The following is a 72089-nucleotide window of genomic DNA, read 5'->3' as shown; positions in this document are numbered from 1 at the left end:
ATAATAACTCAATTAGTTTGAATAAAAAAAAAAATTAAAACCCTAATTTTGTCTAAGATTAAAGCCTACATATTTAACGAAATATTATGAAATGACGCATTTTTTATGACCTCGTGAATTTATATCACATGTCACATGATATTAAATTAACGAGAAAATAACGGAAGTGGCAAATTTTGGGAGTTTGTTACATTAATATTTATGTTGATGTGTCTATTTTAGTATTAAATCAATAATATATTATACACATACTCATAAATATTGACTACATATGTGATTCTCATTTAGTCAGTTGTTACATTGATATTTATGTTGGCGAGTCTATTTTAGAATTGAATAATAATTTATTAAATATTCTGGTCCATATTAGACCAAAAGAATTAGTAAAACAAAGAGTTTTGGAGTGTTGTTAATCACCAAGGAATTTAGAGCTCCGGCCTTGAAACGATGTTGGGAGTTTTTGTTTTTTTCTCTGGAGACATATACAAGATTTGGCATCCAATATTGCCCCTTCTTGTCTCTCTCTTTTGCACTCTCTTTCAATACCTTATCACCAAAATAAATATTCAAAATTTGGATTCACCAATAATGAATGATTACTTTTTTAAATTATTAAATTATAGTGATGTAAGATTTTGTTCGAGACCTGAATAATGGTGGGATGGTCTAAGCGAGTAAACCCTGGAGTTCGATACTTGAAGAAACACTAAGTGACCCCGGGCAGATTATAGGTAATCTGGGGGCTAAGTAATGTTTCCCACGAAGGTTAGGTCCAGCAGAGTAAGTTGTACTTCAGGGAACCTGCAAAACAGACACCGTAAGCTCGTCACTGAGAAGGGGGGGTTCCTCCTTGTGACCACCCTCCGGCGTGAGAATCAGTCTATATTGCTCTTTGAATATAAAAGTATATGAATACTATTAGAGCAGTTATCAAGTAAGTTATACGAGATAGTAGATGATGAAATGATAATACCATTTGCTGTCTTTTATAGCCGAAGGTGGGTTTCCAAGGGGTTTAGCCGGCCCAACACGCTACCAACTGTAACCTATGCACGTGCCCTACCTGTGAGTGGTGGATAGGTAGCGGCTGACACAGAGCAGGCGTGCCGTGCACTCTTCGTCTTCTACCAACTGCAGGCTAGGCACGTGGTCTGGCAGGAGTTGGTGGGCAGGCGGCGGCTATTGGTCACAGTGCTGTGGCGTGCTGTCTGCCACGCTGCTGTCAGTGAGCTGTCGCATTCTTGGTCAGATCTTTTGTCTTTACCTCGTCAGGTATCACGCAAAAGATCCTCCATCATACGGACTGGCCCATTTTGGCGGGAGTTTTCCCCCTCCCGCCTTTGCTCATTCTTTCAGGTGACTGAATATTTGTAAGTGTTAAGCCTTATGCGTGTAGCTATGCTGTGCGGGTAGCCTTCCCTGATGGCTTGTATCCGCAACTGCGGGAACAGGCGGGTTACTTTACCATTGGGAGGCTTTTCCCTGCGTATGCAGCTTGCATACTGCGCGTAGGCTTCTCTGAGCATGGTGGGTCCTGCGGGAGTAGATGGTCTTTGCGCAGACATCCCTGTTCAAGGTGAGTCATGCGGGACCAACTGAGCCCTGCTGGGACCTACCTCTTCAAGTCCCCCCAGTCCAATGTTCTTCTCACGAATGTCTAATAAAGTGAGGTGAATTTTTGGACTTAAGCAAAGGGTTTTGAAAAGGGGTTTTTGTAAGGTTTTCCATGGGGGTTCTTCCCGCGGAAGTCCTTGTCACTTGCAGAAATTCCCGAGTTTCCTGCTTGGTCTTTGGGTATGATGCGGGTAGGTCTGTAACCTCCTCGCAAGTCAGGAGCATTGAGTCTTAGTTGTGCGGATTCTCCCTGTGGTTCTGGTAGTTTTTGAACATAGTGATCAATTATGTTTAAACCACCAATTCCATCTTGGAGCCTCAAACAACGTAGTACTCGATGTTCCCGCAATGCGGGGATATTATTTCCGTTTTCACAAGCATTGCCCAGAAGATCCTTCCTGGTTTCAATTCTCAGCGGGTGCTAGGTATGTGAAGGGTTTTGCCTTTACACTGTACCTGCGTCCGTCTTACGGTTACTTTACTTCCAAGGTATTCCTGGCGTCCATTCCCTGCGGGTGCTAGGTATGTGAAGGGTTTTGCCTTTACACTGTACCCGCACCCGTCTTATGGTTACTTGGTTGCCAAATATTTTGGCTTCAATTCTCTGCGGGTGTTAGGTATGTGAAGGGTTTTGCCTTTACACTGTACCCACACCCGGCTTATGGTTACTTGTTTGCCAAGGTAAGGGGTATTTTCCCGCTTACTTTTTTGAACCTTAGTCTTCAAATTTTTAAATTTTGAAATTTGAAGAGTTGGATGGATAACAACCCAATACCTCAAACGTCGTGCGACGGTTTCTTCTGACTGTGTCAGGACGTGCCAGAAGTTATGGCGACATGACATTATGTGGTCATTCCAGTTGCTTTTTCAGGCGCGTGGGCACGGGATTTCGGGCGCGTAGCCGCGAAATCTCTGGCACACGTCCTTTTTGACAGCTGTTGCCAGTTTGCTTTTGCCACGCGTCATAGTTTCATTGCACCTTTGATTTCTCTCTCTTCCGTATTAAATTCATCGCATTAATTGCGATTGCTATATAAAGGGGGAGAAGGTTATTTGCAATTCACACTTTCCACTTTCATCTCTTCTTCTCCAGTAATTTCCGGCGAATTTCTCTTTTTCAGTAAAGCATTGCTCTGAAATCTCTTCTTTCTTCCACCATGTCTTCTCACGATGCTGATGATCAGAAGACTGCTGGCGAATGCCAGTGTTATCTTCCTGTCGAGCTGTACCAGTATATCGTCAGGAAGTTCATGCTCGAGTCTCTCGAGCCTGAGTTTCCTGAGCCCCACCATACTGTGTACGATGCCCCTAGTGGCAAGATCGGGGTTTATGCTGCATTCTTTGTCTACGGGAACCTTAGGTTTCCGTTGACAAAGTTTGTGTACCGTGTCCTAGAGAGGCACGGTGTGCACCTGACAGAGGTGCACCCCATGGCCATTGCCAAGGTCCGGCACTTTGAGTGGGTGTGCCGGATACTGGGCCTTGAGCCCCTTGTTGACCGCCTGATGACCTTCTATACTTGGAGGTGCATCCAAGGGTGGTACACTCTTACAACCCGTATCAAGGGTTTAAAGATTTGTACCACCGAGCGGAGTCTTCGCTCATGGAGAAGAGAGTTCTTCTTTATATCCGCTCGAGCCATCCCCATTGCCATGAAGTTCAAGAATGGCCAGCCGCTTCCGAACCTTCCCGCCATCAACTACGAGGAGGCGGAATGGTTCGCGAAGATATCCCGGGTCCAGTCCCCGGTTTTCCGTTTTCCGGAGTCGGCGATGGTGATGCTGGGGATGAGCCGGGTGTGGAAGGCGGCGAATGCGGATAAGGTTCCGATCGTCCTTGAATATGGTTCGAACTCTACCCCTTATGGTATGTCTTGTTTCTTTTTTGCTGACTACGATTTTTTCTAACTTTCTTGTTGATTTCAGAGGGTAACGATCTTCAGTCGCTCCTGAATCCGCGGGAGGAAGATGGTCCTGCGCGGATGGGTACTCGTGCTCTGGACGAGAACGAGTTGCCCATCTTAGAGCAGACTGCGGGTCGGTTCGTGGAGGTTTACCCGCCAGGCCAAGAGATCCTGAGCCACCGACGGCCAGGTAAGCCTATCTTCTACCCTGAACCTCTCAATGCTGTGCCTGCTGCTGGAGTTCATGACATTTCTTCTTCTGAGGAATCCGCAGAAGGTCCTCCACTGGTGCGGAAGAAAAAGGCTGCCGTCGGGAAAGGCAAGGAGAAGGTGGCCTCTACGGCCGACCCGGTAGTCCTATCTGACTCGGAGTCAGATAATGCAGAGGTGGCGGGGAAGCCCGGTGGTGAGGAGACCACCGCTCCGGAGGCTGCAGGTGTTACCTCCGGGGAGGCAGCGACGACGACGGTTACCGGTGTCAAGAGGCCGGCTCCATCGGGTTCGCCCCCGCTCGTCCGTGCGTTCAAGCTCAAGAAACCCCGTAAGTACCCCCATAATTCTTGTCTAGATTTGTTGTTTCAAATAAATTTTTCTAACACTTTTGCTTGTGCAGGTGTGGATGTTGACGCATTCCAGGGTGGAGTTGGAGTAAGTATTCCCCCGCCAATGACGGTAGGCTCGGTCAGCCTTCCCGAGGCGTCGACCCAGGCGTCTACGCTTGCTTCCGCTGGTTCCAGCCTTCCTGAGGCTGTTCCAGCTGAGAAGGTGTCTCCGCCGGCCGTGAGTGCAATTTTTACAGCATCTTTCACGGAGCCGGCGGTTACTGTTGCTGAGGAGACGGCGCCAACAATGGCTACCACGGCGGCTGCCACTATACCTGCGCCACCGGCACCGACGGCCGGACCATCAGGTACGCGCCGGGCTTCCCGCCGATCTACGCCACCTTCCCGTCTGCCTGACCTGTTGGATGGATTTCCTTTAGGTTCAGGTGATGGGTTTGGCGGCTATCGGCCTGTTATTGACCCTACAGGTACGTAGGGTTCTTTTTTCTTTGTATATTTTTGTCATCTTTTCCTAACTGCCTTTGTTTCTTTTGCAGTGTCGGATTCCAATGAAGTGTATGTTCCAAGATGGAACATACGCCGAGGAACAACCCTTCGCACCCCTGTGGAGTGCGTGGACTGGGCTCGCCACGCTGCTCCTCATGGTGCGTTGGGGGAAGCCATGGCTAGCTACCAAGAGGGTAGGCTAACCAATGAGCTTCGGGTTCTCCAGGCCCGAACGCAGCCCCGCGTCGAGCTGCTTTGTCGTGAAAACGACAAGTTAAAAGCAGCTCGCGCCAAAGATGTATCTGAAGCGCGGGCTCTTCGGGAGGAGAACCGGCAGTTGGCCGCTGCCGCAGCCGAGAAGGAGAAGGCATTCAAGGCGCTCGAGGTTGAAGTCCAGGCGCGACTCGAGGCCCGCTCCAAGGCTGCCCAAGCTGTGAATGAACAGCTTCGGCTGGCCAAGGAGACTGCGCGAGACTCAACTGAGAGGGCTGCCAAGGCTGAAGCTGTTGCTGAGCCACTTCGCGAAGAGAATGAGCAGCTTAAATGCAAATTAAAGGCTCTTCAGCATGCTCATGACGCCTTGGCAATGGAAGATGCCAAGAAGCTGCAGGAGATCCTTGACCAGAGGGGGATGCTTGACCGTACTGAAAGGAAACTCAAAAGCGTCGAAGAAGCTGCCGCCAAGGAAGTTCAACTTGCCAACCTTGATAAAAGCGGAGCCGAACGTGCTTACAAAGAAAGTCAAGCTACCCTCCAATGGCTGCTTCGAGAAGCGTTGCCTGAGGTATCTTTATCTTTTTCTTTACGCTTTCCGCTCGTAATTAGAAAATGTTCTAACTTGTAATTTTCTTTTGTAGGTTGTGCGTCGGGTCCTTTCAGAGACCTCTTACGACGATGCAATGAGCTCAGCCCTCAACGCTTCTCATGAGGATGGGCAGAAGACTGGCTTCCTGCTTGGTCTAGGGTTTGCTGAGAGAGGCTTTCCGCCCTCCAACTTCCCTTTATTCAATGTTAATACTGAAGCTGCTTATGACCAAGCTGTGAATCAGTACGCTGCCTTCCCGCATCCAGTGGTGGAGAAGGTGAATGAAACTGCTGCTGCTGATGATGGGCTAAGCATCCTTAAGGCTTTCCTTGGGCAGCCGCGCTCTGACGGTGCTGGTCCAAGCGGAGGTGGCCCTGAAGCCTGATCCTGAAGATCCCTTCCCACTGCTAGGATAGACTTAGCCTTGTATAGATTTCTTTTAGGCGGGTAGTTACCCAGCCATTCTTGTAATTGATTGTGAAATATTAATCTCTTTGCGTATAAGATTGTTATTTCCTTCCTTGGGTTCTTTGCTTTATAAACTTATGACTTGCATACTTAGTTTAAATTAGCAATTTCCCAAGTGTTTAGAATAAGAACCTTTGGACGTGGTTGATGATGGGTTAAAGTTTCGCCTCCTCCTTCGTGATTGTGCGGGTAAAACCGTCACTTGCACTTGGTAGGATGGCTAATCTTTACCCTCTATCTGACCTGCGTGTAGGTTTTCCTTTTCGAAATTTCTAAGGCATTAAGTTAAACCTTTGAACGTGGTTGATAATGGACTAAAGTTTTCGCTCCCTCTTTCGTGATTGTGCGGGTGTAACCGTCACTTGCACTTAGTAGGATGGCTTTAACTTTAGACCTATATCTGACCTGCGTGTAGGTTTTTCTTATCCTTTTTTAAGTGTTCATAAGTTAACCTTTTAACGTGGTAGACGGTAAGTTAAGTTTGGCTTCCTTGTTCGTGATTGTGCGGGTAAGACCGTCACTTGCACTTACAAGGATGGCTAAACTTTACCTACATCTGACCTGCGTGTAGGTTTTCCTTAGAACTTTTTAACATTTTGGCGTTGTGTTTATGCGGGTATTGCCGCCTTCCACACGCAACTACTTCTTCCCGTAAGGGAAGTTCATAGGTTACAAGCTATTAATACATCATGAAAGGAGAATCATTTCCATTAGAAGTGGCTCTAGGCCTTTTCTTTACAAGTTGGAATTGATCTACATATAACATTTGCGTAATTGAGCTCCATTCCATGTTCTAGGGATGGGAGTGCCATCGAGCCTTTCGAGCCGGTACGCGCCCTTTCCCAGAACTTCTTTGATAATGTATGGCCCTTCCCAAATCGGGGCCAACTTTCCTGGGCGTTGTTGGTTCGAAGCCTCGTTGTTACGCAGTATGTAGTCTCCTTCCTTGAAGTTGCAGAGTTTTACCCGCGTGTTGTAGTATTTTTGCATTTGTCGTTTGTAGTTTTCTTCACGCACGGCGGCTAAGTCTCTGCGCTCTTCGGTTAGCATAAGGTCTAACCGTCTTTCCGCATCATTGTCTTCTGGTTGGATTAAGACCCTTGGTGAGGGTAAACCGATTTCGACTGGGATCATGGCTTCAGTGCCATAAGTGAGACTGAACGGGGTTTCTCCCGTACTGGTCTTCTTCAGCGTTCTGTTTGCCCAAAGGACGTGTGGAAGCTCGTCCACCCAACCGGATCTATGTTCCAAGAGTCTTCTCTTTATGCCTTCGACGATGCTCTTATTTGCTCTTTCCACCTCACCGTTACCTTGCGGGTGTGCCACTGAGGTAAAGGTGTGGGTGATTTGAAGTTCTTTCAGCCACTGCTGTAGCTTCTTGTCAGCAAAGTTGGTGCCATTGTCGCTTACCAAATTCTGGGGAATGCCCGTGATCATCGCTACGCCTTCAGTTGTTGGCCATCCCATCATGCCGTGGACTGAGGATACCACGGCGTTGAATCTTGCCATCCCGTCTCTCCCGAATAGGATGTCATACGTATGATGTGGTTTTTTCATTACAACAAAATCCACATCCTCCGTGCGTGAATAATTCCCATCGGTGAGAGTGACGGGGAAAGATAGGATGCCCAAGGGAGTGTTCATGCTGCCGTCAAACCCTTCCATTGAAGCGTAGACCGTCTCCAGGCGTTCCTTGTCTTCATCGTCGAGCTTGTCGAAGAACTGCCTGTACATCACTGTCGACGATGCGCCATTGTCAACGAGGGTGCGGGAGGTGATGTAGTGCCCCAGCTGGCTTTTAATGACAATGGGGCCTTCTTTGTTTGGGCCTCCCGGCACTCGCGGGAAGCGCACTTCTGCTTCCTTCCATGCGCATGGTTCGGTTATCGGTCTCTTTCTTCCTCTGACCTTACCCTGGACCATGTTGATGCTAATGTCGACGGGCTTTCGTCCGTTACCCCTGTACCTGTTGTCGTTCCTTCCTCCCTTCTTGATAGATGCCACGAGGTGTGCGAGCCTCCCATCCTTGACAAATGTCTCGACGATGTCCCTCAAGGATGTGCACTCCTCAGTGCTATGGCCCTTTGTCCCATGGAAGTCACAAGACTTGCTTTGATCCGCATTGGGTTTCTGTCGGATCGCTGGGGCTTTTGGCCATGGCAGTTTTTCCGTGGCAAATATCTCCGTGACGCTCTTGGTGAGTGGCGTCCAACGGTTTTTCCGGTTCGAAGGGTGCGTGTTGTCCCTTCCGCCAACCAGAGGGCGAGAGCTTGAGGGGGTGTCAAAGTTTATCCTTGACTGCCAAATACCTTGCCGCCTCTTTTTGTTTAGCCGGGCGGTTCTCACATTGTTCTCCCTTGTCCTCTGCGTGTAGAGGTTTGTATTCTGGGGGAGATCTCTTCCCAGCTGTTTCTCCGTTTCGGCAAAGCGTTTGGCTGCCGTCATTATGGCATTCCACGTGGATGGCATGTCGTCTTTACCCGTCAGAGTGCGGATGAGTTCTGGGTATTCAGCGCCCTGAATAAAAGCGGCGCGAACGAGGTCTTCACTGATGTTGCCCAGACTCAGCTTCTTGGAGTTGAAGCGGGTGATGAAGTCTAGTAAGGATTCATCCTCTTCTCTCACACAGTTGAGGATCGTCCACTGCTCCTCAGTGTGCTTCCTCTGTTGACTAAACTGTTGACTGAACTTGTTCTGGAAGTCTGCCCAGTCATAAATGTGGTGGACCGGTAAACGGTCGAACCATGCTCTGGCTGCTCCTACCAGAGTCATCTGGAACATGTAGCACCACGTGGGTTCCGTCCAGTTACTGACGGTTGCCCCCGCAATGAACCTGTTCAGATGGTCATCTGGGTCGGATATACCATCGTATGTGCCAATATTGGACATTTGTTTGGCACTCCTCGGGGCGATTGCTTCTGCAATGTCCCTTGCAAATTTTGACCTTCCTGCGTTTGTGGCAGTAGGTCTAAAGGCCTTGGAGAAGTCACGCGAGCTTTTTTCCGTGACTGGTTGGAATGCTTCCCCAAAATTCCTTTTTGGCTGGGGATCCGTTTCCTTACGCTTCCCTTTCGCCCTATGGCGAGGGTTCGCGTCGGTGTCGGAGTCTTCCCTCTCGGCGTCTGAGTACTCGTACTCACTACTCATGTTGAGGTGCTGGCGAGTACTACCGAATTCCTCAGCTTGTTGGACTGAACGCAAGCGTTCGTCCAATTCAGCCTGAAATTCTCTTTGACGTGCCTCGGCCCATGCCTTCACTTGATCAAGTGTTTGGCGAGGGGCTCGAGTTCGTTTTTCCAGCTGGGCATCAGTGAATCCCAGTGGAATATTTACTCCACTTGCCCCTACATGAGTGACTGGGGTAGTGTTCGTAAAATGTACTTCACTTGCCCCAGCTTGGGTGGCTGGGGTAGTGTTTGTAAACATTGTGTTGCCGGTGTTTACCCCAGTGGCTGGGGTTGTGGTTACCGGAATTTCTCTAGTCATCTTGGAAGTTTTGAAAAACTGGAGAAAGATGTAGTTCTAGCTTTATGCACGGATGGCGCCAATGAAGAAACACTAAGTGACCCCGGGCAGATTATAGGTAATCTGGGGGCTAAGTAATGTTTCCCACGAAGGTTAGGTCCAGCAGAGTAAGTTGTACTTCAGGGAACCTGCAAAACAGACACCGTAAGCTCGTCACTGAGAAGGGGGGGGTTCCTCCTTGTGACCACCCTCCGGCGTGAGAATCAGTCTATATTGCTCTTTGAATATAAAAGTATATGAATACTATTAGAGCAGTTATCAAGTAAGTTATACGAGATAGTAGATGATGAAATGATAATACCATTTGCTGTCTTTTATAGCCGAAGGTGGGTTTCCAAGGGGTTTAGCCGGCCCAACACGCTACCAACTGTAACCTATGCACGTGCCCTACCTGTGAGTGGTGGATAGGTAGCGGCTGACACAGAGCAGGCGTGCCGTGCACTCTTCGTCTTCTACCAACTGCAGGCTAGGCACGTGGTCTGGCAGGAGTTGGTGGGCAGGCGGCGGCTATTGGTCACAGTGCTGTGGCGTGCTGTCTGCCACGCTGCTGTCAGTGAGCTGTCGCATTCTTGGTCAGATCTTTTGTCTTTACCTCGTCAGGTATCACGCAAAAGATCCTCCATCATACGGACTGGCCCATTTTGGCGGGAGTTTTCCCCCTCCCGCCTTTGCTCATTCTTTCAGGTGACTGAATATTTGTAAGTGTTAAGCCTTATGCGTGTAGCTATGCTGTGCGGGTAGCCTTCCCTGATGGCTTGTATCCGCAACTGCGGGAACAGGCGGGTTACTTTACCATTGGGAGGCTTTTCCCTGCGTATGCAGCTTGCATACTGCGCGTAGGCTTCTCTGAGCATGGTGGGTCATGCGGGAGTAGATGGTCTTTGCGCAGACATCCCTGTTCAAGGTGAGTCATGCGGGACCAACTGAGCCCTGCTGGGACCTACCTCTTCAATACTTGTTGAAAATTTGACGTAATGATTTGTCGGTAATGTAGTCTGGGCATACTTCACCTCTATCCACAACACGCTCGATTCTTATCTTCATACTCTCATACATAGCCTAAGACAATGCGATTCAATTCTTATTAAATTACGCCCACAACATAAAAGATGTATAGCCGTGACATTTCCTTTTAGTCAGCAAAAGTTTTCTAGATAAAACTAGTGGTATTCCCATTTTCTCGTGCTTGCGGTGGGAATTTGATGAGCGATGAAATTCAATATAAACATAAAACATAGAATATATAAGAATCTAACATAATAAAAAAAAAGGTAACAAACATAAAGTTGTAACTTACCGCTTTAATACCAGTAGTATAAAATTACCATTTCAGACTTTCAGTACATGTTTTACAAAAGTTATTTTTTTTTTACACCTGACCACATCAACAAATAGACAATATCCACTTGCATCGTTGCAGGAATTGTCAAATAAGTATTTAAATTTTGTACGGATAACTTTAAATAGAAGTTAATTATTTAACTTAAAAACAAATTAACAATGAAACTCTATAAACCAAGCTAGCTGCTTGATCGATCAGTCATCAGTACTTACATGTGCATGTCTTTATTCACATGATTTATAGTCCATTATCATTTGATTTAGAGCGGTTAAATATGAGTCTTAACTCTTAACCGATTACAAAGTATCTATTTTGATAATTACAACTGAAATAAGTCACGGACTATTCGTTCTATTTACCTTTTACCATTAATTTTGTTAATTTCTTTCGAATAATGGATCTTATTTATTTTTATCATTACGGAAAAAAAAATATATTACCTTAATCTCCTCATACTCGAGCTCATCCTTAATTATTCCATGGTGCCCGGAGCTAAAATAAGCTTCCGGGCACCGCTCCATAATATTATTATCCCTACAAAACGGAAGCCAACTCTCTGCAAACTTTGCAGCCTCCATGAAGGCAAAAAGAGTAAGCTCGGAGCCACCATCATCGGAAACATAGACGGATATCTTCTCGGGCGGGTAGTCATACGCCATAAGAGACAGCGCGGTGTTAACGACGTTTATAGGCAGCTCTTTGTAGGGGTCCGCCGTGCATATGAATATGTCTATGGCTGGGAAGTCTTTTTTATCAAGGACTTTGTGTAGGTTTTCGGGGTAAGCTTGTCGGAGGATGGGACGGAGGCGGTAGGAAGTCATGGTGACCCATATGAAGGCGAGGATGAGATTGGAGATGAGGAGGTGGTGGTGGCGACGGAGATGAAGGTGGTGGAGTGGTGGAGGAGGGTGAGGATATGGTGGTAGATAAGGGCTAAGATGGCACAAGTGTAAATAATGGCAAAGACACGGTTGAATGTGGTGCATGGCATGTGTTTGTATGTGTGTAGTGTGTCCATTTCCCCTTACCTTTGGAGGTATCATTCGTTTTGGTCTTTATTTATATGCCAACTAGTTTTTTTACCCCCTGCACTGCATTGCTGGGAAGGGTCGGTCTATTTCCAGACTTGATAAAAGAACCCGTTCAGATGTAGAGTTACAATATGGTGTTCACACATTTGTTGGTATGATTTTGCCCCATAACCAAGTGTTATAAATGAACCTTTTCCTCCAACAAAACCAAAAAAAGTAAGCATGAATGGTGGAGACACTAAAGCACATATTATGAAGAAAGTTAGAATACATACTCCTTGACAATACATCCAGACTCAAGAACATATATAGTGACTTACTATCCAAAAACAAACTACCAAAGAAAGCATAACAAATAGACAAACAACTGAGAAACACGCACAAATAACATAACCAAGAAAAACGAAGGCTCAAACATGCAGCAACAAAACTTCTACTTACCCAAATCCACCATGGCTGCAATCTAGTTGCATAACAATTGCCATCAGGATTGCCAAGCCAAGATGCAGATAGGATCTACAATGACCAATTTTTTTTGCTGATCCTACATTTCATCATCGCCTCGTATAGAAAACAGATGGAACCGACAACAACACAAACAAATCGACCACTATCATAAAAAATCACCATCGCAAATGTTTGCCAAACCACCGCCAACACCAAATAACCACCACCAAGGTTCCAGAAAATTGAACCATGTAACATTTACGAATAATCTTTTGTTGGAAGTTCACCTCCAACATTCCAAGTATTTGTAGATACCCTTAACAACAATAATAGTAATAATCAATAAATAATGTAAAACCAATAAACGTGTCTCAATGAGTGATTTGTGAATCATACATGCCTGAGCGTCTTTGAGTCAATAAGGTGTGCTCTAAGGTGCTGTTTGTTTTTGAAGACAAAAACTGTCTGCAATCTTATTTCATCTGATTTCATGTCCGCAACTGAAGATGTGGTCTGAAGGTCTGCAATTTGAAAATATAATACTGTTTGTTTTATAAACTGGATATCGTCTGCACAAGCTGAAAATTAGTTACCTATAGACTGGATATCGTCCGTATAAGCTGAACGGTGGTGGACGGTGGGGTGGGGTGGTGATGGATGGTTGTGGTGGGTGTGGACGGTGGTGGTGGGTGGTGGTAGTGGATGATGGTTGTGGCCGATGGTGGGTGGTGGTGGTGATGGACGGTGGTGGTGGCGGACGGTGGGTGGCGGCGGGGCGGTGGTGGTGGCGGATGGTGGTGGTGGGTGGCGGTAGTGGACGGTGGTGGCCAACGATAGGGTGGTGGTGGTGATGGACGGTGGTGGTGGGTGGTGGCGGCGACAGACGATGGGTGGTGGTGGTGATTAGGGGTGTTCATCGAATCGAATAACGAATTTTCAAGTTAAATCGAATCGAATAATCCGAATAATTTTTTTTCGCCAATATTCGTATTCGATTAAAAGGTGAACTATTCGATTCGTATTCGTATTCGTATTATATAGCCAATTCAAAATTCGATTCGTATTTGTATTTGAAACTCGAATTCGAATAAGTTCGATTTTAATTTGAATAAATATGATCTATTCAAGTTTACCTATGCCAAAAATTCAAAAACCATAATCATAATTTCAAAACAAACATATAAATTTAAAGTATCTACAATACCATATGATAATAAATTCAAAACTAAAGTACTAATAGTCTAAAATTCAAAATATTCAAAACGATAAGTAAATAAGACCCGTGTGAGTATGGGCTAAGAAACGGTTTAAGTAATAGATATTTATTATTTATGGATTTGACACACATAAAAATAAATAATTATATATACACACACACATATGTATATATAATTTGAATTCGAATTTCGAATAGAATCGAATAATAAATCATAAATTCATATTTGATTCGTATTCGAGTAATATACTCGAATACGAATCGAATTCGAATTTTTTAAAATCGAATTCGAATCTTAATAATCGAATTCAAATCGAATCGAATTTCGAATGTTTCGAATGCGAATCAAATTCTGAACACCCCTAGTGGTGATGGACGGTGGTGGTGGCGGTGAACGGTGGGTGGTGGTAGTGTTGGACATTGGGTGTTGGTAGGATGTTAAGAAGTGTGAAGAAGTTGAACAATAGCTTATTTTTTAAGACCATAAAAACAGTTTTCAGATCTTTTTTTTTAAAAAAAACAAACAGTCTGCAGAAGCTTATGTCTGCGCGCCTGGAAACGTAAGCCCCTTGCAGACCTTTTAAGCAAAAACAAATAGAACCTAAATGTCTTTGATCTCCTTCTTCTTAATCCGGGAAAAGCTCCTGATGTAAAAAATGAATCAATTTATTAGATAATTATGCAGTTTTCTTTGTAAATTCAGCATTTTTTTGTTTTGTTTACAAAAGAAGAATACATCATAAAAATCATAAAAGATACAATGTTGGATTAAAACAATCAACTTCCTCCATTTATCGGTTAAGTTGCTACATTTAACTCCATAAGCAGAAACCAAAATCGATTATTGTACGCGATTCCACTACATAATACTTGCAGCATAATTTTAAAAGGCGCATCATTAATATATTTTCCTTTTGGATTTAAAGTTTTAACAACCCTAATAAAAGCTATCTTCAAATTGTAGAGTCTCATACATGGTGTATGGGATTATACAGGGTTTGATGTAAACGGTTTCGGGTCGATCCCGCAAACCCGTTTAGCTAAATGGGTCAGGTTTAATGAACCGCCTAATTAGTCAGGCGGTCCTTCTAAAAGCATACCCAACTTTTATGACTTTGGCGAACCGCCTAATCATTGTGTGTTCGTTAATTCGTTTAATTAGTCAGACGGTTCAACAAAAAATTGGTTTTAGAAGATGAGTTTGACGCGAGCTCGAAAGAATTAGACGATGAGTTTGACGCGAGTTCATTATTTCTAAGTAATTAGAGTTTTAGATGAAATAACCCAAAATAATTAAGGTTTTAGACAAAATAATCCAAAATTAGTCAAGTATAACAAAAATTAGTCAGAATTAGACGATCAATTTGATGTGAATTCATGTCAAAAAACAAAAAACCTTTCAGGTCAAATGGTTCGTGCCCGTATCAAACCGCGAGTTCAAGTCAAATTTTCAGACAAACAACTGCAAAAGTAAAATTGAATATATTTTACCAATATGATCATTCTGAAAGTCATCTCATTTCTTATCCGAACCTCCTGTAAACAGAATAACATAACAAATCAAATTAAACCTTAATTTCCAAAATTCAATACACAAAAAACAAATTAGCCGGTGAATCTCACCTGTAGCAGTGGGATCATGGAAGCTACCACCAGAACCAACACTGTAATAAGAACTATTAGTAGGAATATTGAACCACTTAACTCCACATAGCTGCAATCCCAACATTTTTCAAACCCAATTTTTGAGCTGCAATTGGAGATCATACAAACACAAACATATGTTTTGGATTATTATCCCCAAATCAATTGTACAGTGAATGTGTGATTAATTATCCACCGTCTTGTGATGACGCGTAGGATTTTCATAAATGGAACCCAACAACAACACACAAAAATCGTCCACCGACAAACAATCACCATCTCCATCGTCGTGTGCCGTCACCTAGGTTGAACCCGACAACAACACAATAATCAATCACCTCCAGCACCGATGAGTAGAGAGAGATAAGAGGCACGACATCGCCTCCCAAGTAGGGAGAGATAACAGAGACGTCATCTTCGTCGTCATAGACGGCTGGTAATGGTTGTTGGTCGGTCACAGCCAATTAAACCATTGCTGAGAACCGCCAGCAACAACCGGCAAATACATCCAGTCTTTGCTTCTCTCTCTAGAATCACCCGCCAATGGATTACAGAGACGAAGAAGACAATGGCAGTGGCAAGATCTAGAAGAAGGGTGACATAGAGAAAGAGAGAGAAACCGTATTTGTATTGTCAGATATTGGGCTAAATAGAAAACACACACGTAGCAAGATCCAAACGCAGCTGACAAGAAGGCACAAAACCAACATAACGAAAGCAAGGTACACACATTACAAGCGTAGGTTACAACACACCTTCAAAAACTCTCTCGTTAATTGTAATATTATAAATTGCCTAAATAGTTGTTTAAGATTAACACTGTGTTCCTGAGTTCAATTTAATGAGAGAAAAGGTCTTTTAAATGGATCTCACAACTTTACTTAAATCAATCCGTGTTGTTGGTTAGCGGAAATCACCAATAACAATCGGATCTCGGATCTTAGTTAGTTTTGTTATTATAAAATAGAGAGAATGGAGAGTGGAGAGAAACTTTTATTTCCAAAAGGTTGTCTTGAAAGGAGAGTTGTTGTTTGGAGAAATGGGTAAAGTGACCCTTTTATAGGGTCCCCATTTCTCCAAATTTTGCATAATAAATGTACAAATAAACGTACCGGGTACGTAATACATCGACTAAAAAGCAAACTAGAACAACATACACAATCCTAATAACAATATAGAATATTGGCCCTACAATATCCCTCTAGAATTGAGTATGTCGAGTAACATTTGTCAAGTTCTTTGCTTCGTCTTTATTTCTTGAGACTTAGTATTTGTCTTGATCTAGGATCTTGAATCAGATTGGATTTTGGACAAATCTTTATTTTCCAGTCTTGTAGACTTAAATTTCAATCTTATTTTCTAGGAAGGATCGACAACAACAAATTTTAGAAACAAATGATGCGGGAGGCTCGATATCCATTTTCTTTTGTTGACTTTCTTGAGCTGATTGTTTTCAAATAAAATCAGTTCATTTTTTAGCTTCAACCGCCAACTTTCACGTGCTTATTTTCTTTTAAGCGCTTCAGCATCTGCAACTCCAAGCAGACTTGATCTTGATCTACCTGTCCATGTACAACTGCATAAAACTTAGAACGAATAAGATTCGTTCACAGACCCTCTTGAGGGTCAAAGAAGAATTCGTTCACAGACCCTCCCAATTTCAGTCCCTCAACTTGTAAGTGATTTGTTTAACTTCTAGGTTTCCAACAAATTTTACATGAACGACACTGACAACAAAACACATGATTTTGAATAAAACAAAGTTTAATAAAATATGTACGAACACAATAGTAACTTAAATTATTTTTGGAATTTTCATATATTTTAAAATTACGAAAATATATGCATAATATTTTGAAGTTGAAAAATAAAATAAAACAGTTGAAAATTAAAAATAAAAGATAGGAGTAAAGATGAAATTAATATTATATATAAAAAATATTTACTTAAAAGTTTACTAAATTATTTTTGTGAGAAAGATCACAACATGGAATCACATTATCAGGTAACGTTCTAGATCACACTTATATTTGGACATTATTATGCCAAGAACCAAAAGTCGATTGTAGATATAATTTGTCCACTTTAAACTTAACAAGTATTTTGATGTCATTATGATACGTTAAGGTATGGATTAAGCACAATGCCTGTGTGGTCCCCATTTAATTTGACATGTTACAGACTTCATCATACCTTGGACATAATTTGTGTTCATCAGATCACCTCGAATTGACTTCGACCACCTAATGATTGATCAAAACCTTTTTCACAATATTTAAACTTTTGCAAATATTTAAAACGTCAAAGGTTGAACCATGGACTTACATGCCATGCAAGTCGAACTTACATGCCATGCAAGTCGGACTTACAAGCCTTCATTTAAGATGTTTAGGACTTACGGCTGTCAGACTTACTGCCCCATCTTAAGTGGTTCTAGATTCCCTTTTTGTTTGTTAGTTATCAACATTTTGTTAACATTAATCGTTTAAGCTCGTTGCAGATTATCTGCTTTAACAATTGATTTTTAATATTCATAACAAAGCAAAACTAATTTTATTGTGATTAATCACTAACGAGCTCGTGTATTACTGACTAATACTGTCACACCCCAACCTACGGCGGAATATGCCGGGACACGACATAATTGTATCATAGCTCAAAAGACACTAAAATAAATCTACGTGTCAATATCTAAATTATTAAATTCATATTATTCAAGTACATAAAAACACAAACATTGTCTAATGGAAATAAACATTACAATTAAATCAAAAGAAATAAATAAGTCTTTAATTCATCATGCAACCTAAGGTCAACTATTCCTTAGCTAGTTTCTTCATCCCAAAACGCTACCTGCGCCATGCGGGAAAATACATAGTTTGTCAACATAAAGTTGAGCAAGTAATCACGGTTTTTGAATACATATAATATAAAAATGACAATTCCTTGCGATAATATGAAATATTACAACTAGCATAAAACCAATATAACAATAATATAAAAGTTGCCTTTTCACTCGAATCCCATGGATAACGAGCTACTCCAACGGCATATGATCATACTAATGAGGATGAGGATGAGGATGAGATACCAACCACCAAAACATAAATTAAACACATAGTCACATTTGCACGTATAACTAATTGAGCAATATCATAATACGCAAATAATGGAATTGTAGTGAAAACGGTTAACACATAATGGCCCCAAAATATAAAACGGTAAAAAGGGGGATGTGTATTACTTACCTTTAGTGAGTGGGTTGGTGTGGATGAGATGATGATAAAAGTTAAGATGGATCTTGTAACGTTCCTCGGGATACGTCAACAAAAGCGCCTAATTGTTAATCATATCGTTAATTAATTATAATGAACTAATTATAACGATAGTATAATGAGGAAGAGAATTAATAAGACATAACGATTTGAGTTTGATGGGATGTTATTAGTTTCAACGTCATTATTGTGATTTAATCGGTTTGAAAGATTTGACGTCTTTTAAATTATTATTATAATTGTTATTTATTATTTAATAATATTATTATTATTATTATTATTATTATTATAAATATTAGTGGGATATTGACAATTGACAATATTAGGTATAATTGTGTATATTAACGAAAAAGTTAAACGAAATATATATAGTGACTTGATAAAAAAATATATAGTTGGTTTAGGAGGAACCATATTTTATTATATATATCGTGAACTCATATATAATTATATATACATATATTATTATATATATGCGTATATGTTATCAATAAGTCAATAAATGAAGGTTCACGACAAGAAACATGTGGCTTTGGGGTTCGATTTCGTTAAAATAATGTTTATTTAATATTATATTATGATTTTAATAACAATAAAAACAAGATTTAAGCAAAAATAAAATAAATATGAAAAACCGGATCCAGGGGGTTCGAACCCGCGCCTGGACCGGTTCCGCATCTTTAATTGAAACGCACCAGCCAACAGGCTGGTGCTTCAGCTTGTGTTTGGTATTATTTCTGCAAATTTATATACAGATGCATCTAGTACCCAATTTCAGTCACAACCCTAGAAATTCAAATCCGTTAATTTGGTTTATGTTTGTTCAAATTAACTTAGGGCTACTATTTGTAGATTAAAAACGACTTAAACACACAACTTAATTACCAGAATAGATGATGGATTAAGGGAGATTGATTAACTGGTTCACGGCCCACTCTTGAGTTCAAAAACTTATCTTAGCAGAAGTTTCCGATACAATTAGGTTAAGGTTTAGACTCAGATTATTGTGAAGAGGATATGGTGACTTTTAATTGAATTATACTCGTGTATTTATAGTGTATTAAGGTTAGGATAGCCACGGGGTTTGTTTGCACGAATTAGCTATCAATTTTAAATCAATTTCCATGTTTAAGGTGTCGGTGAGATTGTGTATTAACGGAGAATCATTTTCGTATCATCAATTCCACGATTAAGGCCGAAAAACGCGAGTTGCCATTGCAAAGAAAAGTGTCGGCAGGTTTAGGAGGAAGAAAGATGATTATTTTATTATTATAATATTTTAATAATAAAATAAGTATGTACTCAAAATCAAGTATGTACTCAAAATGGTTTAGACAAGTTAGCTATCTCTACCGTGAATGGTTTAGACAATTTACTACGGGGCACATCAAGTATGTACTCAAAATCAACAGAAATGAAACTACTATCGGCTCCCGAATCAAATAATACCAATGCATGACGCTTGTTAACAACAAATGTACCGTTCACCACATCGTTCGAGTTTCAGGCTTGATTAGCATTGATAGTGAAAGCTCACCCTTGGGTTCCTTGAGGTGCTTGAGTTTGAGATGTTGAAGCTTCAGGGTTGGAGCTTGGTAGGCTTGCATGAGCATGGGTTGAGCTTGAGGGTTTGGAGGAGGCATGAGTTGGGGTAATTGAGGTTGGTAAGTTTGAACTTGGTAGGCTTGGGAGGTGTGTGTGGAAACATAGGCTTGATGGGCTTGAGCGAGTCGAGGACACATGTTGCGGAGGTGGTTTGGATCATCGCAGTTATAGCAAGCCCTAATGGTGTTAGTGATTGGAGCACGAGGGATGGCTCGGTTGGGTTTGTTTGATGATGCGAACCGCGGTGGAGCGGCTTGCACTCGGGGTGCTTCTCGGCAGTATTGGGTGAGGTGGCCGAATCGGTGGCAATTGGTGCACACTAGCAAGTGGATTTGTAACATCCGTATTTTGAGAATTAATAAACAACGGAAAGTTTTATTATTATCGGTGTGTCGTTAGTTTGGTTGTGTGCGTGTTTGTATTTGGATAAGATTGGAATGGAGGTGGATGGTGGGGCCCATGTCTCCCTATATAAGGCCATTCTCCCATCCTTTCACCATTTCTTTACACAACACACACTAGAAAACACACACTTTCTCTCTAGCAATTCGGATTTGGATCCAAGCAAAAGGAAGGAAGAATCTTGGGTGTAAACATCATAAAACAACAAGAAACACCACCAAGCTCCACGGATCTGTCCAGATCCGAACCCGAGACCAACAAAAGGTGAGTTTTGGTGTTAAAGGTTATGTTTTAGGTCGGATTCGACATGCAAACCGATAGAAGGATAGATCGGGGTATATGATGGAAGAAAAACATGAACTTGATAAGTTATAACCCCACGAGAATGTTATATGGTAAAAATGTGATGTTCGGGCCTTATAAAACGCAAGTATATAAAGTTGGTACAACCCAAAACCCTTAAAAAGGGTAAAATTGGGTCCTAAGGAAGAGTCACGAAGTAAAATGGCCATTAAATGGTAAAAACGAAGAAAAAGAAGAATTTTGCATCGCATAAGCCATGCGAAGCGAAAAAGGCTATTTCGCATCGCATGACCATGCGAAGCGAAAAAGGTAATTTTGCATCGCACAGTCATGCGAAGCGAAACAGTTCCATGCGAAGCGAAAAAGTTCCATGCGAAGCGAAAAAGTCATGCGAAGCGAAATTCTTCCATGCGAAATTTTATAAAATTCATTTTCTGATGCATTTCTGTTAAATTACTGTTAATGAAAATAAAATTTTCGGTGCTACCCATTGGACCCTGCTAGGGGCTGCCGCCCCTAGACCCCGCTACCAGGGGCGCTGCCCCCAGACCCCCGTTAGTTGAGGGTTTCATAAATTTAGATGTAGGAAATAGTGGTAATAGATAATTGACACGCGTAATGTATTGTACAGTTAGCCGTGCTTAACTAAAGAAGGGAATTACCATTAATGGCGAGAGAAATCGACTCCAGGTGAGTTCTAGCCCCATTTCTCTTTGAAATGTTTTCGGGGCTGTGTGCATACTCATATGTGATAGTTAATACATTTACTTAATTGATAAGTGTATGATACATGTATGGCTATGTATTGGATGTTATTACTATATAATGATAGTATGAATGAGCATGTATATATATATACTATTATATACATGAGACAGGTAAAATATGCACGTATGATAAATGTATGGTTATTCAAGGCAGTAGGGACCAGACCCTTATAATATCTGTGATGTTAGGGACTAGACCCTTATAACATATGTGATGATAGGGACCAGACCCTTATAATATCTGTGATGATAGGGACCAGACACTTACAATATCCGTGATGTTTAATGTAGAATAGCTTATGGTATACCATAGGGTTTTATGAAAGAAAGTATGTAAGTACGTATGCATGTATATAAGATATATATATGAAAGGAGTAATAGAAAACTAAGGTATGAATAGGTATCTTCGGACGCGTATGAGTAAGGGTATGAATGTATTGTATGTTAATTGATTAACTAGAACTCACTCAGCGTAGCTGACTTTTAGTATGCACGTAGGCAAATAGGTTGAGGCAGCTGGCTTAAGGAGGGACACAAGGCATGAACTGAAGAGACTGACATCCATGATGAAGTGTTATGATTGTTTTAATTAATTATTTATGAAAAGACAATTTGTATGTTAAGACAAGAATGAATGTTTTGTAATGTGATGTTTGAAGTTTTTAATCATTCCGCGAAGTTTTTAATTTACTCTGATTTTAGAACTGTGTTTATGAGTAAATCCAACACTAAAGTTGGGTTACCGGGAACGGGGCCTTACAGGATTGAGCCGGATGGTGACGTTGACAAGTGTTGCAATACGGGTGTGGGCCGGTGTATGGTTTCTTGGTTGGAGGGGCTTGTTGGGCTTGTGGTTGGGCTATGACATAGTTTTGGGAGTTGGGCTTTCGTTTGTTATTGCGGTAATATGAGGAGTTGTGGTTGTGGTTGTGTTTGTGTTTGGAGGATTCGGGCTTTGAGGATTCGGGCCTTGAGGATTCGGGCTGGACTTTTTAGCGGGCTCGGATGCGGGCTTATCATTGGGCTTCTTGGAGCCTTTCCGCGTCAAGGTCCCAGCCTTAATGTGGTTTTCGGTGAGGGTACCGGCTAGAGCAATGGCATCACGAAGTTCCTTCGGGTCACGACTAAGGACGGAATCTTGGATTTGCATCGGCAAACCCGTGATGTACTTGTCAATGGCACGCTCCAAGGGAGTGATAATGTGCGGGATGAGGATGCTCAATTCGTGGAACCGATCGTTGTAAGCGGTATTATCACCTCCCTCTTGCTTCAAATTCCAGAATTCTTCTTCCAACTTCCGGAGTTCATATTTTGGGCAGAATTGGTCTAACATGAGCTTCTTGAGGTCATCCCATGGCAAGGCCATGGCAACCTCAGCCCCAAGGTCTCTCTTTTTGCTAGTCCACCAAGTAAGGGCACTAGATTTCAAAACACTTGATGCATACGTGGTCTTCTTGTCATTCGGACATGCAGAGTGGAGGAACACGCTTTCCATATGCTTGAACCATTGAAGAAAGGTTGTAGCACCCTCAGTCCCGAAGTAATCGGTTAGGTTAGCGTTGGTGAATTGCTTGATAGTGAAAACATTAGAGTTTGCGGGAACAGTTGCGGCATTCACGGCTTGGAGTTGAGAGATGACCATAGGGAGGGCTTCCACGATTCCCTTTGTAATGCGGGATGACATGCGACGGCCCGAGTTGCTAGCGCGGCGGGTACGGTTGATGAGACGGGAAGACATACTGCAAGGATTAAATGTGTAAAATTTATGAGACTTGGTTAAATGTTGTAAATGTATGAGTTTGTATAAGTTGATACTTGTGAATTCTATTTAACAATTTGAGGTTGAGTTTGTGGTTGAGGTTGAGAATGAAGTCATTTATGAGACGTGATTTTATAAGTGTTGACGTAATGAGGAATAATAAATAAAACAAATACGTAGGTAAATAAATAAATAGTTATAATATAACTTAAAATTGAAACATGGGGTTCATTTGTTGGTTAGGACTTCATGAACCACCATGGTTCCTTCCAATGAAATGAAATTATCAAAAACCAAATAAAATTGATTAAAATTGAGTTGTGAGGGGTGTTGAGGTAGATGGTTGAAGTACTTCGGGAACCACCTCGTATTTGTGTACTTCACCCACCCATTCAACTAAAACACAATACGGAAAATCGAGTTTAGCCACGTATCACCGTGAATTCGGTTATAAATTAAGAATGTGATCGTCACACGACCACGATTGATACAATGAGGGTAGTAGATTCATGAACGTTTAATGGGATACGCTTTGGCCTAACAAGTTTCACACTCACACCTCACCCTCCAGGAAGGCAACCAGGTCTCACGGTTGATTGAGATGTATGCGCATTGCACTTCCTTAGGCTCGCAAGCCTTGGTGTCAAGGGATCGGTGTACAGGTGTGTCCCCCTTACAGTTACTACATATCCGTTACACGAATCATCCTCAAGGAGAGGAGAGTTAAAAGGTGAGAATTCTTAAGGAATTTCCCGATTTAAAACCATCCTAAAATTTTTGAAAAATGATTTTGAGGCATAACCTCGGAATAAGTGTGTGCTTTCGTGTACAATTGTATATGATAAACAATTTAAATAAATTAAGCTACGTACAAAAACTTAAACAAATAGGGTGCACGTATAGGAACACGTATAGGGACCTAAGCATGCTACTAGGTCATTATGTCTAACCACCTATCTTTTAGCCTTCGGCTCTGATACCAATCTGTCACACCCCAACATACGGCGGAATATGCCGGGGCACGACATAATTGTATCATAGCTCAAAAGACACTAAAATAAATCCACATGTCAATATCTAAATTATTAAATTCATATTATTCAAGTACACAAAAACACAAACATTGTCTAATGGAAATAAACATTAAAATTAAATCAAAAGAAATAAATAAGTCTTTAATTCATCATGCAACCTAAGGTCAACTATTCCTTAGCTTGTTTCTTCATCCCAAAAAGCTACCTTCGCCATGCGGGAAAATGCATAGTTTGTCAATATAAAGTTGAGCAAGTAATCACGGTTTTTGAATACATATAATATAAAAATGACAATTCCTTGCGATAATATGAAATATTACAACTAGCATAAAACCAATATAACAATAATATAAAAGTTGTCTTTTCACTCGAATCCTATGAATAACAAGCTACTCCAACGGTGTATGATTATACTAATAAAGATGAGGATGAGATACCAACCACCAAAACATAAATTAAACACATAGTCACATTTGCATGTATAACTAATTGAGCAATATCATAATACACAAATAATGGAATTGTAGTGAAAATGGTTAACGCATAACGCCCCCAAAATATAAAAGGGTAAAAAGGGGGATGCGAATTACATACCTTTAGTGAGTGGGTTGGTGTGGATAAGATGATGATAAAAGTTACGATGGATCTTGTAACGTTCCTCGGGATACGTCAACAAAAACGCCTAATTGTTAATGATAGCGTTAATTAATTATAATGGACTAATTATAACGATAGTATAATGAGGAAGAGAATTAATAAGGCATAACGATTTGAGTTTGATGGGATATTATTAGTTTTAACGTCATTATTGTGATTTAATCGGTTTGAAAGATTTGACGTCTTTTAAATTATTATTATAATTTTTATTTATTATTTAATATTATTATTACTATTATTATTATTATTATCATTATTATAAATTTTAGTGGGACATTGATAATTGACAATATTAGGTATAATCGTGTATATTAACGAAAAGGTTAAACGAAATATATATAGTGACTTGATAAAAAAATATATAGTTGGTTTCGGAGGAACCATATTTTGTTATATATAACGTGAACTCATATATAATTATATATACATATATTATTATTATATATATGCGTATATGTTATCAATAAGTCAATAAATGAAGGTTCACGACAAGAAACACGTGGCTTTGGGGTTCGGTTTCGTTAAAATAATGTTTATTTAATATTATATTATGATTTTAATAACAATAAAAACAAGATTTAAGCAAAAATAAAATAAATATGAAAAACCGGGTCCAGGATGTTCGAACCCGCGCCTGGATCGGTTCCGCGTCTTTAATTGAAACGCACCAGCCAACAGGCTGGTGCTTCAGCTTGTGTTTGGTATTATTTCTGCAAATTTATATACAGATGCAGCCAGTACCCAATTTCAGTCACTACCCTAGAAATTCAAATCCGTTAATTTGGTTGTTGTTTGTTCAAATTAACTTAGGGTTACTGTTTTTAGATTAAAAACGACTTAAACACATAACTTAATTACCGGAATAGATGATGGATTAAGGGAGATTGATGAACTGGTTCACGGCCCACTCTTGAGTTCAAAAACTGATCTTAGCAGCAGTTTCCGATAAAATTAGGTTAGGGTTTAGATTCGGATTATTGTGAAGAGGATGTGGTGACTTTTAATTGAATTATACTCGTGTATTTATAGTGTATTAAGGTTAGGGTAGCCGCGGGTTTGTTTGCACGAATTAGCTGTCAATTTTAAATCAATTTCCATGTTTAAGGTGTCGGTGAGATCATGTATTAACGGAGAATCATTTTCGTATCATCAATTCCACGATTAAGGCCGAAAAACGCGAGTTGCCATTGCAAAGAAAAGTGTCGGCGGGTTTAGGAGGAAGAAAGATGATTATTTTATTATTATAATATTTTAATACAATTGCAGATTGGTCCTAGAACTTTAGAGGTGGGTGCACAAGGGGATTAAAGTTAGTTTAGGGGCTGTTTTTGCCATTCTTTGATAGTTTAATAATAAATATATAAAAGAAATAATTAAATACAAGAAATCTTTTATTAATAACTCACCCAAACACGAACCGAGTAGGGTACAAAACATCAAACGAAAAAAAAACTGAAATGTTACAAATACGGGTACAAACGAGCCGAGCTGCTTGCAAGCTACTCGAGATTGGCTCGTTAAAAAGCTCGATCGAGCCGAGCTTAATCAAGCCAAGCCCGAGCTCGAGCCTTAAAGTAATCTTGTTTAATAATCGAGCCCAAGCCTGAGCTTCACTTATCGAGCTCAAGCCGCCTCGCGCGCCTAAACGAGCCTGCCAATTTATATATTTTTTAAACTATATAATTATTAATTATTAATTAAAATATATATATAATGTTATGAAAAAATAAATAAAAATAACTAAAGAATATGTATTTTTATACATAAAATTATAATAGAAAAAAATATATAAAAACAATTATAATCATATAAAAGGTAATTGATAAATAGTGAACGAGCCGAGCTCGAGCTTGATAATCTACTCACGAGCCGAGCTCGAGCTTTGAAAATAGAGCTTGAAATGAGCCGAGCTCGAGCTCTGTGTAAATTAAACGAGCCGAGCTCGAGCCTAGTCGAGCTTGAGCTCGGCTCGGCTCGTTTGCACCCCTACTGACTAATAACATTTTTGCCTCCATTAATATGACTTTAGTTGGAGTAGGAAACCACTTCATAACGTGTAACCACTAGCATAGACAGATATTTAAGTTTATATCACTATAACACTTACTCATTTGTCAAGTCTATCTACACATCAAACAATGATCTTGTTGGCTTTTGATCTACTCTTTTCATATGCTACATTAGAGATAATTTCTTATCATTTTTCAATGGTCGGATCAATTTCTCAAAGTTTTTAAAAGTTTTAATTATTCGAATCTCTCTAAACAGAAGCTCCCTCTAAGAGGGAAACCATCTTTTGGAATTTTTTCAGATTTTCTTAAAAGAAAATAAAATATTTTTGGTAAGGCAAATGACTTATATTTTGTTTTTCTTAAACTTACAAAATGAAAATAGTTTTGGCGAGTTATAGATAACTCATTTCTCCCTTTAAAATTGTGATATATTTTAAAAATATTTAAAATTTTAAAACAAAAGGATAGATAAGTTGTTTTAATCAAAATTGATCATGTCAAGCGATTCAACCAGAAATTCAAATCGGGCATGATCGATGGCTTTAGTGAAAACGTCAGCAAAGTTTTTATCAGATGCACTATCTTGAGCATGCATTATCACATTGTATAACAAAGTTTAAGAGATTCAAACTGAGACCCAACAACGTACTGATGCTGGATCCATCACTTGAGAGAAGTAGTTGGATGAGGTTAGTTTGAGAAACGCTCGATAAGTTGTGGTTTAGCCATTTGAACAAGGTTGGCGTTATTGAAGCACAAAGTACCATATGAAACAATCCCTTCCTTGAAGCTTGTCTTTTCATGTCGCTTATGAAAGACTCGAATCCGCCATTGAATGATATAGCATCAAATAGCAAGGGTTCGTATCCCATCATATGCTGGGTGAAATCACTATCTAAGTACCTAATACTATTGATAGTTCTCCTTGATTGACCCTGCATGCACTAAGCGTTTAAATAGACATAGGTTCCCGGAATACTTTTGTCCCGAGAAGGTCAACCGTAAACCGACCAAACTTAATTTTATTTCCATAAAACAATTTATTTTTTAGGAATCCAAGCAAAAACTTCTTCCTTGGTTTTGACAATTTTGGACTTCTCTTTTCTTGTTTTTAAAATTGTTTTTGGTGAATCCTCAGACTTTAAAATCTTAGGATTCTTTTTGATTTTATCTTTCTTGGTTTTCCAAAAAGGTTTCTTTTTGCGTTTTAATTTATTTACTTTGGATCTCACATCCATTTCATTGGGTTCACTATCAGCTTGATCAGTTCTTGAATCTAGGCTACTAGAAGCTCCTTTTGGGGACTGACTGAGCCGCCTTTGAATATCAATATGTTGCTTGAACCAGTGTTTGCAATGTTTTGCAATGTGAGAAGAGTGACCACCCACAAAACAACACTTTCTCCTAGGAGCGCCATAGAACTCATCTGAACTATAATGTTGTTGGTGTGGTGGTGAAGGTGATCCTTGGAAAGAAACATGATTATAAAACACATTTGTGTAATAAGGATCAACAAAATTTTGTTGATAATGACCATAGTAGTTGTTATCATAGAAGTTGTATGACTGAGGATTTCTTAATTGATTGGTTGTTTGAGAAAATGATCGTTTATTTGGTGGAACATATTTACACGAAGTACTTGCCTTTTCATATTCAAAAACTTTGCTTTTGCTTGAATTATCCTCAGTCTCACAACTTGATGATGAACAACTTGATATGTTCACCTCAACAGGCCTACTTTCATTGATACATTTTCCAACAAAAGTTTCATCACAAACGGTTTCACAATCACAACTCGTTTCCGTTTCCACCGACCCACTTTCTTCAACACAACCAGCTGAACAGGATGAATCACCAGTAGAATCAACAGTTACATGTATTGGAGCAGTTGCTTTAGAAGCTGGAGGAACAAATGTTACTGGTTTTGGTACATGACCAACTCCATATACCATCTCATCCTCAAGAGGAGTGTTATAACTAAAATGGGGCATGCTGGTGTAATTGTCATTCATAGGTGGAGGCACAACTGTATAATCATACCCCCAGTCCCAACTTTAGTTTAGCACTCCTCTGTGCTCCAAGAATATCATTTATCTTACCGGATGCCGATTCAAATTTTCTAACAGCTAATTCATGTTTTTCAGAAGTTGATTTCTTATCAGAAAGCTCAGTTTCCAAGCTTTCAATTTCAGCTTTTAAATTTATAACTATATTTTTATAATATTCAACTTCCTTTTGAGATTGAAAAAATTTGAGTTTCAAATTAGCAACATCATCATTGTGAGTTTTGATCTTAGTAGTGTAAATCTTATCAGCTTTGACATATTGGCCATTCATACTTTTTAATTGTGAGTTCTTTAAAACAACATCATAGTTTTGTCTATAGAACTCAACTTTATGAATGCAAGCTTGTGTGCATAAATTTGTGTGTACCTCATAAAAGATAGTACATGCATGACTGCTTCCACTTGTAGCACTTGTCCCAACTTTATTTTCTTTGGACTGATTGTTTATTCGAAGCTTATCTTCCATTATTTCAAAAGATTATGGTAGAAGTCAACTCTGAGAGTGTTATAGTATTCAGGTTTGTGGTTCTCTTGATAGTGACCACACTGCTGTTCCATGTATAAGGTAGTGAATCCAACAGTTTCATGTTGATCTCAGACAAACCATTGATGATACCGATACTTCTCATTTTGGTGACGAGTGACTTAAATATGTTGATGAGAGAGGCAACCGATTCTCCTTTAATATGTTAAACATGTCGAATTCTCCTTTTAACATTTTCTTTCGGCTTTCTCCCATATCCAGATTCCCTTCAAGCTCAGGTTCGTAAGACATTATTTTTTAACTTGATAAGATTTTTTTTTTTGGTAGAGAGAAAAAAATTAAGGTTTTTTTTTGTGCTGCTAGAGTACCCAGTGCGATGTGACACTATTGCTACAGTACCCCCGTGCGATGCGACTCGATTGCTATAGTACTCGTGCGATGCGATTGCTACAGTACCCGGTGCGATGCGATTGCTACAGTGAATTTTTTTTGAAAATATAGCATCTAAACTTCCAAAAAGTCAAAAAGACTTTAGTCTAAAAATCAATAAATCGGCATAGATCTGAGTTTTTAAGCCAAATCTGAACTCAGGCACAAAAACTTAAAACAATAAAAACTTAGATTTGATGATTTTCGTGTATTTCTAAGGTGTAAGGGACTCCAAAAGAAGTTGATAACACGAAAAACAACCTCAAATCCAACAAAAAACTAAGATCAAAATCCAAAAAGTTTGACCCGAAAACCACAAAAAGTCGAGCCGAAAGCTCTGATACCACTTGTAGGTCCTCTAGATGGATCTCACAACTTTACTCGGATCAATCTGTGTTGTTGGTTAGCGGAAATCACCGACAACACTTGGATCTCGGATCTTAGTTTTGTTATTATAAAAGAGAGAGAGTGGAGAGAAAATTTTATTTCCAAAAGGTTGTCTTGAACAGAGAGTTGTTGTTTGGATAAATGGATAAAGTGACCCTTTTATAGGGTCCCTATTTCTTCAAGTTTATATAATAAACGTACAAAAAAAACGTACCGAGTACGTAATACATCGACTAAAAAGCAAACTAGAACGACATACACAATCCTAATAACAATATAGAATATTGGCTCTAGAGAAAGGAAATGAAAGTGGAAGGAATCACTAGAAAAGGGTGTTCCACGGTTTTTTTTTTTTAGGGAAGAAAAGTGTGAGAAAGGGATGGAATTGAAAGGAAAATTAACCCTTATCTTTATCCTTCCAAATTGGAAAGAATCAAAGAGAAAGGAAAGTAGAAAAGGTTAATCAAACTCAAATTCCAAACTTACCCTCTATCATAAAGGCTCGTAATTTCTGAAACCCTAAACCAAATTTCGGTCCATCAATCACCCTACTACGATGCAGCGACGCCCCAAGCACACGGCCATCTGCAACTCTGTTCTTCTCATCTTCATTCCTTTTATTAGGCAAGTCCAGTTGATTATGCTTTTAGGTTTTGCTTCTACTTTAAAAAATTATTTGAAATCACTTATATAAGATATTGATCAACTAACTTTCTTCTTCTGTTAATCACTAATTTGATTCATTTATTTCGATTTTTTCTGATTGTTGGTTCTGTATAGTTAATTTATTTGTTAAATTAGATTATGCTTTTAGGTTTTGCTTCTACTTTAAAAAATTGTTTGAAATCACTTATATAAGATATTGATCAACTAACTTTCTTCTTCTGTTAATCACTAATTTGATTCATTTATTTCGATTTTTTCACATTGTTGGTTCTATATAGTTAATTTATTTGTTAAATTAATGCACCACATTATCATATTCAGAAGCTATTGTATGTATATGTCCTAATTTTTAACTAATGTTTTTTCGGTTCCAATAGCCCAAATTTGAAATGATTTTGCCTGCATAGACCCTAATTCAAGTTTTGTTGTTGTTTATGTTAAGGTGATTTGATCAATTTGTAATTTGTTTGACTACAGTTTGTTAACGAGAAGAGCCCACATGCTATCTCATGTATTTTCTAAAGTAATTTTATTAAAAGGGTATAATAGTAAAATTGTAATTTTCTTTTCCTTTTCTCCTAACTCGGGAACACATAAAATGTGTGAATTCCTTTCTTTTTCATTAAACTCGGGAGCATGAATAAACTCACATATGTTCTTTTCCTTTCATTTCTTTTTTTTTCCTAATTCCTTTTCCTTTCTTTTCCCTCGTTAAATAAAACTCGTAAACACAACGTAAATGATCAATAAATAATTAAATCGGCTTTACATTGACATTGGATTTTTTTAACGGCATACTATCCTACTTATGAATACTCATATAATCTACCTATATCTAAATCTTACAAGAGTTTAACATTCCAACTGTAAAATAGAGGAGATATATCTTACCACCACATCATATCCTTTGAGACGTCTAGTTATTTATCTAAATCAGCACAAGCCCTTTGCCTCTTATATGATAGCCAAACCAAACTACTCGGCTTATGATGCCTATCTTTTTGGTGGATAGATAGAGCCTTGAATTGTTCACATAAAATCAAGTTTATTTTATTTTATTATCGAACCTCTTGTTATCTTGAGATCACGTTTCATTACTCCATTCAACTTCTTTATTGACGAACATATATATAGAACATAGCTTTGTATAATGACTACCGCGTCTAACAGTAAAATACAGGTGCCAAGCCCATGTTCAATGGGACATTTGGTGGGAAAGGATAATCAAAGGGATATGTAACACCCGGCTAAAGCGGAAACGTCTGAGTGTGACGTACAGATTGCTCAAACACATGTGACACAATTAGATGACCATAATATCATTAATTCATTTAAAAGGCATCATGTAACACAAGTTTGAATGCAATACATATTCAAATCAAAACACAAATAATAATTTGTTTATTTTGAATAACCTAGCAACGAATGTCTTCCAATCACTTCATCCCCTGATCACTCTACCTGTAGCATATGTATAAAATACGGTCAACTATAAATATAGCTGGTGAGTTCCCACAGTTTGTATAAATATATAAAAGCATACAATTCCATGAAACTTGTGAAATGTGTAAGTAAGCGTGATTTACACTCGATTCAATGGGCATGAGTGTAAAGAACAAACGAAGGTCCTTTCCAGTTGGGGCTACCAACATACTCGGATATGAGGTCCTTTTTCCACTCGATACAAATGGACCTGAGTGCAGGGGGGCGTATGATCATATTTATTGAGGCAACCACTTGAAATCCACGTATGTAACAAATAAGCAAATAAGCACACAAGTCCATGATATGGATTGTAGTTTGTAAGCAAAATTGTAAATCTTGAAGTTTGATAGAATACATATACTACCGCCCAAGTAGTAAAAGCGTTAAAAAGGGGTGTGAGAAACTCACCTTATAAGTTGAGGTAAAAAGGTAACCCGAAAGCATCGAAAAGATTGAAAATGGCAAAAGAACTGAAAGCGTCACAAAAGCCGAAATGAGCGATCCGCACTAGCTAAGATAAATATAAATACGAGACTTAACAACAATCTAACGAGGTTATGTATCGTATAAACTTATTTGAGAGTTAGTTAATATTTTATTAATTTTATAGTTTTTTATTATTTTAATAATGTTTATGTTTTAACGGTAACTTGGTTATTATTAGGATGTAATTATTTTAACGGCAAGGACACGAAGTTTATATGTTCAAAAGTCTTGAACTAATATTTACAAATCGGAATTATAATTAATGTATTAACGAAATGAATTTTAACGAAACAAAGTTACGTTTAATGTTAACGAAAGATTTTTAATTCACGGTTTATGAAAACAAAAGTTCAGTTTTTAAGTGTAAAAGGTGAAATATATTTTATATTTAATTTATAAAAATTTTATTTAGTTTAAAATGATTTTTATAATTTTAATATGATTTTTAAATGTTATAATTAATTAATAAAGAATAAATAGATTAATAAAACATATATTAAAAAATTTTGGTTCTAACCCGAGTTTCGAAACCGGGTCTCCATGTTATAAGGAACAAGTCTTAACCAACTGATCCAGATAGTTCATTCGTTTAGATATGATTTTTTATTTCTTATATATACTATTAGTTTTAAAGATATATGTTTAACAAGACAAAGTTTTAACCACTGGACCATCGATGATATTCGTTTAACACGTGGAAACAATTAATAATAAACAGACCTCGGAAACGCCCTGCTTGCGGTGCGCACATATAATGTATATATGTGTGAACCCTTGGGTGGGCAAAAGTAAAATTGCACTAATTTTGACGTTATTTTACTAATCACGTGAAAATAACGTTAAAAGTGGCGGAAGGTTAATCAGGCATCATGTGGTGGCGTTGATAGCCGAAAGACAAGGGCACATGCACCAATCAGCCGGTGTCCCGAGGATTGAGTGTTATGTGTCTTATGTCCAAGGCTTGATTCAAAACTACTATCGAGCCGGGGGTCTCACCGGAAGCAGCCTCTCTATCCCTATGGGATAGAGGTAAGGCTGTCTACATCTTACCCTCCTCAGACCCTACCATAGCATTGCTATTGGTGGGATATACTGAGTACGATGATGATGATGAGACCTCGGAATCGTCTTCTTCATTTGGAACCCTAGGGTTTCCAATTCAAAAATCTGCCCCATGTATGATGGATTTAACCTGGGGGTTTGATCCGTGTTTAAAAATCGTTTTTATTTATATCTTAATTACCTGGAATTGTCTTTATTTCTCGGAATTGGGACTCTCCGGAAACTAGTAAACTCGAGCTTAATAGAACAGATTGAAAGTGATAGAGGGAAATTAAGTGGTATGAGCGGCTTGGGATGAATGTCTAGACTCTATTTATACTAGTTAGTTGCAACGGATGGGTCAATCTTCGAGTTGATTGCCGAGAATTTAGTCCGGCTAGAATTACGGGATTATATGACAATTATAGGTATGTTAATTATAATATAATATCAACGGTTTAGGATTTTGTTTTAATTAATTTGATTGGCTACGAAAATAACGGCCAAACTGGTTCTCTGGCGTCGGATTCCGGCGGCCGGAATCTCGTCGGAAAAACGAGGGGAAAGGGGGGGGGGGGGTTGGGTTAATTTAATATAATTTAACTATTTCATTTTCAGTCCCTGAAGATTCATAATCTTTTAAAACTGATTTAAACTTTAATTTTACATAAAGGCCCTTGAACTTTAAAATAGATTTTATATTTATATTTTCATTATTTATAATTAAGACTTTTGGATATTTACTTACTTAACCCGCAAAGTTTGTTTAACGATAAAGCTCGGGATTTTGTAAATAAATCAAACGTGATAACAATCGAACGAACATTGAACATCAAATGTCGGGAATATTTTATTAATGATAAACAAAAATACATTGAAACGCGTAACGCCCGTTAATTTCCGACAAAATGTTTAATCTTGTAGTGTTATGTACACTTTTCGGGCTTGACCCGGCATTCTCCTGGGAGCTCCTTGCAAACCTCGTAAACGTTCTCACTTAACATTCCACCCAAGTTGCTACATACTTCAATTTGGAGGGACTTGGATGTAACTATTTTATATCATAAAACAAAAGAAAACTCAAACCCTAAACCTATTTGCAGCCGTCGGACCTGGACCCCCCTGCTCGTTTTTCTTCTGCCCCGCCATGTTTCCGCCGTGAAAACTTCAATTCAAGGTCGGTTTTATGATTCCCCGTGTCTTTTACACCTTAATTGATCATATTAACGCGTTTATTGGTCGTTAAGATTGAGTTTTGATGATAACAGTTTGCTGACAGATTCGTATACTTTTATTGTAGGGTCTGTAACGCGATGTTAATCCACTGTTTTTGATCGATTCTTAATTCCATGATGTTCTACTTTGAATCTAGTTTCCAGAAAGGTATAATACGTAATTTTTGGACGAGATTTGAATAGTTTTTATGATTTTATAAAATCGAGTGTCAAACCTGATGCGGTACGACGGATTCTGGTCCGTCTTCCCGACATCATAATCTTTTTTAGACAAGTCTAAATTGGTTGGTTCTACTTCTGGAAGTTAATATTTTGAGTTAGGAACCAAACCCAATTTGAATCGTTTAATTTGGCTGGGTAATGAATTTTATAAAAATAAAACCATTTTGTTGCGAAGCTGAAATAGCTGCACATACCTTTCTGTGTTGGAAGAATTTTTATGATTTTTGTGTCCAATAGAAAAATATAATAAAAATATTTTTATAAACCTAAGACATTTATTAAAGTCTGGTAAAAATTTAATAATTTAACTCAAAGGTTATCCTATGTAATTAAATGCATCTTCGCATGCTAAAATCTGCACGTTTTACTCGTTATTAATCAACAAGTTCGTTTTAGGCTTAAACGGTGGTTTTAGTTAGTTGAAAGGTTTTAGGGGCCTTGGGCCAAGTGTTGGGCCTCGGGACAAGTGGTTGGGCCTCGGGACAAGTGGTTGGGCCTCGGGCCAAAGTGTTGGGCCTTGGGCCAAGTTGTTGGGCCTTGGGCCAAAGTGTTGGGCCTTGGGCCAAGTTGTTGGGCTTGAACGGCCAATTAGGCTAGAGTGTTCTTACAGTCTAGTTTAGTAACGCGTTGTGTATAATTTACAGGCCCTTGCTTGTAATTGTGCACTTAGGGATTTCCTAGTTCATTGCAGGTGTTCGGTTGATTCAGGTGAGTTCATGATGCCCTTTTTACTCTTTTACGTTTTGGGCTAGCATACACACCGAAATACAATTTTAAACGATTTTACTCGTTACAATGATTTGAATAGTTTTACATGGTCTCACTCGTGATGGTGCATTTTGAAAGCTATATTTGAATTATTTTATATGCCTTAGGATATTTTAGACTCGTTCATGGTCTTGTGTCCTTAAGGTTACATACACTATTGATGGTTTAGACTCGAGGACGTTAGCAGACTTGGTAGTAATTGAATATGAGTAGACCTATCTACTTAGTTCCCGTATGGGATGATATATATATATTTATGTAGGAATATATATATGTATGTATATATAGAGGTATGTATGTACGTATGAGGATGTGTACCTTATAGCCTACGATTGTGTAATGATATTTAGTTTCTCGTGACTAAGAATGATGTATGTAGGCTTATTGTTGTGTGTGTGCATGGTGATTCACGGCCGGGTCAAATATATTACTCGGGTTGTACCCGTGGTGAAGAGGCCCGTGTGACGTGATCATCATTTTGGCGGGTCAAATATATTACTCGGGTTTTAAAATCCCATGGTGAAGAGGCCCGTTGGATGTTGAGCCGTGATCGGGTCAAATATATTACTCGGGTTGTACCCGTGGTGAAGAGGCCCGTATCACGTGCTTGGATGTGTGAGCCGGGATCGGGTCAAATATATTACTCGGGTTGTACCCATGGTGGAGAGGCCCGTATCTCGTGCTCGGATGTATAAGCTGTGACCGAGTCAAATATATTACTCGGGTTTGACTCGTGGTGGAGAGGCTCGTGTCACATGCTTAGGTCTTACCGCGTCCGGTTCAAATATATTACTCGAGTCTTGACTCGTGGTGGAGAGGCTCGTGTACGTGTGTTCGACGATGATTGTATTACTTGGTGAATTATATATAATTTATTTTATTTATACATTCTCTATTGTTTATAACTATAGCTTTGAAATAAAGTATGAATTATTGTTTATGAAAACTTGAACTCACTCAGCTCAAGCTGACTTTGTGTGTATGTTAGATTGACTTTCAGGTTGAGGATTAGAGAATTCCGCTTGGACGTGCTAGAGACTACTCGGACGGTTGAAGGCACATCTAGTCGAAGAATTAATAACGCAAACTGTTTCTTTTAAATTATTACCATAAGTATTTAAATTTTAATTTTGGTCACTTTCCTGGTTTTGGGAGTTAGATGTTGATGTTATCTATTCCGCTGTTTACTACTCTGAAACGATTTTAATGAGATGAAGATTTCAAATAAAACGAATATTTTATTTACATTTGATTTTTGCACACTTGCACCCGTGTTTGGGATTTTTAATACTTAAACTTTTCCGCTGTTATTTACTCTGGACTTGTTTTAAATAAAACGAATCGATTGGTTTTAAATTTTTGTGAATTTGGGGACGTGATTACCAACTGTAGGATTCCCGGGATTCGGGGTCTTACAAAACGACCCAACGGGTCGGGTTAACATATACAAATACAAGTCAGAAATTTGATGAATGTCATAGGATATTTTAGGCAAGAAGGTGGTCAATGAGACATTTTGAATATTTTACTTTGTTAGGTTGTATGCTCCCGCCTCTTATGTTAATAGGCTTTTGTTGTCTTCACGCTACAAGGAGATCCGACATGAGTATCGCATCATCAAAATTGCAGCCTTCCCATGGTGTACAAGCTACTAATATGTTTTTCTTTTTCAAAGCGAGTTTCACCAGTAACTGCATTTAATACTCTCATGAGTCATTTTTGTATCTTCGTTATGATGTCATTTCGGTGATTGACCTTCAGCTCAATGACAAACCTCGAGCCATTTAATGGATTGTGTTGATGCTAATGTGTATCACGCTCGGACTTGATCGGGCCTCCCATGGTCTGGCCAACCGGTCTTCAATGTTAGTGGAATAAAGTCTTTCTAGATAAATTTTCACATTGTTTCGGGTCATACCGGTTTAAACCGGCCCATTGAACTGAATTTCGGTGAGCAGCCTGGTATTTTATACCTGGTATATTTAAGCGGTTTTATGGACAACAAGCCGGCCGATTTTCATAGAAAACCGGTTTATACCGGTAAACCGGTTTAAAAACCCGCAAGATGTTATATGTTTCAAACCCATTTTTTTTGTATATGTTACTTATTTCATGTGGATTTTGTATATTATGATTATATGTAACTAAAACTTCTTATTTATTATTGTAGGAAATGAAATTACTTATCCTCTTGTTTATGAGGATGGTGATTGATGTTAAACTATCGTGATCTAGTAAAAAAAAATATTAAACAAGTGTCAGAATCACCTTAAACTAGTTAGGGCAAGTGGGGTATCGAACCACTAGGAGTATGTGGTCAATGCAATGTGTAATTAATTCCTAGCATTATGAAGTAGGCAAATATGAGTGCTCATCAAACAAGCAATGATTTGGTTTTAATATTAAGCAAACAATTAATTCAAAGTTCAAACAATTAACAAAAGCAAATCACACCCGGGGTTCAAGTATGTAACAACATCAATCACAGGTCATTTAACAAATAAATTGTCAATAATCGAATCAGGTTGCTTAACTAGTAAAACCTTAGGCGTCAACAATTGCTAACATAGCAAAATTCGGTACCGGTACCGAATCAGTACCAAAGTTTTGAGTTTCGGTAGGTATGGTACCGGTATTTCCTGAAATTTACCTTGAATCCCGGTACGGTACCGATCTCATCCCTACACTAACATACGACACTGGTTATCAAATGGTCCCTGCCAATGTGACTCAACTAAGGCAATTGTATGCTTTATCACGTTCAAAATAATCAATACAACCCTATGAACACATAACACAGCAACTGACAAACTAATCGTTCTGATCGAAATAAAACTAAACCGACTAAATGCACAATAATACCAAACATCAATTCTCATAGATAAATAATAAACAATTACAATTAGTTGTTCTTAAAACACGAGAAAATTGTTAAAAATACAATACTCTACATTTCGGGTATGACTCAAGAAGACTAGCCGAGCAATGTCATCGATAGGTCTTCAATTATGATGAGGAAAGCCATTAGGATTGATCAAGAGATGATTGGTAGCCCTGGAATTTACCCAAAATTTCCTAACAGTGGCTGGAAGTTGTGATAATGGTTTAAGGCTTGCAAAATAGAAGATATAGATAAAATCCTGTTTTTCACGTTTTTTAAGTCGATCGCGTATCACGATGGCTATATACTCATGTGTTCGAGATGCACGACCAAAGATAATCTCATTTTTGGATTCCTCTCGTTAAGAAACCCAAAATTCATATATTATGAGCCCCGTAACTCATTTTCTAGCCCAATATATGTTGTTTTACTTTGTTGTCGCTTTGTCAACCCATATTGTTCAATTTTAGCATCGGCTTCAGGTTTCTTATCTAAACTCTTCCCAAATCATTCTATAACATCCATATTCACTTATTTATACTTCCTATATCTCAGAGCTTCTTTAATCATCGTCCTAATGGCTCTGGGTTAACTCGTTTAAGCATCGAACACTTGCAATCATAAAAGAACTCAAAGTAATTGTGTTCGCAATATCTAAACTATTAAAATACATGAAATAACACATAAATATGCATGATTGATACCAGACCATCAGCGATGAGAGTGAATTTCATATTTTAAGCGATCGTGAACTCGATGCATACAACACTCCGATGACATACATCTATGGCAAACCTTTATTTTAAAGACTTTGTTCGAAAATCAAATGCTTTGTATTGTTTTTTGAATATGGATTAACTTTTTAATGATATTTTATTATGGAATTTGTATTTTTTGGTTTTTTTTGAGTTAAAGTTGCATTTGTATGAAATTATAAGGTAAGTTATACAACCCGGTTGAGCTTCCCGATGCAATTCGGTTCAACCGGTTGTACCAATTTTTAGTCCAATCCGGTACAAATAAAATACCGGTTTTTAAACCATTTGTCATAGGGTTATCTACATGTTCTAATAAAATAAAATGTGAGAGGACACGGGTGACTATAGAATTAACTTTTGGCTTTGTTTCCCCACTCACTCCTAAATCCCTTTTATCAAAAAAGAAATCGGATCTGTAATGAAATTTCAAAATACGGTCAAACCCTAACAGCCGCACCGGAGAAACCATCTTACAGACCCACAGGGAATTTGTGGATCAACGACCCATCGCCATTTACCTGTTACATCATTGGTTCGGTGAGATAACGCTTTATTCATTGAAAAATTCAAGGCTTTTTAATAGCATAAAATCGTAATCGATCTATTAATTGTTCAATTGTTGAGCAGGTATCACGGTTGTGCCTTCGTCGATTTCAAGTATTCAAATATATGTTCTATTCCAACTTAAAATTGGTTTTCTTGATTGCGTAAGTGTATTAGGTTGTCGGAAGTTGAATGCTTGGTGAGATTCAATTAAATTGTTTGCTTGGTGAGGCTCGATTATTTTGCTTTTGGATGGATGACAATATCATGCACAGAAATTAAATCATGAATTAAGACCATTCCTATTGGTGAATTGGGGTTGGGGTTGGGTCACTGTTTAAAAAAAAAAGAAAAAAAAAAGCATGAACTATAGGCGAATAGGTCGTGTATGCAAACCGGCTTGCCCACAACTTTTCAGCACAATCAATGCCACATGGCACTATATGAATGGCTCTTATTTTTATTTATTTTTCCTTTTCTTTTCATACTAATTAGTTAACATTAATAATGTTTTTCTCTAATAACTTTTAACAATTAAGTTTTTAAAAAAAATCTAAAAACAAAGTCTTGTTTTTTTTTTTTGAACATACTGGTATAAATTTTATTAAAAACATAAGTTTGTAAAAAATATATTCTTATAATAAAATAAATATTAATCAATTAAATTATTCGATACTTGTCAACTTCGTATTGGTTCATAAGATTTTTCGAAAAAACTTATTATCTAAACAATCTCATTATCTGATTATATAATTCAACTTTTTTCATATAAATATGGTATCATATCACTTTCGTATGTATATGCAATTTCTTTTCATTCATATTGTCTACTGTGGATCCTTCAACAATTCAACATCCAATTGGTAGAGATGCGGCTAAAAGTAAAAGAAAAATAAAAGGTAGGGTTTCTAATGAAGTGGTTGAAGCACTTAATTCAATGACGCTTACTAGAGGCCGTGAACTTAAACCGATGAATAAAAGACTCGAGTTGAGAAACATAGGGAGCAAAAAATGGAAGAAATGAAAAGGAGAGAAGAAGAACTAGAACAAAAGAAGGAAGAAGAAAGTGATAGAAACTGCAAAGTGAACTTTTGAGTACGCTATTACAAAAACTGTTCTTATCGCATGACGAAGAAAACCTGAAACACCATCTACTTTTGAAGTATATGGGCCTAACTAACTAAATCCAGTTTAGTGTTTGTTTTATTTTCAGTATGTTGAAGTTTAGTGCGTGTTTTACTTTTAGTATGTTGAAGTTTAATGTGTGTTAGATATTTCATTATGTCACTTTGTATTTTACGTATATGTAATTTTTTGTTTGTAATGCATTTGTAATATATTCCTAATCTTATCTTCGTTTCCACGAGTCAAATTTTTATTGGATGCTTGGATTTTATTTGAATAATACGGTTTTACATTATCAACAAAAAATCCAACATTATCTTCGTTTCCATGTGTCAACTTTTTATTGGATGCTTGGATTTTATTTAGATAAAATGATTTATTATTATCTACCGAAAATCCAGCATAATCTTCATTCCCACCGGTCAATTTATTATTGGATGCTTAGATTTTATTTAAGATAATATGATTTAACATTATCTATCGAAAATCCAACATTTCGTTTTCAAATGTCAACTTTCTACTGGATGTCTGGATTTTATTTAGATAAAACAATTTGACATTATCTACATTATTTTTCTTGTATAAATCAGAGCATAACATTGGCATATTTTATCTAGAAATAACTTTGAAAAATGTCTCAGAATGAAAACACATTAGGAAGTCTCAGTTCATCAAACTTGAATGATTTTGATGAATGGGAAGCTAGAGTTGTTGTCGACAACTTGATCACCTAATTTGTGAAATATTTGTAAGCATGCCAAATATGATCATAGGAGATCATCCTCCTAGAGCAAGAAGAAGGTACCATGACAGTGACCGTGAACGCGAGCAGGGTGAGGCACGTTTGATGAAAGATTACTTTGTAGACAACCCAACATATTATGATCAAGACATATTTCAGTGTAGATTTCGAATGCGAAAACCATTATTCCTCTGTATAGTGGCTGTTGTTACGGCGAGTGATATCTATTTTCAACAAACACGTGATGCTACTGGAAGAAAAGGCCTTTCATCATTGCATATATGTACCGGGGCCATACGGGTGTTGGCGTGTGAAACATCAACCGATGCACAAGATCAATATTTAAGAATGAGTGATGCTATAACAAGGGATTAGCTTATAAAGTTCGTAAAAGGTGTCATTTCATGTTTTAGCAAGAATACCTTAGAATACCCAATGAAGAAAATTTAAGAAGATTACTCCATATCGGGGTAAAACGTGGATTTCCAGGTATGCTAGGTGATATAATGATATATATATATATATATGTGTGTGTGTGTGTGTGTGTGTGTTTCCCCTATATATTTTATATAGTATTTTATTAGTTTCTATTCGCTTTTAATTTGAATTTTTATACTACTAACATAGATACGTTTTTTTAGGTTTCGGGATTTAAACACGGCTGAAAAGAGAGGAAAAGAAGCTGAAACGAAGAGCCGGGACAAATCAGGGTTGAACCGGAATGAACCAGTAGAAGAACCGGTCGAACCGGAAAAAGAACCAGGTCGGATAATCTTGGCCGCGCCATGCGACCAGGATACATAACCTCGCCACGTGACACGGCGTGGGTTTTTTTGGAAAACTTTCTCGTCACGTAACGCGGCCATATTCCTATGTCTCGTCGAGTAGAGCGATGAGCCCCTTTTCCAGAAAGTTGTTACGTATGGACGAGTTTTGAATCTTAAATCACTATATAAAAATACTTAATCAAAACCCTGAGACAGACACGAACCAGAGGGTGCCCTAGACGAAAATTGAAGTCAGGATTACGTATTTTGGAGCTTTTGGAGGCTAGAATTCATCTGGTGAAGTGCTAATTCAAAGGAGATCGAAGACTTACGGGCTTTATCATCTTTAATCATTCGGTTTCTAATTTTTATCCGATGTTCACCATGATTTCTATTCTTATTTTGTTTGATTTACCGATGCTAGGATAAACATTATAGACTGCCTAGGCTTTATGATGAACCACTGTTGACGTTTGATTTTTCTTGGATTATGCTTTTGATTATAGGTTTATGAATCAGTAAACTGTTTAATATTATTTATTGGATGCATATGTGTACTTGGTTTTGTTTGATGAGTTTTATTGTTTCGCAATTTCTTTGGTGATTGTCTGTCATATATTAGGATTCTGTTAGGTCATATACTGTGTGTTCTTGACTAGTTTGTGGTTCATATGCATTAAAACCATAGAAACAATATTATTAATCAAATAAATAAAAGCGTGCTGCTAACCTAAAAGGCTGTAAAGTGATAGGTTATTTAATAGGTATTGGTTGATTAAGATTGCTAGATTTAGTTCTTCGTAAGGAGTCCGTCTAGGTTAGACTTTCAGCTTTGTCTATTAATGTCGAATGAATTTATTAAACTGTCTTTGATTTCCGCACTGTAAAGTAGGATTTCATATAAAGGTACTCGTACATAATTAATTAGATAACCATGAAGAAGTCTAATGTTAAAACTGGTGAATGTTTTAATAGAAATCCATAGGTGTCTTCTTGATAAGGGTCAAGGGTCCTGTTCCGGTTTTCTTTTAAATGACCATTTTATGATCCTAGTTCCATAACAAAACATTTTCCTATTAATTGATAACTGAAACTTTTGGGATTCTAGCATAGGTGGTTTTTCATCGTCATCTGATTCCAAATCACTTTAATTGTCTTTGGTTTATTTTATTAGTTTTTCTTAATTAGTTTAAAATTAGTTTTCACTAAAAAAATCCCCCTTAAAATAATAATAATTAAATAGTCTTGTCAGTCGAGTCTAATTAGTTAATTTACGTAATTTAAATAGTTTCCTGTGTTCGATATCCTGACATACATAACTCGGTTCACTTGCCGGTTAGTAGTTTGGTCGACTTTTAGAGAGTCTAGAGTATTACTTGGTGTCTAGATTACCGTAATTTAGGTAATATTTATTAGATTACTTTTATCACATCACTAGGCAGAATTGGCTGCATGCATTGGGAATGGAAAAATTGCCCCACCTCTTGGGTTGGGCAATATGCAGATAGAAGCGGTAAACCAACAATCATATTGGAAACCGTTGCATCATACGACTTATGGATATGGCATGCATGCTTTGGAACACCAGGTACGTGCAATGACATTAACGCCCTCCACATATCTCCTCTTTTTGATGATGTGTTGTCAGGTCGAGCACCAAATGTGTAGCATTCGTTACTTTTCAAACCCGAAAACTCGACCCGTTTCAAATTTTCGGATTTTCTTTGTTTTCAAGTATATATATATATATAGGGGAGATTTCAAATGAGAACCCCTTTGAGTTTTAAGAACTCGAAAGAAAGTGTAACGATTTTTTTTTTCGAATTTTTTTTACACATGCGTAATATATGTAGGTTACAAAGACGTAAAAAATTACAGAATTTTTTACGCACCGGGTCGACTTTTTACACATGTGTAACGGACGTAAAAGTTAGTGTAATCAGTTACATCTTTATTCTCTTTCCTACTTTGACTTTTTTCTCAGATTTAATCTCAACCACATATTTCAATCAATTTAATTAAATGTGTGGCCTAGAATGAAGTTCTTAAGTTCTTAAAACTCAACATGGTTCTCAAAAAATCCCTCCCCATGTATATATATTATACTATTAAAGCAACACAAGATATCCACGTGTCATTCAACTATCATGTCCACATAGGCTTCCAACTCATCAATTTTCTATTTATATAATTTTCACATGTTAATTTGAACATTAATTTAAACATTAACTCCTAAGTAAGAAAGTTTGATAATAAATTGTTATAATTATCATTTATGGAGTAATAAAGACAATGAGTTGTTTTCATTGTTATTTTTGTTTAAATTTTGAGACTTTGCTATTTATTTATTTGTTTTTTGGATTTAGGAAATTATTTATGAACATTTGGACTGGATGTATGGATGTTTGGATTGAAATGGTGGTTTAAGTCACGAAGTCTGGATTATATTGTTGCTTTATTAAATGATTGGTTTAATAAAAATTATAATTATATCTCATTGTTATATTCATATTTTTAACATTTTTTATGTTTTGTACTTAAATGCTTTATTATTTCAATAAAAATAGTTTTTTATAACACAAACTTATGTTACAACATCTACATGTTTATGCTTCATAATTTACAACATATGACTTAAGTAGATGATAAAGTTTTAATTAATATGTTTTTTTTGTTTGTTTCATGATATAAGTTAGAAATATGTGACATAACTTAATGTTTTAAATTGTTATTTTTCTCTATTTGTCTTTGTATGTTGGATTCTTTTAGTTAAAGTAACAATGTGTTACCTTATAATAATAATAATAATAATAATAATAATAATGCTACATTATCTTACGTTTATAATTCATTAAAATGTATATCACACGTGCACGCGCGCACACACATACATACATACATACATATATATATATATATGAAGTTTTATATATTTTTCGTCCGTATGTAACACAGGATCTAACCTAGTATATGTATAGGGAAGGTTTTCTTTAAGAACTCAATATTTTTTTAAGAACTTTAAGAACCTACCACAACCAATCATTTAATTTGTTTCAGTTTCTTTAATTATCTCCTTGTGTCATTATTACTCTTTACCTTTTCTATTCATAGATTTATTTAATATGAATTTTTTGAACGGAATCTAGATTGTAAGATTGTTGAATTTTTCTTTAATAAATCTCCATGTGTGCCATTTTGAAACAAAATATTAAAATTATTTTGTGACATACTTTACAAATTTTTTTTAACATCTTGAAAAATGCATATATGTAATTCTTTTAATTTTGTAGATTTGAAAAATGAAATTTTTAACATAAAGAAAAATGCATATATGTAAATTTTCACTTTTCAGTTATGTATAATTGTCTAATATACGTGTATGTAATCTATAGTATCTAACCTTGTTTTATATACGTAACATTGTTTTTTTACATGCGTGTAAGTTAAGTATATACATATATGTAAATATTCAACACAACGCGTGAATAAACTATTTACATATATGTAATTATTATTCAAACAATATATTTGATGATAGCATAAGATGATTAACATATGTGCTAATTCAAAAGGTATAATTTTGTTATTATACCATATGTGTTAGCCATTAAGATTTATTTTTTTTGAAAATGTTTCGATGTTTATTGTTAAGATAATAAGGGAATTATTATACTCCTTTAAATGTGTTAGCCATTCTCAAGGTATAATTACGTTATTATACCAGATGTTTTGATTTTATTGAATGAAACAAAACAAGATAATAAGAGAATTATTATACTCTTTAAATGGGGAGTTTATTTAGGAAAAGAATTCCCACGTTTCTATCTCATTTTTAAATAAGCATAAACTGCCATTTTTTCTTTTTTAATTTATCTCTAAAAATTAGTATAACTACAATCATGTCATTATATATATATATAAGGGTGAGTTAAAATAAAACGAGATAGTTTTCTAGGAAGACTAGGAATAAATCATAGCAATTGGATCATGTTAATCAATTGTTGAGATTTAAAATTACCAAAAACCGACGTAGTTTCCTAGAATTACTCTTTCACCATTATAACCGACATAGTTTCCTAGAATTATTCTTTTACCATAGGTTTTCATGTCAAATGTCAAAAATCTATTAGTTTTTACAATTCCTAGGAAATTTTTATTCTTATTTGAACCCTTTTCTATATATGTGTGTGTGTGTATTATTAAATTTCCAAGATTCGTTTAACGTTTGTCATTGTTTTCCGAATCGGTTTATCATTCAATGTATTTATGTTCAACGTTCGTTCATTTTTTATGTTTGATTTATTTACAAAATCTTGAGCTTAATCATTAAAGGAACTTAGCGAGTTAAATGCGTAGATATCCAAAAGTCCTAAATCATGAAAATATAAATAAACTCTATTTTAATAGTTCAAGGGTTATTTCTGTAAATTATGTTATCCATTCAAAAGTATAAAGAGGTTATAAGTTCAGGGGGTAAAATGCAACATTTTCAAAATATTATAACTTAACCCACCCCTTACCCCGTTTTTCCGTTCACGATTTTCCAGCCGCCGGAATCGGCGCTGGCAAGACCTATATTTCACTCAATTAGTTATTGTAGCGGCTTAAGTCAACGATAATAAATGTTAATAAAAAGGTTAATTGCTTTATAACGTCTCGTAATCATCGTAAAATCCGTAACTATTGCCGGGTATTACGCCACGATCTAATCAATGGAATTAACTCGTTTTTGACCCAATTTCTAGTATAAATAGGACGTTCTAACAAGCTTACACTCACACCAAACATCAATTAACACAATATTGTTTGTTTAATCCGAATTCAAGAAAATCCGATCGAAACTTCCGGCCGTCCATCATTCTCATTCATTCCGGCATCTCTCGAGATAATAGTTATATGTTAGTATATCGCGATCAACAGATTAATCAAACCCCTAAATCAATTTTAACGTACATGGAACCAAATCAGAGATTTGAAAATCTAGGGTTTTGATATTGAAGATGAACCAGAAAGTATATTTATATATAATCGTTTTCATAGTTTGACTTGAATGATGATAATAGTCCAGTGGTTTAAACACGCGTATGCTAACGGCAAGACCGGGTTCGAAACCCCGGGTCAACTTTTTTATTATTAATTATTGTTATCAACTGTTTTAACTTGTTAATATATCTAATATATATCAAACTTAACGAATGAGTCTCTTAGTCCAACTGGTTAAGTCACTTTGATTGCATCGTTCAGACCCGGGTCAAGCATTTTTTTTAAAACTGTTTCTGCTAATATATATATATATATATATATATAATAGATTATTTTAAAATCATAAATAAATTATACAAATCAGTTTAAATTAAATAAAAATTACATAAATTAATTATAAATATTATATCACTATTTTCATTTAAAAATAGAACTCCTATTCTCATAAAACGTTAATTAAAAATCATTAATAATCTATATCATAACGTTTGCAATATTAAAACTCATTTCGTCAAAACGTCAAATAAATTTCTAAACTTTTTAATTCAAGAGTCCCGATCATATAACCTTCACGTTTTCATCAATAGACTAACTATATTATAAACGCGTTCCGGTTAAAACATAATTATTAATATAATAATCGACAACTATATAACTTGTAATATTCTCAAACCTTGACATAAATTATCAATATATAATCCCGTTAGATTCTCGATTAAAGTCTTGTATTATTTATCCTAGCTATTGTGGATCATTCAAGTCGGATTTTGTGGCGCGTTCGGTTCATACGCCGTTTACAACCTTACAACACTTTCGGTTGCTTCGTTTCATTATCATGTTTTCGGCTTATATTACAAGTTTAGCTTCGATTTCAATGTGAGTTTCTCACACCCCCTTTTTCAAAGTTTTTCATATCTTTGGGGGTAGTATATGTATCCTATCAAACTTCAAGATTTACAGTTTTGCTTACAAACTACAATTCATATCATGGACTTGTGTGCTTACTTGCTTATTTGTTATATACGTGGATTTCAAGTGGTTGCCTCAATAAGTATGATCATACGTCCCCCCCCCCCTATGCACTCAGGTCCATTTGTATCGAGTGGAAAAGGGACCTCATATCTGGTACGTTGGTAGCCCCAACTGGAAAGGACCTTCGTTTGTTCTTTACACTCAGGTCCATTGCATCGAGTGTAAAGAACCCTTATGTGCTCATTTCACAAGTTTCATGGAATTGTATGATTTTTACGTATTATATCAAACTGTGGGATTCTCACCAGCTATGTTCATAACTGACTTATTTTATACATATGCTACAGGTATAGAGATACGAGAATGAATGTTAGAAGACACATAGCATGCTTATAGGATATTCAAAGAACAACTTGTCGTTTCATTTATTTGTTTGTTTACAACTTGTATTATTTGATAAACTCGTGTTACATGATTATTAAATGAAATAATGTTATTATGGTCACCTAATAGTGTCACGTATGTTTAAGCAATCTGTACGTCACACTAAGGCATTTATGCTTTAGCCGGGGTGTTACAAAATGTGAGCTAAATCTTGAATGGTCAGGAATATAATATGGCATACTATATTACTGATGGCATATATCCTTCATGGGCTGCCTTTGTCAAGTCAATAACTTCTCCACAGTTGCTGAAACACAAGTTGTTCGCTCGACATCAAGAAACCACTCGAAAAGATGTTGAATGCGCCTTTGGAGTTCTACAAGCTCGTTTTGCATTTTACGACACCCATGTCATGTGTGGGATAAGGATATGATGGGGAAAATTATGATTGCATGTATTAATATGATCATTGAGAATGAACGAGACACATACCTTAACTATTATGGCCCATCTGAATTTCTAAATGATAGACCTGTTAACCATAAACGAAGAAGCTCAAGTGGGGATGATGAACAACCTTTTCAATACTCTACTCAACGAATTGGAAGCTTATCCAGCTATATGACCAATAGGAAACAGCTTCGCAATAGAGAAGCTCATATCGCTTTAAAAAATAGTGAAAAGGTTCATCATCTTCACTTGAGTGTATTTGGCAAAAAAAATTGACGATGATGACTAGTTATGTAGTTTGTATCGTTTGTAAGTGTAATTTTATATTTAATGCTATAATTGTAATTTTGTTTATCTACTTTATTAAGTATGTTGGACGAATATAAATATTTTTTTAAATATTTTTATATTAAATATATATTTTTTATATTTAAATTTATAAATTATATTTCTAAAATTTTTTTGTAAAAAACAATAATTATAAATTATATTTATTTAATAAAAAATAGTGAAGTTTGGGTTGCTAATGAGTGTGAAAAGTTTGGTTTGGTTGGGTTGGATTTGGATAGGTGGAAGAAAGATAAATTAATTTTATAATGAAAATTGGGTTTGGTTGGTTTGTGAATGGAAATGATCTAATAGCATCATTGGGTAATCATACTACTTCTTGCTCATATATAGATTTAAATTACCACAGTGGCGGACCTACTGCTTCACCATGGGGGTCGGTCGACCCCTATGCAAAAAAATATATTAGTGTTATATATATGAGAAAATCACAACCGGCTCCTGTAAAATTTAGACACGAACCCTTATAAAATACTGAGAAAGGATAGAAGGAGAAGAAGAAATATTGCCCCAAAAAAAGAAATCCAGCAACTAACAAGTCGCAGTGTTGAAGAAGAAATAGGGATGGAAGAAATGATAGTTCAAGTAGACTTTGGAGTCTTGGTCTTGGAAAGACAACTTAAATAATAATGGGTTTTATTTATTTTTTTTTGAACGACAATGGATTTTAATTAACTGCATATCTTTTGTAGTTTTTAATAAAGTTTAATTAGTTTTTTTATTCAATTAACTAGTTTTTATTCTTTATTTTGTCCTCTTATTATTTTATCTTTTTATTTCCATAAAAATATTATATATATATATATATAGTTTTAAGATTTTGGTTCCACCACTATTTTTATATAAAAATATATATAAGGTTTATTCAAATTTTTAACGCATACATAAATCGGTGTGCTTTTGTGCATCGGCTCAGGGCCTTGTTTCCTCAATGTGGCTCGTGATTGACGGAATTTTGTTTTGTCTTTATAAATTAATTTGTTTTATCTTTTTTTGTTTAACCCAACCTGACCCGAGCTGACCAAAAGGTACCAGAAATTTTGATACTCAACGATAGACAATCGATCTGTAAATTTTACAACTCCTGTGAAAAAATTTCCTGGGTCCATCACTGAATTATCAAGTGGTAACTTTATTATTGTTAGGAAGTTTATGTGTAAATATGTAGCTATAAGTGCTGATTACTTCTATCTTAGTTCTTTTTTCATTTATGTTAATTTCTTGATATTAAAATAATTGTGATGATGAAAATTAAAATTTAAAATTTATGAAGATAAAGATTGTTATGGGTTTTATGTCAAAAGACCAAATTCACTTGAAATTCATCTGAGAAGATGAATTTCAAAAAACAAAAATTCAACCTTTATTGAAATCTCATGTAAGAGATGAAAACAAAATGAAAGGTCATTTGAAAGATGGTTTTAGAGGAGAAAACCCACATGGTAGGTGAGGTATGGGACACTTGTTATTATATTAGTGGATTTTGAAATCCATCGTTTATATTACCAATGTCACAAATCCGATGGATTTCATGAGACCAGTCTTGGAAGTTGTTATTTTCTAAGACTATTTTGAACTCTCTCTCTTTAATTTTGGATTATTTTCAAAATTTTCTCTTAATATTATCTTCTTTTTCATGAGGTTTAACTTGGATAGCATGTTCTTAATGGCTAGTATTCTGGTTCAATTTTTTGTAAAAAAAAGCGTAGCCATGATTTGCAGTTTCACAGCATTTTACAAAATCCGCTTTCATTGAAAAAAAAACAACTGCATACAAAAACAAAGCATGGCATTGTACTTCCACAATCTTTATCATGATTCAAAAACATTTGCATATCAATTTAATTGAAACAAAGATTTGGTGCCCGGAATAGTCTTGATCATTCAACACCGAACCTAAATCGATGTAAGCAAACGTGGATTTAGGTTCGGTGTAAGCAAACGTGCTAATATTATCATTCAACACCGAACCTTTTACGTCACAAACGTGTTAACCGGTTCAGGTACTTCACATGAAACTAATATCTCAATCTGGTGCTTGTTATGTTGGAACAATGACCGAATTTCCATTTCACTGTTCAAATTATGGACTGTTATCGTTACCGTTAGCGGATACCACAGATCCGAGAGATTCAAACTCATCAAACTAATATCTCCATCTGGTGCTGGTTATGTTGGAGTAATGAATTCTTCTACTGCACATCTACTACACAAGAATATTAAAACATTATTGTTAGTATAAGAGTTATATATATATATATATATATGGGAGATTTCAAATGAGAACCCCTTTGAGTTTTAAGAACTCGAAAGAACTTAGTGTAACGATTTTTTTTTCGAATTTTTTTTACACATACGTAATACATGTAAGTTACATACACGTAAAAAAATTACAGAATTTTTTACGCACCGAGCCGACTTTTTACACCTGTGTAACGGACGTAAAAGTTAGTGTAACCACTTATATCTTTATTCTCTCTCCTACTTTGACTTTTTTGCCAGATTTAATGTCAACCACATATTTCAATCCCTTTAATTAAATGTGTCTAGAATGAAGTTCTTACAACTCAACATGGTTCTCAAAAGATTCCTCCCATATATATATATATAAGCCGATAATTATTTAATGTACACAAGATGATCAACTTACAAAACCCCCCATCTAAACATAAAAATAATAATAAGCTGAAGCTTAAGCTTAGTGACAACGGATATGTGTTGAAGTGTATACAACTACGGTTGGTGGTGGCCGACGGTCAAGACAGTTGAAGTTTGAAGAAATCGAAGAGCCAGTTTCGAGATGCCGATAACGAAAGCAGCCAAGAAATTGAAAGTTCGTTTGGCAATGTCAGTTTTCCCAAGTAAGCCCCGTAACTGATTCAAGATGCCCATAACGAAAGTAGCCAATAAATTGAAAGTTCGTTTGGCAATGTCAATTTTCCCAAATAAACCTAGCAACCGAACGCCCTTTTCCAAATTTCGAATAATAATATATTATTGATAAATAAATAATATTAATAATAATAATCATAAATAACAATAAATAACAAAAGAAAAGAAAAAAAAACATAATAAGACAAAACTTGTGAGGTTTTCTAAAAAAATCCACCAATACGTTGCATATAGCTTCTATATGCGACGTATTAGTCAGTTTTTTAGCAATTTGAGAGTTGCCGTAGAAAACCCCAAAATAAAATTACTACCTTATGTCATTTAGTGATATGAACAGTGTTACTTTGTGAGGTAACATAAAGTTACAAATTAATATACATATAATATGTTTGGATCCAAATCAATCTAACAAAAAGGATAGCATCTATAATCTAATATTAAATGTTAGTATGGAGATAGTAATAGTACTTTGATTGTTTAGTTCTCACTATCATTTGTATCTGGTAAATTGGTAACTATTTTCATCAAGCGTGATAATTTTTTAAGCTCAATATTTTTTAACACTTATATATTTCTTTTATACATGGAAAATCATATGTTGCGTTATATAGAGTTAAACAGAAAGACTAAAACCACTAATATTGAATAGAGATGGCAAAACTACATATAGAAATTTAATTGTATACAAATTTTTTAATAAAGAATTATAAATTGTAAATGTCAAATTCCCTTTATTATTATTATTATTATTATTGCAATATATTTTTCTACATACAGCATGTATATATTGCTCATATTAATTTTTATTTATATCATTCGTTGCATCTGTGTATTATACGGGTTCTAAAACTAGTTATCTAATATATAATAAAAAATATATTTATTATATTATTTAACAAGTGAAACAACGCCGGCAAAGAAATAATGCTATTGTTGTCTTATAGGAATTATTTAATGATTAATGACTCTTTATTAGTAAATATTAGAAAATCAAACAAGCACCAGCAGGGCCAAGCCATTAGCCATCTGAATAACAGGTATGCTGAGATCGCTGCAAATGAGACAATAATACTAAGCAATGGGCCTCACGCGAAACGGCATCTACGATCTCTAATATGACAGCTACAGAAGGGACAAACCAGATATTCCCTCGACATGTGGCCCAATAAGATGTCCATAATACTTTACACCCTCGGCTATAAATACAAGACTCCACCAAACGGTAAATGATTACATTGTCATTCGTTATAACCATAAACTATCTATTTATACTTTACACACTTGTATGCACAGAGAGACCATCATGAAGACAATGATGATGCTAGAGCTGGAAACGTCTCCCCTTTCTAACCATCACCTCACGATAGTTTTCTCTCTTTGTGTTACAGATCTTGGCATATTGCACGTTCGGATTCAAGACTCTCAGCTAGCTATACCCTGTGGAAATACATGTTCGTACACAGTTGAACTGGTGCTTCTTCACCTATATCTATCAAAAAGAATAAATATAATGACGTTTTAGTTATATAATAATTAGGAGTGTTTAACGTGTATTAAATTTAAAATTAGTTATGTTACGAGTTTGTTGAAGAAACTTGTTGTTACTTGTTTGTCTACATCGATCAAGTTTACCCTTAGTTTTGAAAATCAAATATTAAATTGAAACTTCCGTGGATGTTGAATCTACGTAGCATATTTAGCTATTTATCCTATGAATATGATTGATAACGAGAATTGAATAGGATAATCGAACCTAAACAAACACGTGGTAATAAATAATATCATACGTATGAGTTTATGTCTCTGTCGACTCATCATAATAATATTGTCAATGTTGTCTTAAATAAATTTTTATCACTTAATATTTTCATTTGAAATTACTCTTTAATGACTTGTTTTACCCGTAAGAAACTAATTATATCGTTTAATATTGTGATTCGTTTATTATAACTTATCTGAAGAAACCCTTATAAATCATATATGTTTGAAAGAAAGTAGAAATAAATATTCTTCCACGAAAAAAATTGTAAATGAACAAGATATTAAAGAATTGACCATACGTAATCAATCGACTTTATATAAGATCGACTTTATATAAAAAAATTGTAAATGAACAAGATATTAAAGAATTGACCATACGTAATCAATCGACTTTATATAAGGAAAATAATATGTTAAATAGGATACTTATCAAGTTGTCATTTGGACTTTGGAGCACTTTAGTAAACACTTCATGTCGTATCAAAGTTCCCGTAGGAGAAAATTGTTTTTAGATGTCTGGTGGAAAATTTTGATTTGTTTGTTAGTCTCTTCAGTAATCAACACATTGAGTAAGAAGTGATAGATTATTATAACCTCGGCATAATGGTTTACCTTACGCTAGTGTTTGGTATGCAGTAATAGCAAGTGAAATAGAATTGATTATTGTGAATGAATGAAAAAAAAAAACGTTTGATTGGTAAATAGAATGGATTAATAATTACACAAGGAGACTCATTACATCAAAACCATTCTTTGATGGTTGGTGTCCCTCCCCCTTTATCTTGAGACCACCAGACCACCACCGCTGCTGCCGCCACAGCCACCTAACCACCACCACCACCGTCGCCGCGACCTCACCGTGACCACCATCATCGCCACCACCATCAACGTTACCATCATTGTCACCACCACCGCCATCATTGCTAGTTGCTACTATTGCCGTTTTTTATATTGTTGGTAAGTTTTCTATATTTTTGAGGCAGGTAGGGGTATTATTGTTAATTATATTTCATTCCTATGTATTTTGTATATACAAAACAATATAAATTACTGATCCATTTCATTCTCATATGTAAATCAAACAAGACAAATGAATGGTAATGATGCATTTCATTCGTTTGTTCATTTCATTCTCTCGTCCATTCTGTTTCATTTCCACTTCAATAGTCCATACCAAACGCAGTATAAGCTACAACTAAATATTTAATAGTAGAGAAAATTCCTAAAATGTCCATTTTAACTAAAAAGGTCTACAAAATGTCCACCAAAATATGAAATTTCCTAAATGCCCATTACAAATACGTCAGACCCGATCATTTATCCACGTCAGTCCACGAATTTTCTAATACTATAACAACGTGTCACGTCGCAAAATGTTGGTTGAACCAACCAAATTTGAGTGTGATCCAACCAACCTAAGTATTTTTGTGAGTTCTAAAGTATATTATTTATTAGAACCAACCAAATTTGATTGTGATTCGACGGAATTTCGTAGTTATGTAACAAATAAACTCCGACCACAAACTACATTCCCATGCTAGCATTTCAGCTATGCAGTCAATCTCAGTGGTATCTCGGTGATATATCACTAGTATCTTGGTGATATATCACCGGTATCTCGGTTATCGGTCCTAATGTGAAATATCGGTCAAATATCGATTCCGATAATATCGGCGATGTTGACCGATATTTCACTGATATATCACCGATTTTCCCAGATATCAGTGTTTTAAGTCTTAATTTTCAACTTTTAGTGTTTAATGTTGATGTTTCGAGTCTTAATCAGTTCTTACTTACTACAATTGTTAATGTTGCAAAGGTTAATGTGTTAACAGTAGGAGAATATACTAAATTGTTAGTGTTAAAATGCTATATATATAAATTCCGCATCATATTAAAATTATCGATATCCCATCGATATCACACCTCAATAACCGATATCTCAAATATCGGTCCTCGACCGATATCAGATATTTTTCCGCATTAACTGCTTAGCATTTCAGTCTATTAGAAAGCCATAGGAAGGCTAACTCTTTGATGGATGGATCAAACTAAAAATTGTCGGGACAAATTGTTTTAAGAACTAATAGAGTAAAGTGTCATTTTCGTCCTTATGGTTTGGTAAATAATGCGAATTTAGTCTAAAGAGTTTATTTTTTGCATATGAACCCTCCACGTTTCTCAATTCTTGTCAATTACATCCAAATCACAAGAACCTCGTTAAATTTAATCGTTAAGTCAGGGGTAGACATGTCTTTTCACTACTTCTTTATTATATGAGTAAAGTGCCAAAATCGTCCCTGAGGTTTGGTCATATTTACGAATTTCGTCCAAAAATCTTTTTTTTCGCAAGTAGACCTTCGATTTTCCCCAACCGTTGCCAATTTCGTCCAAATTGTTAACTCGGTCTAAATTCAAAGTTTATAAACACCCCTGAGTTAACGTTGAATTTAGACCGAGTTAACAAATTTGACGAAATTGGCAACAGTTGGGAAACATCGAGGGTCTATTTGCGAAAAAAAATATTTTTGGACGAAATTCGCAAATGTGACCAAACTTCAGGGACGATTTTGGCAATGTACTCATGTAATAAAGAAAGAGTGAAAAGACATGTCTACCCCTGAATTAACGATTCAAGTTAACGGAGTTAGTGATTTGGATGTAATTGACAAGAATTGAGAAACATGGAGGGTCCATATGCAAAAAATAAATTTTTTGGACTAAATTCGTATTATTTGTCAAACCACAAAGACGAAAATGACACTTTACTCAAACTAATATAACATAAGTTTTAAATTGTCGGAACAAATAATATAATTTAATCCTACAACTAAATAAATCGATTTAAAACGTTTTTATGTTACATTTGGACACAAAACTCCCTTCAGCTTTTTACCTGTTTTCATTTTGGAGATTCTTAGTTTGAAGTATTACAACTCAATTCGATTATTTTGCAATAAATTAAGGATTAGTTTTGTTCTGCTATGCATCCCAATATAGCACACAATTGGCTACTTCAAATTTATAAAGATTTAGAAGGCTAGCAAATTTTCCATCCACTAATGTCAAACTACATAGCCCATAAAGCAAATCCAGCATATTTACAACCACAGACATCATCACTCCCCCATCAACATTCAAACCTCCACACACACACCTCTAATTAATATCAACATCTCCTAATTCTTCCTACTTCAACCACATGAGATGAGATGAGATGAGATGAGATGAGATGAGATGAGATGAGATAAATTAACTACCACCAAATTAGTTGCACCCTAAGAAAACACAAACTACAAAGCCGACCGAAGGGGAGCCCTGAAAACAAGCAAGCAATCACTTTTCATTACCTTCCAAGCTAAATCCAGACACTTCGTTACCAACTTTCAGTTTCTTGATATCCTGACTCGAGCATATTAATATCCGTTTGACCATGCTACAAAACTCCCTACAAACAAGTCAGAAAAGATTTGAGTAAATTTGATTTCGACATTTTGGTATTCAATGTTAATGGCTAACTTAATGTTGTAACTTACTGCCATGGATGATCACCCATGAGCATCATGTCTCCTTCATCATCAGTAAAGATAATTTCCCACTGGTTTCGAGGGTGTAACTGTCCCTTAATCTCAAACATTGCTTCCAGTTCATCTATAAGCTCGTTATACCCTTTTAATACAGTTAAGTCCACTGCACGACCAACCGCCATCCCTTTCATTTGAACCTTCAATCAATACCATATGTCAGATAGATATATAAAGAGGTATTTTTAATGCACAAAATCTCACAAAAGCGTTTTAGTCATAATATTTAACATCCACCTTATTTAAAATAAATTTGTAAGGAAAAAAGTGTGTCGGATCGACCTTGCTTCACTCACATAAAAAAAGTGTGTCGGACCAAACCCATTTAAGCAGGCCCCCAAACTAGGCCCATAAGCAAACCTAACATTCAGTGAACCGTTTGGTGGGAAAGTTTGTTTATTTAATAAATGGCCAAACATGAGCAAAAATTTCTGTTTATTTGATTAAATGAATGAAAATGAACACGTCTCATCCGTCTATTTATATTTGCTTACGTTCATTCATTTATGCTTCTTCGTTTACGTTCATCTATGTTCGTTAGTTTACGTTTGTTAATATTTTTGAATGTTTAGGTCGGTTACAGTTTTAATCTAGTTTTAATAACTTTTTAGGCCCAACACATTGTTGTTCACACTTACTTGTTCTTGGTTTTAGCACAGTTATGCTCGTTTATCAATGTTCAGTTACGTTCATTCGTTTACATCCGCTAATATATTCACAAATTTTAGGTCCATTACAATTTAGTCTAGGTTTAATAACTTTTTAGGCCAAAAACATTGTTGTTCATGCTTACTCTACTTAGTTTTAGCTCAGTTATGTCCATTCGTTTATGATCATGAACCATTCGTTTGTACGTTTAACACACATACACAAACATGAATACGTTCATTTTCTTGACGAACAAACACTAACAAGGAAACCTTGCTCATTCAATTGTTCGTTTGTATTCTTTTGGTTCGCTTCCGAGCCTACCCCAAACAAAACATGTTGCCACCCCTTGCAGATAAAATGTACCTTGGTACGACTACGTGTACAAGTGGTTTGTTTGCTTTGTACTTCTTTTGGTGGCACTTGCAACTGCCCTTGATCTTTGCAATCTTTTAACAGGTCAGACTTCTGGTCTGAATTCCAAACAGATAACACATGTGGTATGCGTCCATTAGCATCACTTTTTGTAGGAACCTTTAAGTCAATACCAAATAGTCTACAGCTTGAAATACTTTCAGGTTTCTTCATGTCAACTGAAGAATCATTAGGTTGTTTCAGGGTTGCTTCTTGAAGTGAGTAAGCTGACCAGGTGTGTTGACCTTTCTGATCTTCAATTTCAGGAACAAACATGTTCCTTAAATGGCAGCCATTGTTACCATTTTCAGTTTGACTTAAATGCCACGAACTTTGAAAATCACTTGACTGTCCATCAGGAGTACAACTCATCTGAGCTGAAGGATTCCAAACGGTTGAACTTGCAGATTCTAAAAAAAAGCATCCAAAATACTTATAAAGAAGATATTGCATGCATAATTATTAATTAGTTAATTACGCATCAAGATTCAAGATTACTCACCAAACGTTGGGATTTCAACAGAAGGTCTAGGCCTTTTAGTTTTCAGCTGCACTGGTTGAGCCAAACTTGTTGGAACAGGAGTTACAAGTGTTTCAATCTCCCATGGAGAAACCCTTTCTGGTCTTGTAATAGATGCAGGTTCGTCCCATTGAACCTGATATAGAATTATAATTACAATTAGTTCAAAGCTTCTTTTTTTTATGGAAATTAAAACATGTATTAACCTTCAAAGAGCGCCATTTAGAGGATTCCCACTGAGGAGATATATCTTCAACTCCAACTATCGTCCCTGTAAACCTGATTAACATAATGAATTACCAATTATGCCACATCAGCATTTGGTAGAGTAAAAAAGAACGTGATTATTGCAAAAACTGAAGCTACCTTCTTTCAGGTGTGTCCTCACCCTCAAAAGGCATCTTGAATCTCATGCCAGCAGTAAACTTGTTGTTTACAGCTTCTATATACTTGTTCAAGCTTATGATGAACTGACTTTTCCTGAAGAAATTTCATTAAATTTCAAGAATGTTTACTATTCTTTTAAATTACCAATTTGGCCAGTTAGATAATGAAACATAATACACATCAGCTAATTCATAAGAAAAATATTACCTCGGTTTGTAGTAAACAACAAAACGGGTTTGGGTTGCAACTGCGTGTGATGCAGTTGCAAGCACACCAAGGTGCATGCTCTGGCTAGAAATTACAGAAGATGGCATCGAGGCTGGTTGACGGGCAAAACGTTTAACACCAACCCGTAATTCACCATTTTCCCCTCTATACATATAAAAGACTAGTCAAGATATTATAATAGGAATTATAACATATGTGCATGAAGCTAATAACAATAGCATGAAGACTCTACCTAAGAAATACAAATGAATCACCAGCCACTAATTTCTTACAAGTAACAAAAGTACTCCATCCAGTTGTAAGCAAATGCCTTCTAGGTTGACCTGCATGGTCAAAAAGAAAAAAGTTTGTTATCAAGAAAGATAGAAGAATCCAATTATTGATATGAATCCAAGGGGTTGTTTGGCTGTGGATTTTTAAACGGATACAGTAATCAAACTTTAGTTGTAAACTAAGAAATCCGATTACTAGGATAAAGGTATATATTCCAATCAATCCCTACGTTTAAGGGTCAGGTATCTGAAACCGATTTTGACTAACCTAAATCATAATAGTCACTTTGAAAAGACGGATCAAAACGCCCTTAAAGTAGTAACATATACACAAGTAGTCAGAACAGTATTTACCTCTAAAGATATGCTTAAAGCGCCACTCGAATCCGTGGAGATCTTTGGCTATTAACTCCTGAGTAGGTGTTGGTTGAGTCATGTCCTAAACAAACTCAACAAATTAGGACATGAAAAAGATCCAAAACAGGGTTTGGTAGGTGTGGTACCAAAAACAATTACAAAAATTACCAAGGGGGGTAGACATTCATTTGCATGCTTCCGAAGCACCGAAAAACCACCATGAGTGCTTGTATCTGAAGCTGTCAATACTTTGCAAAAAGAGTGAACATTTGGTCTGGGAGGCTCTGCAATGCATTCATCAGGAGTCGCGGTAACGCAATCACTTTGCTACAAATCGTTACAAAAATCATAAACAAAAAGCTTTATTGACTTCACATAATTCAAAGGTTAAATCTTACATTTGGTTCTGGAAGTAAAGTGATTTGAGCATAAACTTCATCAGTTTCTTGCTCAGCCTGCGAATTTAACAGGTTCGACATCAATGCCTCTTAAAACAGATGAAACTAATAATAATAATAAAAATAATAATAATAATAACAACAATAACAATAACAATAACAATAACAATAACAATAACAATAACAATAACAATAACAATAACAATAATAATAATAATAATAATAATAATAAATGCATGTGACATATTACCAGTAGGTGAGTATGAACAACACGGCAAAGGATCTTTGATTTAAGGTCAAAGAGATTAATCCTGTGGTTCAGTTCCTGATTTGTTGATGCCTCTAACTAATAATAATAGCATCCATAAAAAGTAAGAAAAATCCCAATTATTTATAATATGATGATAAAATATAGAGTTTATACCTGTTCCATGTGACCTTGAGGAAAGTAAAACACCTTGTCTCCGTCTCTTGGAATATCCACTAATGGCCCTGTGCATGCCTTCCATAGCTCCTTATACAACAGATCTTCATCACAAAATTCAAACTAATTATTAAACATAAATTATGAATTAGTGGAGGAAGTTAGGGATTTGACTACCTTCAGAAGAGAGCATGATTTAGTACCAAATAAACAAACACTGTAGCGAATTGAAGAAATTAAACCGGTGAAATGATACGCATTATTACAGCAAGTGATGAAAGGAAACCCTAGTAACGTGGGTTGCAGCCGTTGATGCTGATTCAGCTGAAGAGGTATGTATAGTTAAACACAAGAGCTGTGAAGGTGAATGAAGGAGGCTTAATTATTATACTTGTTTGTGTTTCTCTCCCTCTAAAACTAAAACACTTTTGCTGTCGCTTTCTCTCTCTAATGTAAGCCTTTGTTTGTCTCCTTTCATGGTGGTGTCTAGTGCGTGAGCCTAAATTACTTATACCTAACCATGGTATTGCTATGGTTACCTTACCTTACCTTACCTGGGCTCCCTCTGTTTACTCCTAACGATACCGAGTTCATTTATGAAAAGAAATAAAAAGAAAAAAAATTTTCCTTTCTTATCTTTACATTGATGTTAACTCTTTCTCTTTAATTTTCTTTTCTTCCTAATCTTTTCAATTTAGAAAGACACAATTTCTTTTATTTTACTCCTTATTTTCTCTCCCCTCACCTCATTTTTTTTCCTTTAATGAAACTCGGGAACACCTTTTTTATATTTTCCTTCATTTTCCTTCCTTAAATGAAACTCGGAAACACAACAATTTTTTCATCCCTCATTTTCTTTCTCTTTCCTCCTTCAAATGAAACTCGGGAACACAGTGTTTACATTACTATTTCTTATTAACTAATTCCCTCGTAATAACTGAATAAGTCATAAGTAGCCTAAAAGAAGCAAGCCCGTATAACTTGCGTTTTTTTAAGACGTTTGGAACTACCTGAATATTCGAGTGAGCGTTTCTGAGACATGATGTCAAACCGTTTATACTGATTTTGACACTCAAATTTGACTCGCTCAAGAATACCATCAGTGAGAAAACTCATCACTATAGAAAAACCCTTCTTGATTCTGTAGGATATGGGCCACAATTTATTTAAAAATTAAAATAAAAGCTAGCGATACTCTCGTTAGTAATGGGAAATATTCTAGTATGATACTGTTTACAAAATTGAATCAAAAGAATATAAAATACGGATTTTCATATTATAAAATTAATTGGAACCGGTGTCTTTAGCGGCTACTTTGACGGGTATTCAAATAATATATTCGTCTTGAGATTTCATCACATTTGGTTTTCGACTAAGCTCGAATCACGTATTCTTGAATAATCTTTTATATAGTCTTCAACGAGATCTTGATCCACATCTTCTTGTATGACGAGTGCTTGAGCCATGCCTCCTTCTTGTATGATTTGTTGCTACAAGAACCAACAAATTAATGCTGACGATTGTGGCTGAGGATTCGTATTCAACACGGGTCCCTTAAAACAGATTTCAGGCCTCTACTAAAGAGACCGTCTGTCTCTCAGGGTACAACAGCCGAAGCAGTATGTACTGCCAAGGAAGGCCACGTGCCCGATGCTACACCAGATAGTTTAGCGTGTTAGAACTTGAAAATATGAAGATGAAGTTTAGAGAGTACTCCTATCCATATTCTTATAAAGAAATATACTAATATTTCTTTTTTTTTATCATCCTTTATATTTAAAACTTCTCTTCTCTTTTTCTTCTCTTCTTAACCAAGACACATAGCCTCAATGTATATATAAACACTGGAACTCATGAAGGGTTTAACAATAAATCCCACTTATGCACATTAATTATAACTTAATTCTCATTATGGACATAATTAAACAAGATGTACATGAAGAGTCTTGTATTGATCTCACATTCATTACAATATTTTCCAACAGATTCATGTTTTAAACTTGAGACCATAAGATCTCAAGTCTCAATAATTACTCTTACGTCATTAGACCAAACATCAATGGCAACTTTATAGCTTACGTATTATTGAGAAGCATCCGCCAATATGGTTACTAATTAACACAATTTGCAAATAATGATATACCACCACTCATTAATACTGTGACCTACTTGTGAAATTTTACCCATAAATCCGTTGGCTGGTGAGTGGTTTATGGATAACAGGTGTGCATTATCCATCGTAGGTAAGGCCACCCAACTAACTAATGAAATCCATTCAATTTACTAGTGGACATTGAATCTATTTGATTTACATGTGAGGTCGTTATACGGTTAGGTACAAGTGTTCACGAATTACCTTGGCGTCATGTGTACTACACTTACTAGTGGACGTCGAGTCTATTTGATTAACTTGCGAGACAGGTTTACAGTTGTATAATTACTTGACGTCACATGTACTAAGTTTAAAGCTACGGACAATTAGGCACAAGTGTTTGCGAACCTTATAATGGTTATGTATTTAATTAGGCACAAGTGGGGCGAAAACATTCGAAAAACATATGTGCAGTTGGTTTTGAACCAGGAGGGGTCCAACCGGGTCCAACCAAATAAGATAATATTATTTAAAGCTAATGGTCTGAATTTACACTTTTAAGCCTAAAAATAAGGATGTCTAAAACCCTTCTGGTTTTTTTAAAGCTTCGCCCATGTATGAATTAAGTATACGTATATGTAGTTATAATAACCTTAAACATTTGTTGAAGAACCAGTAACATGTTAAAAATGATAAGAGAGAAAATTTTGACTAACCTTACATTTTTTTATTTTTATTTTTAACTTCATACACATGTTTATACTGTTTTTTGTATATTGTTATAAATCAAGTAAATGTGGAATTTGTCAATTTACAAGTGAAGTGAAAGGGAAAAAGACAGAAAGCACGGTCCACGGATAGCAGCGAAAGGGTGTCCGTACCCACCCACTGCCCACGGGGCCGTCCAAACCTATAAAAGAATTTAAATTATCATTAATACATATATTTTAATGAATTATATACCCAAAAATAGTGAAAGTTCAAGGTCGTGCTTGAAAGTCATTGGACGTATTGAAGTTCTACCTTACTCATGACTTTATAGTTTTTAAATTAATTTCAAAATATTTGTATTTACAGAAAATGCGTTTCAATTAAATATAGGCTTTAAAACCATAATTATAGAAAATGTTATTCTATACATAGAATCAAGTTATTTCACACCATGAAATGAGAAGTATGAGAAAAATTTTTAAGAAAAAAAATCATAACTCAAAATTAAAAAAATAATGAAAAACGTAAAAAAATAAAACAAAAATGTTTCCCTCGTCTTTCACGTGTCTTTTTTTTTGATATTGTGTTATATTTTGATCGGCATTGTGCTATGTTTTGCAATCTATTGTGTTTTTTTTTTAATTTATAATTGTGTTTTTTGTTTATTTTCGTCATTATGTTTTTTTCGGAGGGTTTTCTTGGACGAGAAAGACGTGGGAAAATTTTAGTTTTTTAATTTTTTCATTTCTATTTATATTTTGAGTTATGATTTTTTAAGAATTTTTTCTATATCCATAAATCCTTCACACACTTTTATTTTCGTCTCCCGTATATGATTTTATGTAACATTTTATGAAACAAGACTATTCGGGAAAAAAAAAGGAAACTTTGAAATTATTAAATTATTAACATATTAATTTGCAAGTTCATCTCCATTCATAATTCATAAATAGCTGCTGTTTACTGTTACCATTATTTATGCATTGACTACAAGTTTTTAAAGCGTGTTTTTATGCATTTCTTTAGTCTAAATGAGATCACTAACAACAATCATCAGAATGCATCATAGCTTATTTTTAAACTAGCTTTTGAACCCGTGTATTACACGGGTTTTGTCAAATAATAAAGATAAATAAGATCTGTTATTTTAGTTGTGGTTCTCAAAATACTTATGAATTAATTTAATGCAGACTTAGTGGAAAAAGCAACGCCGGGTGTTGATTTGTAAGAAATTTAAAAAGATGTACTAAAGTTGGTCAAACCTCATATATGAAAATAACACTTAATTCAATAATAAATAAAATCCACACTATGTTATAACCCATTAGAGTGATTAGACAAAATGGTTTTGACTCAAAACCCATAAATAGCTAGAATGAATGAGAAGAGAGATTAAGGTAGTGTTTGGTTTCAAGGAATGAAATTGAGAATGTAATAGGTCATTTCAAAGGAATGAAAAAAAAAACATGTTTGGTTATCATGCATGAATGGAATAAATCATTCCATAAGAAATGAAACTTCTTTCATTTTTAGGATTTTCATTCTTTTAGATATGGGTGTTTTTTTTCATTCATTCAAGGAATGAAAACGTCAAAAGAGTCAATAATTGTTATTATTATTATAATTATTATATTTTTTATTATATTGTAATATAATTATAATTATATTTTGATTATTATTATTTTTCAATTATAATTATTATATTATTACTATATAATTATAATTATTGTTTTGTATATTATAATATAACTATTATTGTATTTGAACTATTACTACACTATCAATATTGTTATTTTAAATTTGATGAGTTAACATTTCACAATGCACATACGCGATTCAGTATTGTCACGATTATTTTTAATAGGTTTAACGATCTCATTGCAGCGCGAGGGTCCTAAAAATTAGTTATTATGAATATTCATATTATTATTTATTTTTATTATTATTATTATTACTAATAAAATATTAATAATAATAAAAATAAATGATTAATCATTCCATTCCTATATGATAACCAAACATGACAATGGAATGGTAATGATTCATTTCATTCCTTTGTCAATTCTATTACCATGTCTATTTCATTCCATCATCTATTTCATTATCCATACCAAACATACCCTAGGAATTAGGAGAAATATGGGCTTGACACCTAAGCTTCAACATTTTCTTTTATTAGTGTAGTAAGAAGTAAGATAAGATAAGATGTATAGATTGTGTAAGTTTGTTTAACATTCATGTAAATAATTTGCTTATGGAAATATTTCTTTTACATGGATATGAATAACGGAGTGGTAATTTCCTCCTAACTTTTAACTTACAAAAGTAAAGATTAAGGGATTGTTTGACAATCTTGTACTAAATCATTAAGAGATCTAACTAATTAAATTATATACCCTTTAAAATCTGAATCATTAAGCATGTTTCTAAAATATACATATTATTCAATGAGCCATTAAGATGTGTCTTTTCAATGAACCAAGCATCTCTGATTTTCAATAAAATTTTAAAAACATATCTAATTCTTGGCGACCATTATTGTTGGTAATATCAATTAATTCAGATATTTAGTGTAATATCAATTAATGTGAACATTTTATGATTCGATCATCACAATTGTCTTTCAATAGGGGAGACGAGTATTATCCTTTACGCTTCCTGAATGTAGCATCCCAGATTTCATTATGATGTATGTGGATATATAAAGTCTCGCATTATAATGACAAATATCTACTTATGATGTGTTGCTGTGAGTTATGATAACTATTGTTATGTATGGACCAAAATGTGATAAAACGTTAAGAGTTGAAATTGTGTCATCAACTTTAAAAACAAGAGTTGCATATATTAGAACTTGAGGGATTAAACTTGGTTAGTAGGCAGATTGGAAAATGAAACATGGATGGTATCATGGATCCATGTTTTTTTTTAATTAGAGAGAATACAAAAGGAAGGGAAAAAAATGAAAAAGAGAAAACAAGTTTCCGTCCTAATTGGAGAAAACAAACGTAACAAAGTATGAGATTCACCAAATCTATTAACATTTTAACATTTTCAGGTGATAAAAAAGTTGTTTGATAAAAAAAGTTGTTTTGTAAGCTTTTACAGTGCTTATTGGTCTTCCCATTTCTAATATTATTACTATATAACAAATAACAAGATTGGTGTTGCAAGTACCCTATTGGGTCACTTGGTGGCACCGGACTGGTCCGTAAATTTTGTTTTTGTTTTTTTAGTTCAGTCATCGTAATGAATGTAACGGAAACCGACCGAACGCCATTTTTTTTGTTTTTTAGTTACGGTATCATATCAAACGTCACGGAACCAACCGAATTCCCATAGATTCAACGGCTCAACGCCGAGATCAACAACTGTCAAGTTTTATCAACGCTCGAGTTTTATCGACCGACGCCACCACATTGGTCCACCTTAATTTTTACATATGTATTTTTGTTTTATAATTGGTCTTAATTCGGATAGAATAGCGCACGTCACCAAAACCGATCAAATTCGCGTTGACTTACCGGCTTAACGCTTGGGTTTACCACCGTCTGAGTTTTATTGTGACCTGTCCGGTGCAACACGCCGGATAAAAAGCTAGGTATAATATAATTCAAAGTACAGATACAAAGGTTACAAGCAAGACCATTTTTACCACCAAATTAGACGATTTAATTTGAGATCATCCATTCCAACACTAATCGACCACATGTGAAATATATTCTTATTTCACGTCACATATGAAAATGTTATTTCATACGGTTTGAGTATACAAGTGGAGGGGTGCGTTAACGTACAATAATTGCTTAACATACATTAGATACGCAAAATACGTTCATGGTTAAAAATAATAAAGCTTTCAAGCCAAATTCTCAACCTTAAAAGCTTCAAGGTTAAACCTTAAAACGTTCAAGGTTATAACTTAAAAACGTTCAGGCTAAAAACCTAAAACGTTCAGTCTTAAATCTTGATACATTCAAAGTTAAAACCATCATTCAAAACTCAAAATTGATCAATTGAAGCTTCAAATTAATGATTAATTGAATCGATTTTAAAGATTAACCGATCAGTTGGCTTCAACTTCAATTCTTATCAAAAACTAAACAAAACATGTGAAACAACGGGAGCGGCGTTCGTGTTTTTCCGACGAGTTTCCGGACCCCAGTTTAATATATAGTTCAGTCAGATTATAATCACTAAAATAATTAGATAAATTAGACATGTCTCGCTCATTGAGTAACACAGTAACCTATCAATTAGGTTATTACTTACACTAATCGACCTCTCACATGTTCTTAGGCTCACTATCTTCAAGGCAAACATGGAATCAAAAGAAGGCAAAGATTTAGCCTTACCAATAACATCTAGCTATCAACCTCTTAGATGAGCTTGGGCTCACTATCATCGATACACACAAGAGAGAGAGGGAGGAGAGGGCCGTACAAGTCCGCCGCTAGCAACACATCTCTCTCTGGTTCTCCATTTAGAAACCCCTTCTCTGTTTCTCTATGTAAATAATGAGACCCGTTAGGTCCGCAAATGGCCCATGGTCGATAAAGGAGTCGACAAAAATCACACACAGTAGCCGAAAAACACAATTTTATAAGAAACCAGTATTTTATTACCAATAAATGAAATACGGCGTTGCGAAATAAGTTACTAAATCTATATTATACTTTATTGTATTAAAAACTAGTTGTCGTCAACAAACAAAAAAACTCATCTGGCATATCTTTTGAAACTAGGGGTATGCATGTTTTGTTTTAAGTTGTTTCTGGGCTCTAGTTAAACCAAGGCCAAAATTCATTTTTGGGATGAACCGATCCGTTGTTTATCGGTTACAGGAATTAGTTAGGTTTGGTTACGCTGCTATAAACCAAATAGTGAATTTGCACATAAAATTTAGGGCCTTAAAAATCGCCGAAAGTAGAGAATTCGATCCTAAATTGTTTTACCTTTACGTTTTCATTTTGAAATTATTTTTACTAGCAAATGAGGCGATAGGCATAAAAGAAAACAAATACTTATTTGTTGAGATTTGAAACTACGGAAAGGAGATTCACTTTTATAGAGAGATATTCCTTCAGTTTTTCATTCAACATTCAATGCATGATTAAAGAACAAACTATCTTTATATCGACAAAATGGTTAACAGTCGATAAGTTTAACCAATGTTTTAAAAACCGGTATTTTACTTGTACCGGATTTGATTCAAAAATGGTACAACCGGTTGAACCGAGAGGTTTAACCGGGTTAAATAATTTACCTTGTAATTTCATATAAATACACTTTCAGCTCAAAAAATAACCTAAAAGTACATTAATAAACATCACACTTGAACCAAATGTCACACATGAACAATGGTCAAGTCATATAGAAAGTTTATATACTTTGTATACGAAATTAGTCGATTACAAAAGATGTGAATAAACCAACATGGATTTGCATGATACAAAATTGGTTGATTAACTAATCGTCGTTTGTCGTGTTTACTCGTTTCAACTTTATCCGCTATGTTAAAAGTCATTTTTAAAAATATGGGTTGCAAAAAATATCAAAAATCTTTTGGATTTAAAACCGGTTTGCCGGTTTAAACCGGTATTTTTAAAAAAATCGACGGTACGATGCGCTAGCAAACCGCCCAAAAAATACCCGACTTTAAATACCGGTGACCTTACGAAAATCCGGTATAATCGGTTCAACCGGCCGGTTCATACCGGTTTTTAAAACACTGAGTTTAACAGTAAAAATCAAATGATATCCACAACTCTAGAAATATGTATCATCGAATGATATTAACCTTTCATATCCACAATAATAATAAGTTATATAAAGGAGCTAATTTATCATATACACCTTCCAAGATTTCTGATCTTGATAAAAGCCGAATATTGTAATTATTCAGGTAAGGTAAGTTAACAACCCTTTGTGGTCCATTTTGTTTATGTGTGATCTTGCCATTCTTACTCCCTTATCGTTAACTCGTCAAGTTATAATATCCGCATTGAAGTATTTTGAAAAGGAATTAAAGTGGTGAAGAGGTAGGTCCCAGCAGAGCCCAGTTGGACCCGCAAGACTCACCTTGAATAGGGACGTCTGCGCAATGACCAACTGCTCCAGCAGGACCCACCATGCTCAGAGAACCTTACGCGCAGTACGCCAGCTGTACCCGCAGGGAAAGCCTCCCAATGGCGAAGTACCCCGCCTGTTCCCGCAGCTGCGGATACAAGCCATCAGGGAAGGCTACCCGCACTAACAGCAAGGCTACACGCACAAGGCATTCGCTACTTCAGTAGTCACATGAAGGAATGAGCAAGGCGGGAATACTCCCGCCTAAATGAGCCAGTCCGTATGCTTCTGGAAGGTCTTTCGTACTATACCTACTAAGGTATGGGCGGAACAGACAATTTGACCAGAGCAGCCCATGAACCAATCACAGGGTGACAGCTCACCGACAACAATACGAGGAGGAGCACCCTCTAGTACTGTTTGTCACTATTAGCCGCTGCCTACTCACCAACCCTTACGATGGGACGTGCGCAGCCTACAGTTGGTGGAACAGTGCGTAGCCGGCAGTAAAGGAACAGTATACAGCCGACCTTTACTGTTGGCCGTAGCCTATCCACCAACCAGCATGGCCTGTGCGTAGTCCACTGTTGGTAGAACAGGAATACTATTCAGCCGGCTGTACCTTCTAGGAAACCTACCTTCGGCTATAAATACTCCAACACCTTGGAATGGTAAGGACATCATCTGATATCTTAATCTTATCTAGCAATCTCTTAATATACACTTATATTCAGAGCAATCTAGTCTGATTCTCACGCCGGAGGGTGGTCACAAGGAGGAACCCCCCCTTCTCAGTGACGAGCTTACGGTGTCTGTTTTGCAGGTCCCTTGAAGAACAACCTTCTCTGCTGGACCTCATCCTCGTGGGAAACATTACTTAAACCCCAGATTATCCATAATCTGCCCAGGGTTCACTTAGTGTTTCTTCATTGGCGCCATCCGTGCATAAAAGCTAGAACTAATTCTTAGTTTTTTCAAAATTTCTGAAGAAATGGTTAACGTTACTCCGGTCCAAAGGCCAGTAATCGACCAAGAAACCCCGGTAACCACAACCCCAGCAACTGGGGGGAACACCGGCGGTTATACAAATCTTACGAACACTACCCCGACTACCCAAGCCGGGGCAAGTGCAGTAAATATTCCACTGGGGTTCACTGATGCCCAGTTGGAAAAACGAACGAGGGTCCCTCGCCAAACACTAGATCAAGTGAAGGCGTGGGCCGAAGCACGTCAGAGAGAGTTCCAAGCTGA

At 36.2% G+C, this 72089-nt stretch overlaps 1 protein-coding gene and 1 pseudogene across 2 annotated transcripts in view; both read right to left on the bottom strand.

The window, feature by feature from the left end:
• LOC143616268 (cellulose synthase-like protein G3) overlaps positions 1 to 11724 on the bottom strand; it is a 13320-nt pseudogene extending 1596 nt beyond the window's left edge. The window contains exons 1-5 of the transcript XR_013150636.1: positions 11147 to 11724; positions 10320 to 10423; position 9908; positions 647 to 694; positions 418 to 546 (exon numbers count right to left, since the gene is read on the bottom strand). The product of XR_013150636.1 is annotated as a cellulose synthase-like protein G3 (transcript). The remainder of the gene's footprint in view (positions 1 to 417; positions 547 to 646; positions 695 to 9907; positions 9909 to 10319; positions 10424 to 11146) is intronic.
• Positions 11725 to 57975: 46251 nt separating this feature from the next.
• LOC143616632 (auxin response factor 9-like) lies at positions 57976 to 62158 on the bottom strand. Its single transcript, XM_077089412.1, has 14 exons — positions 62144 to 62158; positions 61967 to 62070; positions 61793 to 61888; positions 61543 to 61599; positions 61313 to 61471; positions 61142 to 61226; positions 60748 to 60838; positions 60495 to 60659; positions 60267 to 60380; positions 60107 to 60179; positions 59883 to 60036; positions 59333 to 59790; positions 58271 to 58458; positions 57976 to 58182 (listed from the first exon to the last, which is right to left on the bottom strand). Exons 2-14 carry the CDS (start codon positions 61973 to 61975, stop codon positions 58071 to 58073), a joined length of 1761 nt encoding a protein of 586 aa, XP_076945527.1. The 5' UTR covers positions 61976 to 62070; positions 62144 to 62158; the 3' UTR covers positions 57976 to 58070.
• Between the last annotated feature and the right edge of the window lie 9931 nt (positions 62159 to 72089).

The sequence above is a fragment of the Bidens hawaiensis genome, unplaced genomic scaffold (assembly GCF_021521415.1).
Source record: "Bidens hawaiensis isolate Kalapana, Puna unplaced genomic scaffold, B.hawaiensis_p1.1 tig00002306_1, whole genome shotgun sequence".
Lineage (NCBI taxonomy): Eukaryota > Viridiplantae > Streptophyta > Magnoliopsida > Asterales > Asteraceae > Bidens > Bidens hawaiensis.
Note: the sequence above shows the minus strand (reverse complement) of the source record. Positions and strands in the feature narration are given on the sequence as shown.

Coding starts and splice junctions, on each gene's coding strand:
- LOC143616632 (XM_077089412.1), bottom strand. Junction 61,472..61,542: donor CTTTACTTCCAGAACCAAAT/GTAAGATTTAAC, acceptor AACGATTTGTAG/CAAAGTGATTGCGTTACCGC. Junction 59,791..59,882: donor TGTTGAAATCCCAACGTTTG/GTGAGTAATCTT, acceptor GCTTTTTTTTAG/AATCTGCAAGTTCAACCGTT.